Source organism: Ornithodoros turicata, unplaced genomic scaffold (assembly GCF_037126465.1).
Source record: "Ornithodoros turicata isolate Travis unplaced genomic scaffold, ASM3712646v1 ctg00001196.1, whole genome shotgun sequence".
In the NCBI taxonomy this organism is placed as follows: Eukaryota; Metazoa; Arthropoda; class Arachnida; order Ixodida; family Argasidae; genus Ornithodoros; species Ornithodoros turicata.
In genome coordinates this window covers 31,838-103,926 of record NW_026999496.1, presented here as the reverse complement: position 1 = coordinate 103,926, position 72,089 = coordinate 31,838, and the positions used below count along the sequence as shown (strand labels likewise).

General features: G+C 45.9%; 1 long non-coding RNA gene across 1 annotated transcript; it reads right to left on the bottom strand.

The window, feature by feature from the left end:
* Positions 1-62,071: 62,071 nt before the first annotated feature.
* Positions 62,072-62,283, bottom strand: LOC135376637 (uncharacterized). The gene is made up of 2 exons (XR_010417779.1): positions 62,243-62,283; positions 62,072-62,165 (listed from the first exon to the last, which is right to left on the bottom strand). It is a non-coding gene; the product is annotated as an uncharacterized LOC135376637 (long non-coding RNA).
* Positions 62,284-72,089: the final 9,806 nt, after the last annotated feature.

The following is a 72,089-nucleotide window of genomic DNA, read 5'->3' as shown; positions in this document are numbered from 1 at the left end:
GAGGCGTACACTTTCTTTTTGTGACAATTATGAACGGCATAAGTGTCACAGAAAGGCGTACGCCTCCCGTTTTCAACGAGTCACGGCAGATTACGATATCATTCGAGATGATGGTTGGCTAGGAGCGTGCTATGGGGTGAAGTTCATTTTTAAGAGAGTAGGACACTAAACGTTTTTGATTCACAAGAAAAGTTTATTGTATTTTGCGCAAATACTATCTTTCGAATTTAACAATGCGACGCGTCGTTGTTACTCGCGATCCCGGCATTCATCGTCTTCACCGCTCCTTTCCTTTTTGTTCACCATGTCAACAAAAATCCAGGGAAGAGTAACGGACGTATTTTCGTTGCCGTTTCCATTTTCATTACTGCTGTATTTTAGTTTCCGTTATCCGTTTCTGATACCAGCATTTTAATTTCGTTTCCGTTACGTTCTCCTTACTGGTTCCGGTAACGGAACGGCTGTTACAGAGCTGCGGGAGGACAGTCCGTCCGGCTCTGTCAACACCCTGTTTTGCTCAAGTACTGCTTTGCACCGCCATATACCGCCAAAGGTACTACGTCATTACCCTAATTTTTACACCGGTAAATATACAGACTATAGTCCATTAACACGCCTCATGACTAATTTCAACCACCTTTATCGCCAGCACGGTGAGTGTCGGTATTCTTATGTCTTCTAGTTTATTCTTATATATAAACCTATTGTTTAGCTGTTCATTATATGACGCATCTATTGTTTGTTATTTCGTTTTAGGTTAGCGTGCACCATTAGGTAGACCTTTCTATAGGTCATTCATGGATGCTTTATCAAATAAACTCAACACTTGAATGTTCATGTACATTCCTCTCCGCCTCACTGGTTGGGAACCAGATACACGAAAAGAGAAGGCGGGGCCGGTGGGGGGAGGGGGGATATACTTATGTTGCAGGGCAATGAAGGGAAAGGCTCCAAAGAACGCACATACGCTATGACAAATCAACGTGGAGCTTTCTCCTTCTTTTGGATCGACGGAACGACGCAGTGGGCCGAGATGACCGGCTTACAAGTGCGGCTACGGTTGACAAACGACTGTTAAAGGAGCACAGACGTGACCCCCAAAAATGTTTTCGTTTTTTCGGAGCAGAGTGTTCTCCAATGAATAAAATGAGTTCCCGCGAGGGGGCGATGAGTGTAGGTGACCTACAAAGCGAGCGCGAGGGCTCTGTTCGACACACCTTCGAAACAATCCCTCTCCTCGCGAAAAGAGCGCCTTCCAGAACGAGAGGACGTCGTGACGTATCTACTCCCCTCACGTGACCAGTGGCGTACAGCGGCACAGCTCAAGCATGTATAGGGTGTTTTCACATGACGTCAAACGAACGCATTTGGCCGCCATGGTGGTCACTTTTCAGGCGCAGCTGCGGAGATTATCTAGCACTTGCTCGAAAATGAAGCCTTGAATGGTGTTTTTGAAATCAATCCGGTCGCGTCCGTACCCTCATTTTATCCCGAAGACACTTCGTCATTGTCGTTCTCACATTTTCTTTTATGAACACCATGGTTGTTGCATCGAAAAATAGCGCAGTTTGTCACCTTACAATGCCGCTAGCGCGAAAAGTGACCACCAGTGGGAGGTGCTTACGAGCATGCCACGTCACAATGTGACGTAGGTGAAAACTTCATATAAGCGGCGCGTGAGCTCCGGAGAAAAAAAACAAACATTACATGGAGCCTTCGTCATATCACGAGAGCATCGTGTCGGCCGTTTGCGACTGCTTTATCTGACTGTTTCTTTCTAATAGACCTCTCCCTGTTTGTAAACAAATGACGTCATAGTCTTCGACAGCGCCACCAATTTGGTAGACTTGAACCACGCTAGAAGCTAGAGGCGAACAAGGTCGCGCCCGAAGGCCACGGTCTTGAGGGGATAACGATGATCCCTGAAAGGGACTCGAGCTTCGCTCCTACTTTTGTTTCAATAGGAGGCAGCGAACAAGTGCCGATTTGTGCAACACAGTCCTCCCCGTCTGGTTTGTTTCGGTTCCGGTCTGTCTACCAACGTCATGATGACGTTTCTCTGGTAGGGGTTTATTCGATTGCACTGCTATAATGCATCTCAGGGCGAAAATATTTTGCAATGTGACTCCTGGCGGACAGCTTGACAGACGAGGCAGGATTTCGAGCCACGTTAAATGTCACCTCATTTCTCCTTTAAGAACTGGAGGACGGCGAAACAGTCTCAGTAATCAGCCTTTGCTGGCATGTGGCGTTGTTGAGAATAAAAATAAACGATTACAAGAAAAAATAATAATTTTGTCTTGTTTTCAGTGGGTGGCTTCAAAGTTGAGTGGTGGCGCTACGCACGCTGGGACTTCGAAATTCGTCGGTTTGAAATTTTAGTTTCGCTCAATTGTATCAACGCAATACTTCACAAGCTTTGGCTGGATCGACAACCAAGATTAGCCCGCCTGGGAACGCCTTCCTCCAAATAGGTGAGTTACTTTAACAATTACTTCGCAGGCAGTTTTCTCATGACAGAGGTTAGATTCAGTGAGACTTCGTGCGTGCATTCGCGATTCCTGCGGAGCCGTGGCCACCCGGCGGCTGTTTCCAAAAGCTGCGAGTGGAGGTTCGAGAGCGTGTCCGGACAGGGTACACGTTCCTCTGCTGCTTATGAACATAATGCCAGTAACCAAGAATGTGTCGAAATGGAATAGAGGAATGCGGAAAACTATTAATTTCTTCTCAACCTGTTGGGAATACACCCCATCCTTTTTTACTAGTTTCTCAAGAAAAACGGAACCGTGTTCCCATGTGTCGATCCATCGCATGAGTTTCCCGATCCACTCTGTCACTACGATTTTATCTTAATATTAATATTAGTATTGGGGGATTTCAAGCATGGTCGTTCAGGGTGACCTGCTCCACCTCTCAGATTTTTTTTTTCGTTCTAGTATATGTTGAAGCCCAAGTGACTAGGAAGTAAATAGCTGGTGAAGGAAATAGCTGAAAATATATGCTAGTTGCTTCTTTAAATAGTCTTCAAGACTGCCCATATCGACCGCTGTGCTTCCTAGTAATTTTCATGTCTGGTACCTCCGTCGTTAACGCCATGAAGTTAATTTTTTTTCACGCGTACTGCCCGTGTGCTGCGGTACCGATTGCTCTATCTTTGAGGCTCTAGGTTTTGCAGGTGTCCAGGTAAAAATCGCAGTCACCTCATTTACAAGAAAAAAGAAAGAAAAGAGACACGCACTTTTTCGGGGCGTAACTGCTTTTCTGCAAATACCAGAAGGGAAACGTGCGCTCTGTTCATCTTTAAACACTCTTTCCATTCACATAAAATACATTGTAGAAAAATATCGGGCATACTTCCTGACATACGTTTAGTGAGGGGTGGTAAGCCAAGAAACACGCAACTTCGGTAGCGTATTTTCCATATTAGCCTACTCGTGACGTGGTTTATATTCCTCACACATTATGTACATGACAAGCTCACGTAGTGCAGTGAAAAAAAAAGTGCACTTCAAAAGTGGTGGAGGTTCCGTTGCGGACACTCAAACGCAGCCCCATCACAGCAACATGTATGGCGCGGTGTTGAAGCAGCGGTATAGCGTTTTATGGCGCCGTAATTTGACAAAGGTCACACACAAGGCGCGAACTAGCAAGCTGCGCACTTCCTGCAGAGCGGCTGAGATCATGTGTCGTAAAGCAGTGAAACATAATCCGCTCTACGAGCATTTATTGGAGAAGCTATCGACAAAAGTTGAGAAAGCGCCTCTTTCCGTCGCTCCTATGGTCTTCATACAACTTCGTCCAGGCAAAACACATTCTATTCCTGCTGTGTGTGAGAACAAAAAACGTCAGTGCTCCTTTGTAAGGGTGTACAAAGAACAGAGCTCATAGCGCAGAGCGCGTGTTCTGTGCGGATTATGGTGCTAAGCACTCTGCAGTGGCTCATTCCAGCTCCAACGTCCGAGGTCGGTGGCTTGACCATCTGGGATTTAGACGACTTTTGTTTTTCTTTTTCTTTCTTTACTTTTTTTTGCGTTCCATTTCAGGGACACAAGACTAATGCAAAATATTGCAAGACTAATGCAAAAGGCTCAGCTACCGCTTCTCCGCTAGACGGCTCCAAACTTTCGGACAATGCGCGGAACCTCACTCCCTTTGCTCGGCTCTTGCGCGCCAAACCTTCAACGGATCGGGAAAATATACCGGGATGAACTTGGAGAAGGGTTTTTCTATTTGCGAGCGGGTTTCTAGCGATTTTGAACCTACAACAGTAAACAAGAACGATTGCTAATGTTGCACAAAAGCTGCGATATTGATGATATTTTGTGACAGGTTACGTATCACATATCCCAATAATTTTTCTTATTTAATCCCCACGACGTGGAAATTGCCTAAAAATTTTCTAGTTCCTAGGTATAGCCATTTTTTAAATACAAAATCCCAAATTTTACTTTTTTGTTTCGCAAAAATGCACAAGTGGAGACGACGAAAAAGCAAACTGCCGGACGTGCTAGACTCTCAAACTTGAAGATTTCTATCAAAGTGTAGGTCAGTGCCTCTAGTTCGTAGGAATAAAATATCTCGAGGGTGGTTAGGAATATACGATTTTTAAAGTAGAGCCGTGTAGGATCCACGCCGCGCTTGAAGTTTCCGGATTCCGGTCGTTCCTTTCCCCTACAACGCTTCTGATGCCATATATGTGCGTGTGAATATAAGAAAAGTGAAAGGGACAGATGTCGCCCTTGAGCGTGCCCAACACCGACTTCATGGAATAGTACAAGCTACAAGGCAGTCACGCGGACACCCAAATCGGAGGTGCTGTGCAGTTCACTTTTTACACTGCAGGACGCAAAGTGCATGGGTCAGTAGCCACTGCGAAGATCTGGAAGATGAGAATACCGATATTGTGCAAACATGCTCATATGCACCACAGAAGTGCAGGCCCTTCTACAGCATCACGAGGATTTAGTTTCCAAGCCCTACCGAGGAACAGCAGTCTCGATCTCTGCGTAGCGCAGCAAACGTCAACGGCGTATGTGGGTAGCACTACTACCTCTATACTATAGTCACTGACAAAATAAGACATACACTTGACCCCACCCCCAAACAAGTATCGCTCCGCGCGCGCGAGTGTAGTGCGCCGGGACTGGGGAGAAAGGGAGAAAGAGAGAGCCGGCACTACAGCGCTAAGCGGAGGCGTCGTGCAAAGGCTGGTAGCCAGATGCAGGAGCCTTTCATAGATGAGAGGGCAGTCCCAACTGTAGGACTTAAGTTGTCATTGACTATAGTAAGTTTCTATATGTAAAATTGTCCAGAAACTGCGTGGACCCCTTTGTGAATCATAAAGAAAGAGTTTGGGGCACACAGATCATTTCCGTCAGCTTGGCTGAACGGTTAACGTCAACTGGCCCGAACTGTCCCGTCCAATTGGCCCGTCAATCTGGAGACAAGCTCTGCTCGGCTTGTTACAAGTCATGCATGAATGTGGAGCAGCTTCGTAGTACAAGGATCCAAAAACGTCGCGAACCTCTGCAACCATGAGAAGGACTTAGGTGTCGCCGCCGCTTGCAACTTCTTCGACACCTCCCACGAGAACGGACCTTGAAGTTGGATACGCGGAACAGTAACAAGACCCCACGCAAATGAGACCCTATGTCCACAGGATCTATTTCCATGGGCTGAAGAACATGTGCATGACATATACATCCAAGATGGGCGCCAAACGAAAAGCAAATTCTTTTTTTCGTACGAACAAAGAAACGCACAAAGATTTGCGAATGTGGGATACACGGGGGACGCTTTGGGCAAGATGTCACGATACTGCGCTGACAAACCTTACGTGTAGGTGTAGCATCACGGTCCCATCCATGTTATTATTCTACCACAATGTTCAACAGCTGTCGCAGATACACCTCCGGCCATCGTTAACATCAATGTCAAAGAAGGGCGATCTTTTCCGCGTTTTATGACAATGTGTCAACTATGTTATTGTTCACTGTGAAATGCAAACTTGCAGTGAAACTTTCCACGGAAACGCAAGCACAAACACCGCTTTGCCAGCAAGCCAAAAATATAATATTTATTTATTTATTTAAATACCCACAGGGCGTTAGCGTTACAGAGGGGAGTGGTGATTGTAATAAACGGGCTACACGGGGTAGAAAAAGCTGAATATAGAGTATAAGAATAACAATGTTGATAACAATGTTACATAATCGCTAATGAAACTTCTGAACTGAGCGATGGGCGAAATTGATGTCAGTGAACCGGGGAGGAGAATATTGAGAAATGCGACCCGCCTGATGCCGTGCGTGTTCTGTGGAACTCTTAAGCTCCATGTTTTCCATATTCTTTAGGGAAGCCTCTCGCCACTTGTTATTTTCTTTATGCGTTTGTCATTAAAGTGTATATAACATTCAGCAGATAGGAGTTGTGTGGCGAAAGGAGCGCTCGGATCTCGGAAACCTCACGTGCGGCATTGCTCCTGCACCGCTCTACTTAAAAAAAGAAAGAAAGAACGTACGTTCCTAAAAGGAAAAACACCCTTGAGATATTACATTCCTGAGAATCAGAGGCATTGATCTACGCTTTAATACCACGCGTAACGTTCTAGACCTCCCGGTAGTTCGCTATTTTTGTCGTCTCTACTTGGGCATTTTTTTCGAAAAAACTGAAATTTCAGACTTTTTAGTTAAAAATACGGCTGTACCTAGGGGCCTGTATTCTTCTTCTGTTTTTGACGTAATGTCCACGTTGTGAGGATTGCGGGAAATAAAAATCATTTCGATATGTGATACGTAACGCGGCATTAAAAAATCGTCAATATTGCAAGTTTTGTGCAACTTGCGCGGTCGTTCTTCTCTGTTCTTTTATGTTTGAAATCGCTAGAAAAACGCTCACAAGTAGATATATCCTTCTCCAAGCGCATCCCAATAAAATTTTTCGTGATCCGTTGAAGCTTTGGGACCGATATATAGTTCTAGATCCAGGACCTGATGAGTCCACTTGCCAGGGAAGTGGAACTACCGCATCCAGTTCAACTGGAGCCTCGGCAACCAGTTGGAAACCTCCTGCCAGTCAAGTGGGACCAGGTGGTATTGGCACACACAGTTTAACGATAACTGGGTCAAGCCATTTGGAAAGCACTTGGTAATCAAGTGGAACCACTTCAGGAAGTGCACATATTCGGCAAAGGTAGTATCTTGGCCCTGTGAGAAAGTACTTTGAAATGAAGTTGGAAAGTTTTAAGTAGGAGAACTCTACATGTGGCTGTAAGAGACCACGTGGTACTGCCTTCAAAGTGGTTTCCAACGTCGAGTATAGCGCGGTGTAACACTTGAGGCTAGCATCCCCGCAATGGGACCTGGGTTCATGTGGGCTGCTGGGTTATGCTCCCAGGATGGACACGCAGTGAGCCAGACATCCCGCTTTAGATACCACGATGGGACCTGACCTGAAGTGTGGTGACAGGATGGTGCCCAGCCTGGAGGCACACTGGAACCGCTCATGCTACCCAAGGATCCAAAATGGTACCTGAGTATACCACTGATATATACCACTGTGCAACTGGCTGGGACCGTCCTGAGCCCCATTGGAACAACTGTGGTGCCACTCTGGGACCCTCTCAGATTTTTGCTTGGGTATAATTTTGTGTTCTCCGTCAGTGTACACAGACCTAACATTTTCCTTCCAGTGCGCTTGTTTTGGCACGCAAGAGCCAAAAATGCCGAGTTGAAGGACAGCACAGTGCATCTGAAGGCAGCATAGCAGGTTGCAGTGCGTGAACAAGTGAACTGACGCCACCGGATGTCATGAGTGACGTCACAATTGTAGTTGTCCGCACAACGGATGGATGGCGCTGACCGTCAAAGGATGACGTAGATTTGAAGACGCAGGGGCTCGTGGGAGTGTCGCTACCTTTGTACATATACCTTGCAGCACACGCCAGGGCAACATCTGTCCACACCCATAAAAGCTGTTTACGCTATTTCTTATGAAGGTTTTATGACGTGGCAGCTCCCCGTTCTAAATAACTTGCTAATTGTCCTCAATGCAGTTAAATTGCTCGTTAAGATGCGCACTCTAAACATGTGGTCATGCTGGAAAGCGGCGAATAATACGTGTCGTCATCTTCAGACATTCTCTCACAAAGTACACGTCAGCACACTCCCAAGGTGCCGAAATGGCGGTCAACCTGGAGTTCTTGCTGGGAAAACAAAAAGGAAGAATCGGTTTAATCTATCACTGGTCTCTGTAATCATGCAGTTTATCTTGCGTTAATTAGTGATAGAAAACTGGGGTAACCGAACTGTAACAGCCGAGGACTCTCTAAGGAATAGATGAGCAGGGCTGGTTGGCACATGATAACAGCGATGATCAGTGATTTCCCCAGAAATTCATTGCTGGTGGGGGGGGGGGGGGGTATGCTTGGTGAAGGTTCCACTTACGGAATTTTTCTTAGACACGGAAAGAATCGTGGCACAATGGTGACATATCTGCACAGCTTTCTCGTTTTATTTGTACATGTTAGAACACAGCACATTAGAATACAGATTGATTATGAACGACATTTCAACATTAAGATGCATAATGACACGACCGACAAAGAAAGAAGACTAGCACCTTGTCTCACAAAGCTCAATGGATACCTTGAAACCAACGGTGAACACCTTAGACGAAAAAAGAAGAATACCTCGCTTGATTGAGTTGGGCGCAAATGGTTTTTAATGATCCACATTGAGTTTGCGTGCGAGAACTTCATGATTATACTGTCAATTATCATGAATTTGAGTGAATTCGGCACGCTTCATATTGATGGGGTAAAAAAATGACCATTACTTGGCGAATTTCCGAGTTCAGTTCGCAAATATTTACATAATTAAACTTAAGATACATGACATTCACATCAGAAGGTGGCAAAAACCTAATAAGAACAAATGCCGTTGACTGCATGATTCTAGGTGGCGTAGTTTTTTTATTATAATTCAATGACACGTTTTCTGGGACACCCTGTATGCATATTGAACAGTCACTTTCAAATGATTCTAGAGAAATGCACGCTACGATCATCTGCATTGCTGTGTTCCTACAGCTTTTTGCAAGTTTTTACAAGTTTGACAGTACATGATGTAATTCGATGCGCCGGACTCACTACCAGCTAGAACGGCCTGGTGGCCGAGTTGGTTGGGATCACTTGAGAAATTTGAGGGGGGGGATTGCAAAAATGCAGGGAGGATGTACACTCCCCCCCCCCTGAGGGGGGTGTAGGGAAATCCCTGGCGATGATGCCCAAAGTAATACAAAGATAGCCAGGAAACGTCAATGTTTCAATGTTTAATCATAAGAAATCTTTAACTATTATCTGATGTCTGTGTGCTGCTATCGTCGTATTCGCTGATGATTCCCTAAAACAGTCCCTGCGTCTGATTTTCACTTGCTTGCTATTGCTACTACAGTGGTTCCAATTTTTCTCAGCAAACTCTACCTGGCCGATTTGTAATACTTGTAGCTTTAACACCACTAGAAGCGGGCTGATTCAGTCGCTGGCCAGTGATCTCCCGATGACTTCGAGCAAAGATTCTTCGAGCGCAGAATACTTAAAACGGAGCGTTGCGGTTCGTCGTTTTCCGTAGTTGTCGACAACGTCCCTGATGACAAATAAATGTAATTGATCAACTTACAGTGGGACGACGCACAGAAAACAACAAGTTCGCTGCGGTTGGTGCGGCTTCGTTCTGTTACGTTGTACGTAAGTATCTCGGGATACCTATGTTGTTGCTGGTAAAACTTTCGCATTTGGCGGCCGCGACGATGGCCACGGACATGTTTCCTACCTTATTGACGAAAACTGGGAAGATCACGTGACCGACGCGCGCGCGACATACAGAGAGGCTACCGAGCGTGCCTGAGCGAGGATACGTTTGTGACGCGTCTCCGTTATTTTTTGCGGATCATCGGACCTTGAAAAAAAATATACCCCTCGTATATGAAGCAACAATGTAATCTCGATTTTATTATGGTTATAAGTCAACGTTGCCAAGAATGTGAGAACACAGTATCGTATCACCTGCAGCTCTGAGTCCCCTTGGCAGCCTAAACTGGTAATGTTACGCCAACTACCCCGACTTTGCACTTTGGGATGCCGCACTCCTCAAAATTACCTTCTCACACAGCACACTGTAGGTAAACGAGTCCAGAATGATGTCCTCTCCTTCCCTATTAGCTGAAAACATTTTAAAAAAATCTACAACTTCGCAGAACGTTAACATTTCTCTCATTATAATGACAATCTCTCCCAATCGTCTTTCAAACTGTCATTTTCCATAGTGAGTGATTGAGTGAATGAAAAAGAAAAAAATATTGAGAAAATTGGCACCACCAACGTGGAAGCCGGCTACTCCAAACCACGTAGACAATTCAGAGAACATACCAACAGTCAGCACAGTAAAAAAAAAAGTTATGGAAACAAAGGCACACAAGTCAAAATTTCTTGTGGGCACCAATATCGTACAGGAACGAGACCAAGGCACGCAGCGCAACCAGACTTTCATGCGGGGGTCGGGCACACAACACCGTAGATAACCCAAGAGGGCGACTGTCTAGGGCCGCGAGCGAGCGTTGAAGTTTCGATTGGGCATCAGAGTATCGCGTGCACAACACCAGTATATGCTCTGAACCCTCGAGGGCGCCACAGTCAGGGCAGTTGGACAAGTCCGCCTTCCCTACCTTGTGAAGCAGCCGAGCAGTATAGGGAACATTCTGTCGGAGCCGGTATATAAGTTTCTTTGTTATCATTAAACATACCCCCCCCCCCCCCCCCGGTAGATAAGGCACTCGATGGAACGCGGAAGAGATTGAGTGGCGCGGAAACTTAACTCAGGGTCGATGGTACACAGCACAGAGGACCGTGCACTGCCAGAAAACCACAGATTCCGACTGAGCCGTTCTCTAAGGGAACGAAACATGCATTTCGCGTCCGATCGCGATAAGAACACCTTCCGCGTAGACACAAGCTTGCGTGCCCGACACGCTGCAGCGTCAGCAGCGTCATTTCCTTGGATTGCACAGTGACCTGGTACCCACTGCAATATCACGTCGTGGCCAGCCGAAGCGCAGGAGTTGTAAGACTTGATGACCTCGCATAGTGGTTTACGGTATGACACAGTATTTCCAAATCTTTACTGTTGTTTACCGGTTGTAGCAGAAAAAGGGATAATTGTTTCCGATGGCAGGAAACAAGCCATAAATGCTATACGGCAACGCTACATCCTGCTGTCTAGCAGTTATCCTGTTCGGACATCGTACGGTGCGTGTAGAATAAATTCCACGATTAACATATCCAAACATGAACAACTGTTAGATTACATGATGTAGAATGCTGTACAGCATTTATGTCCCGTGTCCTGTGATCGAAAACAATAATATGTGCCTTTGCTCATGCTGCCCAGCACAGGAGAAAATGAGGTGCCTTACTTAAACCTGAGAAAAACTGTTGTACTGTCGCACACATGATGCTGCTTGAATGTAATTCTGAAACGTCTGGAAAAACACAATTTTTGACCGAAACGCGTCAGCTGGTAGATCTAGATTTACCTTATTCAAAACTGAGAAAAGGTGTGTGCTGTTACACACATGAAACTGCTTGAATGTAACCCTTCAGGACTCTGGAAGAACACGTTATTTGTGACCAAATTCAACATCTGAACCAAATTTAGATTAATATCTAACTCAAAACACACAAGATGTGCTGCCGTACAATTCTTCTTAAATGTACACTCTGAAACGACTGGGGTAAGAACACAAACACCTCAGTCATGGGGGGGGGGGTATGTTTATTAAAGATAAAGAAAGGGGGAAAGGTCAGACAGGCCAAGGGCGACTTGCTATTCCCAAAAGAGAAAAGAAAGAAAAAGAAAGAGTAAAAGAGAAAAAAGAAGCAGAAAAGGAAAAGAGAAAGTGGCAGGGGACGATGGGGTGGCTGATAGGGAGGCTCAAAGGCTCTCAAGGGGGGGGGGGGGCTGATGGGGTGGCTCAAGGCACAAAGGCTGCTGAGCAGCCTAGTGTCCTTCAGGTAACGCAAGAGGGCTCGGGTGACTGCCCACTGTCTGGAGTGCCGGACAGGTCCCTCAGTCATGATTGCTCCAAGCTAGCGGGCAACAGCGAAATAAATAATAGATAAATAATAGATGTCGAGCACAAGTGATGCAATGCGCTTGATTCACCAGAAAATGAAATGTCTCAGAAGTAGGTGCAGGTGTCACTGTTCCGTCAGCAAAAACAGATGAACTTTGAATGGGCGTGTGGTTTGCAGTGACGAAAGCCTTCGGCTTGAAACCCAGGAGGTGAAAGTTTGAACGTGGAGTGCAAACTTTTCGGTGCCACAAGAATGGGTGCGAAGCCATTTAAAAAGGCAAATTCCAAATCAGTGCTGAAAATAAAACATGAAAACACATCCACTGGGGACTGATCTCTAAAAGATGAAGCAGTAACTGACATGCAGCATATTTTTCCTTTGTTCCTATGCGATGGCATTTGCCCCGCATGACGGGTATGTCTAACATTACGCGACTTACAGCCATCTGCTGCGTTATCCTGCCTCTAGAATCTCTAACAGCAGATAAGGTTGGCACAGCATGCGATCGAGATATCTTCGGCTCAATGTAAAACAACACCCTGCGCATTACTTCCGTAAGGGGGGGGGGGATCGAGGTAGCTTGCCGTTTTGTGCCGCACTCAAGTGAGCATTCATAACATTCGCGTAACATTCATGGGCGAAGTGAACGGAGAAAATCGCCGCTTTCGAAAGTGGCACCCAGTCGGAGTTGTAACTCCTTGTCGCAGTCAATAGATTCGTCTTTCGCCTTTCCGAAATTTGTGGTTTGAAACATTGAAACTGCATGCTGAATTCTTCTTGCAGACGGAAGAAAAACGCTCACACATTCTCGGCACGTATAGCACAGAACACGAAACACACCAGGATGTCTGTACTGGCCTAGCAAATGATTTGCACTCGAAGGAAGCAAAACTTCTTCGCGGGTTCTGTGAGGTCACAGAAATATATAGGTTCCCTAATTGCGAAGTGTTATTTCATTTGTGTATTTATTGGAATTTTTTAGCTGCCCATGATTAGCAGTTGCCTAGGTGATGGTGCACACAAAACTAAGAAAAAAAAAGAACACAACCAACAACATAATAGAAACTAGTGAAGGTAATAGTGGCACATTTAGAACGTAGGAGATTCACCAGTACTGAAATCAAGAGTCTGAAGTAGCGGTAAGTGAGCAATTACAACATATTAAAGTGAAGAGAAAATCGCACCAGAGTCACAATGGTAAAGAAAAAAAGATCTAAAGCTCACAAAAACGTCCAAACCACACTCACGAGAGACATTATTAAAATTAGTCATGACACGTGATAAAGGACAGCTACCACAATGCCTACGACGGAGGGACAATGTACCATGTTTAAGTTTATTAAGGAAATGATAATATTCGTAATACGTGCTGATACGGATGTAATTATCGTAAAATATTCGCATAAAGCGCCGTGCAACATTTTCGCTCATTTCCTGTCGTGCACCATTAACTGAGTTCCATGAAGTACAGGCAAATTCTAAGTGAGGTAATATACGAGAGTGTGGTACAGGAGAAGTAAACAACAATGATCCGAAAATGGCTTCATAATGCGTGCACTGAGGTCGACTGTTCTCATGGCAGCAGATGTTATGTTTTCCACGTGTATATTAAAAGACAAAGATGAGTCCAAAAAGACGACGAGGTCGCGAACGACGCTTTCTGGCCTTATAGTATATTGCCGAAGATTGAAGATTGGTTGAAAAACCTCTTAGCTTTTTTTTTGTTGTAAAAGATATAATTACTTTAACTGCAGTCAGCATTAACAAGTTCTCTGAGGACCACTGGTGTATAGGCGTATAGCAGTAATGTCATCTGGGAGGAAAGAACAATAATTTGTATAGGAGATCTCACGGTAAACTTTCAAATCATTTACATGACTTTGATGCAATATGCAAATAATTTGCATATTGGAGAAAGTGAGAGTGAATAATACAGACGGATAGCTCGTTCACAAAACAACAAAAAGGACCGAGATTTGAGCCCTGCGGTACTCCTGGATATAGTTACGTCACTACCCCATTCCCCAATTTCAAACTATGCAGCAGACAAGGTTTGCGGGCCACGAGACGGAATGTCAATACAACGAATTATTCACTTTTTCGAAAAACCGCGAGGAGTTTGGAATAACTATATTTTGCACACATAATCAGTGTTCCCTGATGGACCGCGAGCTGGGGGAAAGACAACCGCCTGAACCTCGATGAACAGCCACTAACTGCTGCCGAAAGGGAGCACGGCAGGCGACAGATGTAAAGGAACTTCGATAGGCGTCGTAATACCAACATTCCAAGCCTCAACGTCGGAGATTTGGTGCTCGTGATGTATGGCTTGCGGGGAACAAGAATTCATACAAAGGGCCCTTCCGCATTATGCGACTCACGAAGTACGAAGACACCATAAAGGCCGTCGTTTACCGTGGTCCCCGGGGCACGAAGGAAGGAAATGGAAATGTCATCAAATACCATCCGCGGGAGGATGGATCGGAAAGGGGGGGGGGATGTAGACGACGAAGAGGGGGCCACGAGAGGAAGTAGAGGAAAGCAAAGTAGTTTTGAAGATGGCCCGTGAGGAGAACGGCGGCTCGGGATAATTTGCTGCTCAGGATCCGTACATCACTAAAAGGAGTTATTTTTACTGAATCATTCATCGTGTCATCGACTAAGGTTTGCAAAAATAATTGAGTGTTGACTTAAGTTTTAGCAACGCTTGATATCGGTTCAAAGTTAACCAGCTTTGGTGACACCAGGCCTTGCAAAAAATCGAGCTCATACACAGATCAGGTCGAGCTTTCTGCTAACTCCATCACCTGTGGAATCAGCGCAGTAGCTAGGGGACAGAAATAGCCCGACATAGTAGAACAATTTCATCGTTAATTCCAAATAAGAAATGGTACCCACATACGAAGGTGTCAGAAAGTTCTCCTAGGGCTCTGGAGCAACCCACCATCCTAATGCTTTGCGGTAGACTCCCTGCAACTATTCCTGGCAGACTCAGGCAGGGTCTCTAGGCTTTGACTGCGATTAAACGTTGACTGTTTCCCTTTGACTGTGACTACCCCAGTGTCCCACTGACCATGTACTTCAGTGTATACTGCCTGCAGTCACGGCCTGCGAGCGAAATTACGGGCCCCGAGGATTGGTCATGCTCGGGTCCCCTCCTCACGATACCGTCGTGATAACACAATGCTGTATTTCTTCTTTATATGATTACAACAGCTCCTCGATACTGCCGGCCCCTGAAATGGCCCTTGCCACTGGGAGCCATCCCCGGCTGCCTCACCCTCTCGCCGGCCCTGCCTGCAGCCTTTAGCTGACGAACGCGGAGGAGCAGGCCCTCGCAGCTCTCGCAGAACCTGTCAACCTTTCCGCGTATTTAAAGGCTCTACAATACACTTACAAGTGAATTATGAAACCAGCAATGGATTTCCAGCTAGGAATCAATTTCCACTTTGGAATTGGACCCACTTGCATGTGGAAATTGATTCCTAGCTGGAAATACATTTCTAGTACCATAATCCACTTGCAAGTGGACCCACTTCAAGACGGAAATTCATTCCTAGCTGGAAACCAATTACTGGTTCCATAACCCACTTGCAAGTGGATCCGCTTCAAGAATTTTTCCACGGGGGAAGTGGTATACCTTATGGTGCATAGCTATGTTAGGGGACGTAAATATTGCACCAGCTTTAGGCACATTCGGCAAAAAGACGCCTGCGGTAAGGTACTGTCTAGAGAAGGGAACAGAAGCAGAGAGATAGCAGGATAACATTCACGATACTTTTTATGGCGTAGCGTTATCGCGGTCACTTTTTCTCATTTGTAGCGACACTAGTATTGCGCTACTTTCTTGTGGACTAGTGAGAGCCGCATTCTGGGTACCAGACAACAACCCTGGGTACCAGACGACCACGACACTATAAATAAAAAGCGAAGTTTTAAAATAATCAAATGAATATTCAAAAACTTCTGTTATACTGTATCTCTGGTCTATTGCATTGAGTACCAGTTATCGTGGGTGCAAGGTGATCGCGCTGGCCCTTGTGCGCGTTCTTCTCGTTTTTTTTTATTTGGCCAAACATATTTAATCTTTCAGATTATAATTGCTATTATATTGCTAATTGCTAATATATAATATAAATTGGCACATACTGCAAGCATCGAACTGTATTCGAGCCAGTCAAAGCTTCCGCGAACTGGGATTGAACGAATGAACATGATCGACCCCAGAAGCTGAAGAGAATCTAACATTTGAAGTTCCAAACCGGACTCCCACCCCTCAGATTATATACCGAAGTAATAAAAAATATGGTCCTATTACGTTTAATCCTTTCACGTCACCACCATATGGTGTCACAATTCATTCTGAAACAAAAGCCGTGTTCAAATTGTTTATTTCGACATCGAAACAGAACGTCATTTGTACTACAGACGGCAGATATCTTCGTCTGTGTCAGGTACTTCGTAGTCATCCAGATCCCATATATAGGTGAGTGTCTTCTGGAATCGCTTGTAAGTTAAGCCCTGTGTGTCACCAGAGCCAGAGCAAACCTACGGAAGAAATGGCAAATAGAATTGTGAATGAAAAGTGCAGGAATAGCTATACTCTGTGCTCCGTGAAGCCGCCAGGTACTGTATTAAATTTAAGATATCAATAAACATCGGAAGGCTTTATACACATGAAATTAATCGGGCGGAACTAGCAAATTTGTCGTCATCGTGTAGGACTTGACCAGTCTTTATCGCAGTCACCCTTCATTTAGCATATCTTGCACTCTGTGGCCATTATTTGTCCCGAAATTTCCTTCAGCAACATCCTACACACTCCAAGCGCCGGATACACAGAAAATATAATTTGATATTGACGAAAGGGTTCTGACCTTATCATCCGGTTTAGGGCACAGGAGAGACTTGTACTGAATGAAGAAAAGAACATTTCCAGAATTATGGAAATGGGATATATCAAAAGTATCTACTGTGTGGCAATCACTGTGTAAAGCGTCCGTAGAGAATGCTGCGTGAACTGCACTTTGCCCTGGTACTAATAATCACATGGCAATACATATGTTACAACATTCCAACAGGGGTGCGTGACATCAAATGTCACAGAGAACGTTCGCTTACACAGCGTTTCATACTCAACGATGACGATGGTGAATCATGCGTCTACATCGTGACACAACCATAAGGCCACAGAGACAAATTTTGACAAGACAATGAAAGGACGGTTAAGAATCAAGGCAGCGGGTGATACTGCATAATGATAATACTGAAACTAGGAACACGAAAACGGGCAACACACGCAAAGTCCTAAATGCAGCTGAAGGTTTATTTGGCGGCATGCAAATTTATACATGAAGAAGGGAGACCACGGGAAGGAGGTACAAAAGAGTCAAGCAGGGAAAGTTTCAAGTTCTTTCCACCAAAAGGACCATAGGTGCTTTTTTGTGTTCCTAGTCCCGGTGTTGTTAATAAGCATGGATAAGACGTTTGCGCTGAACCTTGGAAACATCGAGTGACATATGTCTCTCGAGTCTCGACAGAAGCAAAAGCGTTTTCCTCTCTCTTGCATCGTTTTGTGTCAAAGACCTCGTGCCCTTGCGGACATTTCCTTATTTAATTTCAGGAGGCAACGACGACTCATTGTAGTATAGTTCCAGTCATCACTTGACCAACCGTGGATGTGTGTGTCGTTATCAAGAAGAAGAACCGAACACGAAGCTAAACCGAAAACTGTTGTTAACCGTTATTTTTAGCGGAAACGGAATTGAACCGAACTGAAACTATTGATGTCATCTTAGAGCTGGACGGGAACTGAACCATAAAAAAGAAAGACAAAACAGAAATACTGTAACTGGTAACCTAGCCAAATTACCGACTGTGGGAGAAATTTAAATGATGGTCCTCCCCTTCCCCTTCCCGTGCTGAACCTGTCGCGACCCAGAGTTTTTCAAGGCACTGCAGTAAGACGCAGCAGCAGCCAAAAACCAAACTTAATTTTGAGTTGATGAATGGGGAGTTTCGAAACGGGTGTTTATATGGCCTAGACAGATTGTTGCATTTCGCGTGGCGAACCTCAGCAACTACTTGAGGCCCTGAAAAGTAACTTTCAGGATCGGAGGCTAAAATGAGGAGTAATTGCAATCAAGGGAAACAGAAGCTGTAATTGCTCTCCAGTATACTAAGCTTTTTCTTAGTTCTCACTTTCTCACTCTCTTAATTAACCGGCTCATTATGATGGGGCTTATTTTGAGCACATGGTACCTGTCTTCACCATTGGTTGATGAGCAAAGCATCACCGTTTACTGAGGATTAGTCACTACGTATGTGAAAGGTACATGTTGTAAGGACGAAGGCAATTGCCTCAGGACAGGAACCGCCGATATTTCGAACAGGGACTGTTCTTCTCCTACCCGTCTACAAGTTATAAGGGTGCTATAACGCAAATTGGTAGTCGTGTGGTTAAAGTTGCGTTCTGGTATTTGCTGCGAAAGTCAGGGCATGCGAATTCAATCACAATTAAGATATATGCAGAGTGACAAATAATGGTACGGCCCCTGTTCTCAACATCTCAGAATAAATTCCAATTGGCAGTTAATTCTGATAGTGATAGGAGGAGAATATATGACATAATAGTGACATTCCCCGTCCTCTGTGTTAAACCATTCCAAAAATCCGCCGTAAGCATTGCGGTCTCCTGTCCCAGTCCGCCATAGAAAATTAGACGTATAAGAAATAAAATGTTGCAGAGCAATACACATAGCACGGCTAATTTCGCCTACAGCGACATTCAGAATGGGCAAGCTTATATTATTGAACCGGTTCGTGAACCAAACAGTTTAAAATTAACCGGTTCGAACGGCTTTTATTGCCTTCCGCAGCTGAACCGGAACTGATCACTTATGGTCGAAAACGAACCGAAAGGATAACATTTTCGGTTCGACTCTGGATGTTTAAGGTGTTGGGTCTTGTGATCAAGACAACGCTGACCGTGAACTTTGATAACGACAGTGTGAACTTTGACAACGTATCGCGGGTGCTCTGACGCTCCCAAGTAGAGGGCGCTCGTGGTGCATGGGAAGGGGATATAAGCGGGTGGCTTGACAATGCAGGGAGTTCCTTTTTTGGATATTGGCTGTGGAGTATCGGGACCACTTACGAAGTCAGTCATGGAATAGACCTTTGTTGTTGACCACACTTTTCTCTTGCTGTGTCTTCCCCGGCGACGGAACGGACGAGCTGACGCCCCGAGGTTGTTGAAAGACGGGTTTCCACAACTGGCGCCCAACGTGGGGCCTGAACCCACGACCCTGAGATTAAGAGTATCGTGCTCTACCGACTGAGCTAGCCGGGCTTCTACAGCTCCTACCGGGCGATCTACACGTTTCACACCGGCGTTCCTCAACTTGGGACGAGAGGCACATTTTCCAGTGGAGAATGCTCTACGCCTCCAGGATGGTAGTACCCGACCTTCTTATTCAATGTTCGTTGAGGACCTCCGGAGTCGACTGGACGATGCAGTTAGGACGGCTCGGGAGAATCTGGACGTCGCAAGGTTGGACCAGGCTCGCCAGTACAACCGTGGTCGTTGGAACCTCGCCTACAGCGTTGGTGACCATGTTCTTCCACGGGCTCACCCGCTTACTGATGCGTCGCGCGGCTTTGCAGCTTCGCCCGCAGATGGGTAGGAGGGCCCCTTTGAGGTAAGTGCGTGCCCCTCCGGCCTCACTTACAGGCTTCGTAGCTGTGACACGGGCGAAGAAACTGGGCCAGTACACAACCCGGACCTGAACACATACGACTTCCGAGACCCCAAGGGCGAAGAAGCAGACTTTCAGCTTCTTCCATGTAACCTCGACCAGGATTCCGTTCCCGGACCTTCCAGTCGCTACAGTTTGCGTCCCCGCAGGCGGCGCTCGTAGCTGCCACTATCTCCATCGCTAAACTTAGTACTTGAGACTTAGCGTCCTGTTCTGGTGATTACAATTTCTTCCACGACAGGTTTTTGAAGGCCTTTTCATACCCTTGTGGTTAGGAGTTTCCTCCTGGCTGTTCCTCTTTTAGCTATGGGTCCTCAACCAAAACAACAAGGAGCAGCCCTCCGTTCTAGGCAATAGCAACAGCGGGGAGTTTCCGAAGTTCGCGGGACGCAGGACCGCCTCCTTCCCCCAGGCGCCCCTGCGTCGCGACGTGGACAGTTGTGGCTTTCAACGGACCCGTTTCTTATGCTTCCAGGGCCCGCTGGTCGAGCCAGCCCAGACCACTCCGTGGAGATGACTCCGACCAAGTACATCCACCGTCCCCGGGACTGACATTTCTGGACAGGCATCCCGCGGACCTCCGATTGCTATGACTGAGGGCAAAAGACATTTGCTGTGTCCGGTCTGCGAGGTGCCTGAAATTCACCGCTCCACTCATCGCCAGGGACATCTTCACCGCGCCAAAATGGATGCCTTGCGAGAGGCCAGAACAATAGGGTCTGGTGTTGCTGCTGCAGGCGCCGTTCTGCAACGCCACCGTCCTGACTTGTTGCGTGGTACCGACCACCCTCCACCACCTGCTGACCACATCATAGACCTGGACGACGATATCGAAGTCTAACGTGAGCCTTGGACTCTGAACTTCCACAAAGTGAACCTCACCGTTTTCTGTGGGACTTGCCCCACGCAAAACCTTTTGAGGGAGGGGGGGGGGCGCTGGGCCTTGTGTTCAAGACGACGCAGACCATAAACTATGATAATGACAGTGTGGCCTCTGAAAACGTATTTATTTATTGTCAATACCTCGAATGCCCTCCTGGGGCGATACATGAGGGGGGAAAGCATCCTTACAACACTTGAAACAAATTAACAATATTGCACTATTTAACAAAAAAGGTAATTAGCCAATGTGTCTCGAAATGATGAATGCTCAGAGATGGTTACGAGTGACTGAGGTGACAGGTCGTTCCAGTCGGAGATTGTTTGGGGAAAATATGAGTACACAAAGTAGGAGTTGTTACAAGAAAAAGGCTCTATTTTACAAGAATGGTCTAATCTAGATGAGATGTAACTCGCTGGACAAATGAACGAAGGGCGAATCGATGATACGTAATATAGTTTATGGAAGAGGCACAGGCGAGAAAGTTTCCTACGCTGCTGGAGTGTAGGCAGATCAAGACACGATTTAAGTAAGGTGATACTAGATGGATAAGTGTAATTAGAAAGTATAAATCTGGTGGCGCGATTCTGAACAGATTCAAGGAGATCGACAAGATTAGCGTGGTATGGGTCCCAGATGCTGGAAGCATACTCAAGTTTGGGCCGGACCAAAGCCTGGTATGCATGAAGTCTAACAGAGGACGGTGCTAGTCTAAGAGTCCGACGAAGAAAACCCAGGACACGATTTGCTTCACTGATGATGCTATGAATGTGGTCGGACCAAGAAAGGTTAGTGGATAGAGTAAGACCCAAATATTTATAGGAGGTAGAAAAAGTGACAGGGGAGGGACCAATGTGATACTGATGGGTTATAGTCGACCTGGACCGAGAAAATGGCAGGTAGCAACATTTAGAAGCGTTTAGTGGTAGCAGCCAGACAGAACACCAGTCGTAGATTGAGTTAAGATCCTGCTGAAGAGCCATCCGGTCAGAAGAAGAACGTATGGGACGATAAAGGACACAGTCATCAGCAAAGAGCCTAATAGAGGATGTTAATGTATTTGGTAGATCATTGATAAAGACAAGAAACAATAGAGGTCCAAGAACTGAACCCTGCGGGACCCCGGAAGAAACAGGGATGAATGGAGAGAGGGTATGGTTAACAAATGTAGCCTGGGACCGGTTGGATAGGTAACTCTGGACCCAGCGAAAGACATCAGGGTAGATATTAAAGGGACTATGAAACGATTTTTTTCTTCGTTTCGTTCGAAAGAAGACATTTTTCTGAGTCTAGAACCGAAATTTTAGTTTCGTCGCGCGAGCGGACTTCTCGGGAGCGAATTTAAACGGAGCGGCGAAGGGAGGACAGCTGGCGCCGCGCCGTGGGGAGCTGCCGAGCGGAGACACAACGGGTAACTTGACGCGACCACGGCCGGCTCAGCAACACGTCATCGTGACGTGTTGCCGAGCCGAGGAATCCCGCCAGGAGCATGCGCCGTAGGATCCCGCGTATGCGTTCATTGGGAGTGGAAATCTCCATGACAGCAGCTTTCGCGCGATCGGCAGATTTCGGCAGTGGCGGCAGCCACAGCGCGAGCTCGCGGCATTAACCATCGGCAGGGAAATATGCGCGGGAGAGGAGGAACGCGGAAGAGAGATTTCCAGCGCGCGCTCCTCGAAGAGTGGAGCGATTTCGTCCGGAAAAATTTGTGGCATATTAGTTTCTCTGCGGGAAGAACAGTTTCCATCGAAAAAAAGTATGGGGGTTCGGGAAATTTCATAGTCCCTTTAAGGAGAGAAAGCTTATGAATGAGACCCGCGTGAGACACAGAGTCGAAGGCTTTTCGGAAATCAAGAAAGATGGAGTCCGTCTGCGTAGAGTTATCCATCTGAGATGTGATATCAAAGATAAATGAGGCTAATTGCGTTTCACAGGAAAAACCTTTACGAAACCCGTGTTGGAATGGGAAGAAGTAGTTGTTAGATTCCAAATAATGTGAGAGTGCAGAATAAATAATATGTTCGAGTATCCTGCAGCATATGCTTGTTAATGAAATGGGTCGGTAATTCAGGAGTGATGATCTGTCTCCGCACTTAAAAACCGGAATGACCTTCGCCTGCTGCCAGTCACTCGGGACCTCCCCAAGCTCGAGGGATTGCGAAAAACTGGGTATAATACACATATAATACATATACATATACACATATACACATAATACATATAATAATACACAGGTATAATAAGGACGCATCTTTTGTGTTTTTAAGAACTTTAGAATTGATGAGATCGAGCCCGCATGAGGATGACAGCTTCAAACGCTCAATGATTTTTATCACCCCTGCCTGCGTGACCACAATCTTATTCATTGGAGCGGAGATGCTGTGCAAGTTGGTGACGCGTGAGTGTGCTAATCGTGCATCTTGCGTGAAAACACTCGCAAAGGCTTCGTTAAATCTAACCGCGCAGTCAGCGTCAGTAAGGTTAGAGCCATCTGTTCCCGTCAGAGATACAGACTCTGTACGAGGGGGACATATGGCTCTCTAAAACTTACGAGGGTTCCCAAAAAGCATACCGGGGAGCTGGACCGAGTAAAAATCCTTTTTGGCCCTACGTATAGCCATGGTATAGGATCTGGAGACCTCCTGATATCGCGAAAAGGCGGAAACAGAGCCCGTGCGTCTCGCCTGACGAAATAAGCGTTTCTTCTTGTTAGCTAGCTTCCGGAGGCTATGAGTATACCACGGGGACATGGTTGACTGGCGTATGACAATTGTAGGGACGTAGGTTTCCACTAACTGGTTCAATTTATTGCGAAATATCTGCCAGTTATCGTCGACGGAGCGTGCGTTAAAACCGGAAATAAATGAAGGGAAATAAGAAAGAAGGTCACCATTGATAGATTGAAAGTCTGCTCTATCATACAATTTTATAATTTTTCGCACGGATGGGTGTAATGAACGCGATAACCGCAATGGCACATGGATAACCTTGTGGTCACTAAGAGACAGTGGAAATGAGATATCACCAAGAATGGTAGGATCATTGAGAAGAACTAAATCAAGAATTGATGATGTGGTGAACGAGACTCTGGTTGGTTCATGGACTAACTGTAGCAATCCGAATGTCTCACAGACATCGACAAAGTTAGACTCCTCAAGAGAAATACCACTAGGCACAGACCAATCAATGCCAGCGTAATTAAAATCGCCAAAACCACACACCTTTGCGTTAGGAAAATTGGGAACAAGCGAAGACAATACATTGGCAAACTGCGGTACAAAATTCAAATAATCAGGTGGCTTGTAGAACACGGCGATAAGTAGATTGACATGCGCAAGCCTGATATGAACCCAACGCATTTCCAGTTGGGATGCAACATCAACTGGCGTACAAGGAATGTCCCGCCTGACCCAAATCAGGACACCGCCTCCACGACGATGAGCGCGATCACATCGATAAATGTTAAAGGCTGGCACCAACGCGGTAATTTCCTGGTCGTTGACAGTTGGAGATAGCCAGGTTTCGGTTAAGATAGTGACGTCACAACAACAGTCATTTATAAGACTGAGTAAGTTATCTTGTTTATTCAGAATGCTGCGGATGTTAGTAAATAACATAGATATTTCTTGCCATGGAGGAGACTGCCCTGCCCGGCGTCCTGCTGAGCGTAATAGCTAAGGTTTTGAAAGTTCCCGTACGCTATGAGAGGCGTAATCATATGCAAAGCATCTATCACCGATATACCGCATGTCATATCGAAGTTTGAAAGAAAGACAAAGGGAGCGGCCGTGCTCGCTAAGGCTAGCCCTTGCTCGACGCGTCGCAGAGGAGTAACCCTGTGATACAGCATGGTTTGTATTGCGGAATGCTGCACTGCTAGCAAGAATCGAGTCTTTAGCCTTCGAAGAGACACACTTAACGATGATAGGGCGATTTTTCGCCTGAACAAATTTCCCAAGGCGATGAGCCCTCTCGATCGTTTCCGGAGCGATAGCAATTTTCAGATAAGACGAGCAGGCTTCTATAATCAACCTTTCCGATTCAGCCCATGACTCTGTGTGGGAATCGTTGAAACCAAAAAATACAAGATTATTGCGTCGTGAGCGGTCCTCAAGGTCCGTAAGACGCGTAGACACGTTATCAACCGCGGTAGACAGAGATGATACGGAAGCTTTAACTGTGGTTACATCAGCCGACAGTTCACGAAGATTTGACAACTCATTTTCAATACCCACAACTTTGATTGTTAGCGACTGAAGTGCATGTTCCGCAGCTTTTTGACTGTCCAGCATTTTACGCAGTTCACAAAGTAAATTTTTTGACCCTCCTGTAAAGAACCCAAGGCTTCAAGAATACCCCCCTGCTGGCTGGTCTCAATCGGACCTGGGTTGGACTCGATGTCCCCCGACAAGGCGAGTACTTGACGAATCCAGACGCACAGCGTGCAATGTAAGCATACATATTGACGCTTGCAACATCGTGAGTACTCTGGGCACGGCACAGCAAACATGAAAATGTCGCTAGTACGGACTGAGTAAGCACCCCGGAGGTAACTAACCTGAATTGCAAGAAACGGTGAGTGCAACGTTCCGTTAGCCATGCCGTGCCCCGAGTGGACCCAGAGATAGTGCTCCTTTTGTAGAAAACAAGTTCCAGACTGTGACCAATGTTGACAGACGATAGGTGTAGATGTAGAGCCTCGCAGCACAGACGTCTCCTCGATCCACTCCGTAGTTAGGACGGCTCGAAACGGTGGGTACAGCGCCGACGAAAGGCAGGTTGATTGCGACAAGGTAGAGGCGACAAGCAGAACCTGAACCGTATCGCGGGTGCTCTGACGTCTCCAAGCAGGGGGCGCTGATGGTGCATGGGTAGGGGATATAAGCGGGTGGCTTGACAATGCAGGAGAGTCCCTTTTTTGGATATTGGCTGTGGAGCATCAGGCCCCTTACTATGCAAGTCACGGAATAACCCTTTGTTGTTCACTGGGGTTTTCTCTTGCTGAGTGTTCCTCGGCGACGGAACGGACGGGCTGAAGTCCCGAGGTTGTGGAAACACGGATCTTCACAAAGGGCAAGACTGAATGCGCAAGAGCAACACGGAAAGCACAAGGTAAACAAGCCTCAGTGAATTTCTCTCTCGTGATAAAAGAAATTGGGAAATTGTTTTCACTCTCCGTTATCTTATTTGATATTTTGTGCGTTGTTGATATTCTGCCCGTATGTGAAAAACGGCGAGATTTTCCACTATTACCACCACCCACAACAGCACATACATAGACTTACCCAATAATCAGCTGACTGGTCCCACACCCACCCAGGAGGTGTCCTGAACCAGAGATTCGGTGCGAAAGACATAATACTCGCCTCATCCTCGCAGTAGGTCATGCAAGGATGCTGTTCCCAGCTCTGAGAGAGTGAAGGAGAAATGTCCTTAGTTGATAACATTATTATTATTAACAAAATGCTTTGTTGGGCTAGTTGGTAATTCATTGCTAGACCGGGAAAAACATTACTTTTCCTCCTCCTCCTTAAAAACTCCTTATTATTCCGGGCTTGATAGTTTATAACAAGGCACCCTAGGTAATAGGCGGAGTGTGTATGACATGGTATCAACACAGGGACTCGACAGTTTTATGATGATATATGGTCCGCGACTTTGGCCAGAGAATGCAACACTGCAACCCGTAAAATGAATTTGCATTTACTAATAGTGATTCGCCTACAATTCTGTATGCAGTGTGAGATGTTGTAATGCCAACAAGGTGACATCTGCACCGGTAATCAGTATCAGTGTCACACAGCGCTGACAACTTGCGATGCAACTACACCGTCCAAGGCGTCAGAGACACTCAAATAATCGCTGCTATTGCCACCCATCGTCCAGCAACTGTGAATTCATTCATCGACATCGTCACGCATCTCGACAACACGATTGCACATCAGCATGAACTTCGTCGAGATACAACAGTATCTTTACGCCATGACATGGCCAGAAATGTACTACTTCGTATTAACGTTCGAAGAACGTAACGAACGAAACGTACTAAATGTACTACTAAAGGTAATACTTCTGTTCGAACTACCCAGGAACAGCCAGCACAATCTTCGCAACACGTCACTCCTGTAACGGCGAAACAAAAAGTACGGGACTTGCCACTACAAGAGCAAAACAAAGCACTCTCCAAAAGCCACGGAGCGCCCGCCTTCAGACCAGGACAGGACATTACGGAAGCAACTGCTTCAACTGTCACCAGAAAGGACACTTGACATCTAAATGCCTAGAAAAGCAGCCCTCACGCCAAACAGCAGCTAGGGGAACCCATATGTTTCGTGGAACAACCTCCCAAGGAATTGATGGATCGCACATCATATGCAGTGTTGTTCAAGCAACTGTCACGGTGATTGGGGTATTACAAGGTTCTCCTGATAGTGTATCCAAAATAACGCTAATTTCGTCAAACCTCATGAAACAGCTGTGCCTCACCCCATGGTCAAAGCTGCCCATACATGTCGTCGGAAGAGAAGAAATGCCACTTGGCAGTGTCTTCCTGCACATAGCAGTTGGCCCGCTTTCAGCTTCACCCCACGTAACGGTCTTGAAGAGAAATGCCTTACCACTAATCTTGGGAGAATATTGCCTTCAAGCAGAACAAGCTGAACGTCGTCGTACTCGGATACTCCCGGAGCCTACCTTTGCCTCACCGCCTCACGTTTTTCAGGAGTCACTTCAAGCCTCGCCACTACATCCCAAGCCACAATAACCAACTCAACTCAAACAATGCGCACGCATCCCCTCGCCTAGGCAAGGTAGTCAAAGACAATCAAGCAAGGCTCCTTCAGCATACAAGACATGTTACCAAGGTCCCTCAAGCAGAGCTTCCTCAGCAGCCAAACACTGGATCTCAGCTTACGCCAGAGGAACACTCCAAAGTCGTCGGTATCCTTGAGGATCACCAGTCACTGTTTGCCGAGAACGACCATGATCTAGGGCTCTATGCTGGTACTGAACACGTAATTGAACTTTTGCCAGGTGTTCAACCATATAGTCGCCAGCCCTATCGTTACATAGTGCAAGATCGTCGCTTTCTTGAAGAATCTTTCCTTCTTGAATAAGTTATTATTACACCACCTACAGGCCCATGGGTCTTACCAGCAGTTGTTGTCACTCGAGAAGCAAAGAAACGACTTTCTGTGTATTACATTGAACTGAAGAAACGAACTCTCAGAGTAATACACCCTTTGCCACGCGCCGACGACATCATAGATGGCATTGCTGGATCTTCATTATTTGCATCGTTCGGCCTAAAGTCAGCATATTGGCAGATACCTGTCGAGACCACAGACCAACCTAAGACTTCATGTATAACATATATATATAGATATTCATGGAACGATGCGACAGCACCAGAGGACACGTGGTTCGCCGTGATTGCGGCTCGTCAGCTCTGGGTAGCTGCCCATCGTCCCCTGTGTGTCCTCTGGTGCTGTCGCATCGTTCCATGAGTATCTGTTTCTCTGCGTGCACCCATAGAAGCCATCTTAATCTGTAATTTTCAAACACGTCTAGTGTCATTTACTTGTTTCTTTAATGGCTTTTTTCCCCTGCATTATATATACTAACACCACACACACCACATCAGGGATTGTGGCACGCTCGATCAGTAAACATATGCCTCACGTGCAGCCATGGAGCATGTGCTCATTTTTATATTTGTATCTGTACTTACTGGCTTTGCACTGCGGCCCCCAGAGGTGTTGCTAACACCCTGGAACATTGATGTCTTGCAGAGACACAGTGTTTGTGCTGACGCAAGAGCGTGCCACATCCCTACGCTGTGCCGATGAGAGCCAAGAAGCTCGAAACGGCCGTCCACAGCTGGGATTGTGGCACGCTCGATCAGCAAACATATATACAGGGTGTTTCAGTTAAATCCCCGGGCTAAATAATTCGCGAACCGGTGCACCAATCGAATAACTTTCTTTTTTACAAGTATCTGTCCAATACCGCCTACAAGATGCGCACCGCGTGAATGAGCGGGAGGCGCTCATTATTTAAATAAAAATGCAAATGAGTTTCGTAAAAAACCGTAACTTCTAAAGCAGGGCGCTGTCGGTATTAAAATGGGTACTACCCCTTTTGGGACCTTCAGTGGACACCTTTCAGAGAAAAATCTGCCACCAAAGCGGGTCATTTGTTGCAGTAATTAATTGGTTTCGGTTTACGTATTTTTGTCGCGGCTGGTCGCGGCGAAGCGCAAAAGGACGTAATTCATTGGTGTAATTCATTGGTGTAAGGACGTAATTCATTGATGGATAAGGGAGTGAAAGGGCGTCTTTTCCGCTCAGCTGTTTACGCTAAGGTACTTTGCTATAATTGCGGTCCTTTCCAGGGGTTTCATAACCCACAACCCCCAGGGAGATGTACACTCCCCCTGAATTTTTCCAACCATCCCCCTGTAATTAATGAGACTTCCTGATACAGCTTGCCCACCAATGCGTATACCCATAGATATTGTCACGAAGCGAAATGGGTCGGCGAGTCGGCGAGTAAACAGCGAACGGTTTATTAGACTACTTGGTAGCAAAACACAAGAGTGATAGCTCTTTGAACACAACTGAGTCCAAAGAATGAATGCTCCAGCTTGGAGCACACACGCATTTAAGCGCCGCGCCGAAAAGTCTAGAAACAGCACGTGCGTTTTCCAGAGAGCAGGCGATGTGTCTGGAAGCTGCTTCTTCTTCAGCATGCGCCGGGATGAGATGTACCGTTTCGTGCCTGCCCTGGAAGTTTCGCGATGATGGTTCGTGGCGTTGCCCCCTCCGTAAACGTGGCATCGTCTCGATGCCGTTTCTTCTCCTCCTTTTTTTTTTGTCATGTTGTCTCCTTCCAGCCCGTCTTCAGCGCTACCTGCTGTAGTATGGCTTGAGTCGAACGACGTGAACTATTTCGGTCCCCGGGGGTCGTCAAGAGGGAACGCTGCCCTCAGGTACCACTTCGTAATCCAGGTCTCCAATGCGTCGAAGTACTTTGTAGGGACCGAAGTACCGCTTCAGTAGCTTCTCGCTCAGGCCTCGTCGTCGAATCGGCGTCCAAACCCATACCAAGTCGCCTGGACTGAAGCGTATGTCTCGTCGGCGCAAATTGTATCTTCTTTCATCGACGCGTTGTTTGTTGCCAATGCGTAGTCTGGCCAGCAGGCGGGCTTCTTCTGCTCGCTGTGTGAAGTCCAGAGCGTCGTTTTCCACATCACTGGGTTCGTGGGGCAGCATCGCGTCCAGCATAGTCGATGCGTCATGGCCGTGTGCAAGGCGGAACGGTGTGAATCCCGTTGTTTCCTGGACAGCCGTGTTATAGGCGAACGTGACGTAAGGCAGTATTTCGTCCCATGTCTTGTGCTCGACGTCGACGTACATCGAAATCATGTCGGCAAGGGTTTTGTTCAGGCGTTCGGTGAGCCCGTTCGTCTGCGGATGGTGCGCCGTTGTCCTCCGGTGAGCGGTGTGGCTGAGTCGAAGGATTTCTTGTGTTAGCCTGCTTGTAAATGCCGTTCCCCTATCGGTGATTAAGGCGGTCGGAGCTCCGTGCCGTGTACGATGTTCTCGATGAAGAACTTCGCCACTTCTGTTGCTGTGCCCTGTGGAAGTGCCTTAGTCTCAGCATAGCGTGTCAGGTAGTCGGTGGTGACGATTATCCAACGATTTCCGGAAGACGAACGTGGGAAGGGCCCGAGTAGATCCATCCCAATCTGCTCAAACGGTGCCGACGGCGGTGCGATTGGCTGAAGGTACCCAGAAGGTCGTACCGGCGGCGTTTTTCGTCGTTGGCATCCCCGGCACGTCCTTACGTAGTGGTGTACGGTCTTGGCCAGTTTTGGCCAGTAGTACTTTTCCCTTTTACGGGCCAGTGTCCGGCTGTATCCCAAATGACCTGATGACGGTTCGTCGTGGCAGGATTCAAGAATTTCGATGCGCATGTCCCGAGGCACAACGAGAAGCCACGTAGCGCCTTGTGGTGCATGGTTTTCTTTGTAGAGGACATCATTACGTAGGGAAAAACTTGGGAGTGATCTTCTGAAGATGGGAGGAACATTGTCGGCGCGGCCCTGCAGATAGTCGACGAGTGTCTTCAATGCGGGGTCGTTGTACTGCTTGGTAGACATGGTGGTCGCGCTCATTAGACCGAGGAAGGTGTCGTCGTCCTCGAGGCTGTTGTCCTGTCGCTGGAGTAGTGCTCGGGACAGGCAGTCGGCGTCGTTGTGTTTTCTTCCTGACTTGTAAATGACGGTTACGTCATACTCCTGTTGTCGGAGGCTCCATTTCGCTAGGCGTCCTGAGGGGTCCCTTAAACCAGCCAGCCAGCACAGAGAATGGTGGTCTGTTACCACCTTGAACGGCCGTCCGTACAGGTAGGGACGCAACTTTGTGATGGCCCATATGAGTGTAAGGCACTCTTTTTCGGTCGTCGAATAGTTCTTCTCTGCCTTGGCTAGCGTTCTGCTCGCGTAAGCGATGACACGTTCGACGCCGTCGTGAAGTTGAACGAGCACGGCTCCTAGACCATCGTTGCTTGCGTCGGTGTGTATTTCTGTTTCGGCGTTTGGATCGAAGTGGGCAACCACGGGTGCGGTCTGTAGACGCGTCTTCAATTCATCAAACGCCTGTTGCTGGGCTTCACTTCAGATAAACGTGGATCCGTCCTTCGTGAGGGCATTCAGGGGTGACGCAATTCTTGAAAAGTTCGGAATGAACCGTCGGTAGTAGGCGCAAAGGCCAAGAAAGCTTCGAACGTCTTTCACGTTGGAAGGAACAGGGTAATTTGCGATGACCGCCGTCTTCTCGAGGTCGGGGCGGACGCCGTCGCTGCTCACGAGATGGCCGAGAAATCTGAGTTCCTCGTAGCCGAATCGACACTTCTGAGGCTTCACCGTCAGCCCTGCAGTTCTGATAGCCTCGAGGACTTGCTTTAGCCGTTCAACATGTTCTTCGAATGTTCTTGCGAAGACGACAACATCGTCGAGGTACACCAGGCAGGTTTGCCACTTCAACCCGGCGAGAACTGTATCCATAACACGCTGGAACGTCGCTGGTGCTGTGCAAAGGCCGAAAGGCATAACCTTGAATTCGATAAGTCCATCCAGAGTGACGAAGGCAGTCTTCTCACGGTCCCGTTCGTCGACTTCAATTTGCCAGTACCCTGTTTTGAGGTCCATGGAAGAGAAAAATTTTGCATTTTGAAGGCGATCGAGCGTGTCGTCGATGCGCGGTAACGGGTAGACGTCCTTCTTCGTCATCTCATTGAGTTTTTGGTAGTCGACGCAGAACCTGAGTGTTCCGTCCTTCTTCTTCACTAGTACTACCGGCGATGCCCACGGACTGGTCGACGGCTGCATAACGTCATCTCTTAGCATCTCTTCTACTTGCGTTCGGATCGTTTCTCGCTCTTTGCAGGAGACCCGGTACGGCATGCAGTGAATTGGACGGGCATTTTCGTCCACGATGATGCGGTGCTTCGCAATGGGCGTTTGTCTTACTTTCGACGATGCAGCGAAGCAGTCACTGAAATCGTTGAGCATCTGGAGAAGAGTTTGCTTTTGAGTTGAATTGAGTTGAGTGTTTACGTCGAAATGTCCGGCCTCGTGCTCCGTAGTAACCGCGATGCGAGCAGTGTCCATCAGGCAAACATCCGTGGTGGAGTATTGGTCTACGATGACGGCCGTTCGCCAGGTGTTGTGGCTCCGGGCGAAAATTTTTGGCCAGGAGTTCGAATATTCCGTTTCTTACGGGCACAATTCCTCTTGCTATCCCAATTCCTCGTTCGAGGAGAAGTTGCGTGTTGCCTTCAGCCAACAAACAGCCAATCGGTGCTCTGTCGCACGTAGCGGTCACAAGGACTGACTACAAGGGAGGTAGGTTGACGTGCTGAGTCGTCACGGCGGTTACGTCCGTGTTTGCGCGTTTCTCCGGGGTTATTCGTGCCCACCACTTGTCTTCTGCTGTTTCCGGCGTTTTGAAAGAGATAACTCCATTTGTGAAGTCGATGATTGCTTCGTTTTCGACTAGAGAGTCCATTCCGAGTATTACATCCCTTGGGCAGTTCGGCAAGACGGCAAAGCTGATGACGTACTGGATGTCACGCACTTGTATGACTGCCGTTATCGGCCAGTCGGTATTACGACGTGTCCACCAGCAGTGCCGATGTCATGCTCATCCCACTTTGTTTGCACCTTGCGAAGCTTCTTAGCCAACCTACTACTAGCCAGCCAACAGAGTCGTCGGCTCCGGTATCGATTAACGCAATCATCTCATGGCCGTCGATGAGTATTTTCAGGTTATTGGTAATTTTTCGAGCGTCGTGTTGGTGCTGCGTTGCTGTTCGTCGAGTTGGAGGAATTGTAACTTGTCGTCGGTCCGCAGCTTCATCTCCCGGAGCTGCAGTCTTCAGTTTTCCCGGTTAGGGCTCTTCCTGGCGACCTGCTGCGGTGGGGGACGCTCGGGGACAGGTCGCGTCGCGAGCCAGCAGAGGCATTCTGCTGCTGTAGATAGTCTTCAATTGCGGCGGGGCGACTACCGCGCTGGGGGCGGGGGGCGTCGGGTGAAAAACCGGGAAGGCAAAGGCGTCGGTAGGGACATCGGCGATAGACGTGGTTGGCCTCTCCGCAGTGGTAGCAGAGCGGTCTGAAGTCGGGAGTCCGCCAAACGTCCGTTTTGCGAAACGGCTGAAAGTGTGGCAGGACGCTCGGAGTAGGTTAGACAGGCCGAGGAGGCGTCCGACGGTTTCCGTAGTACGACGGACGAGTAGGCGGCACCTGTCTCAGAGCGGCGACGTAGGTTGGTCTCGGTACTTCGGCGTCGGGGTTGGCGGTTGACGATGTCTGGATTGCCTGCTGAACCTCGTCCTTGATGATCGCACCGATCGAAGACAAAGGGTCTTGAGCCTTCTCAGGACAGAGGAGAGCTCCTTCGCGTACCACCTCTCGAATCAGCTGTCTGAGCGATCCGACGTCGAGGCCAGTGGTCGTGGAGAAAGCCTCGTAGCCCTGGTGTCGTTGGTCGGCGGTAGCGCGAGAGAGCAGGGTCCTCTCAATGCGGACGGCTTCGTCCAGAAAAGCGTCGGTCTTGGTGGGTGGATTCCGGGACAGGGCGCGAAAAAATTTCTTCTTTTATGCCCATAATGAGTCGCTGAACCTTCTTCTCCTCGGATGCTTTGGGGTCAGCTCGCCGGAAGAGCCGCAACACATCTTCGACGAAGCCAGTAACGCTTTCGTTTGGCAGCTGGATCCGTCTTTGGAGCAGATGTTCAGCGCGTTCAGCTCGTTGTTGAAAAGCGAACGCCTCGCGGAGTTTGCTTTTGAAGACGTCCCACGACGTGAGTGAATCTCCCGGTTCTCGAACCATGTCTTCGCAGTGCCAGGGAGAAATACACGTTGACGAGCTTCTGGTCGTCACTCCAGTTGTTGAACTTGGCGATCCGCTCGTAGTGGTCGACCCAATCATCCACGTCGTCGTAATACTCCCCGCTGAATATCTTCGGCGATCGTGCAGGGGCTATGGGCGTGGCAACAGGTTGCGCCACTTGGGTACTGGTCTCCGCAGTCATCTTCGTGCGTTTAGGGGGTCCTAATGGACCGAATTCTGCAGGCAGGCCAAGCTGTCTTCTGCTTTGTCGCAGTTGTTCTTCCAGGCCGTTGAACAAGGGATGCCCCGCACCTCCACCAGAAACGTCACGAAGCGAAATGGGTCGGCGAGTCGTCGAATAAACAGCGAACGGTTTATTAGACTACTTGGTAGCAAAACACAAGAGTGATAGCTCTCTGAACACAACTGAGTCCAAAGAATGAATGCTCCAGCTTGGAGCGCACAAGCATTTAAGCGTCGCGCCGAAAAGTCTAGAAACAGCACGTGCGTTTGCCAGAGAGCAGGCGATGTGTCTGGAAGCTTCTTGCTTCTTCTTCAGCATGCGCCGGGATGAGGTGTACCGTTTCGTGCCTGCCCTGGAAGTTTCGCGATGATGATTTGTGGCAATATGTATCCATAATGGTATATACCCTCTATGGTTCGCGCCACTCGAAATCATGCAGACATCTTATCACGCCCGGTACCGCATCTTGGCTTCTATGCGCATTGATGATAGTGTCAGCCGCAACAACAATGACAAAGAAGAAATTGTCGTTGCTCTTCGGTGCTGATACGAGTTGCGCAATGGACTAAAAGCTGATACCTGCCGTTTGACTTCATTATGAGAGAGCCGCGACGATATGGCATGGAAAAAAACTTGCCAAGATACGGGGCACAAAAGTGAACTTGCACGGCAAATCGCCGGCAGTCCGAACATTTACACGGCAGCAGACACCTGCGAGCACTGGTGCTAAAGTCTGAGGAAAAGACATCATAGATGAGAATACATATCCGTTACGAAGCCGTTTGAATTCCACTATTCATGCTAATCAGCCAATTTTTCTCGAAGCGCAGCACGCATAGAGAATTCCATGATTCGCTTACACGTATACCTGCAAGAAATGACCCACGGTATCCTTCTGAAACATTCCATCGCTTGCCAACTTCTTTGAGAAAAGTAAAAAGTAACCTTTCTGCTACCCCGATGATGGCAGGGGCATCCAAGGAATACCCCACAAAAAGTCACTGGTGTATTCTGCATGTCGAAGCCATTATCAACGACTTATACTGGGCCCTTGTACTGGGATTTTAACAGTGGTGACCGCAAAATTTGGAAAAGGCGCCGGTAGAGCCCTTTAGAACGGGCAAAACCTCTTTAATCATGGTTCCAAACAGATATTATCAACGGCTTATGATGCCCTTCTACTGGGATTGCAACAGAAGCGGCCACAAAATTCGGAAAAGGCAGCAGCAGAGTCCTTTAAAACGTACGAAACCCCCTTGTATTATGGTACCAAAGGCATATTCATGACGGCTTATGCTATGCCTTTCTACCGGGATTGCGCAAGAGGGAACCAAAAATTCGGATACTGTGGCAGCAAGGGCTCTTAAAACGGGCGACACTCCCTGTATCATGGAGCGAAAGAAAGAAAGTTATCAGTGGCTTGTGCAATGCTATTCTGCTGGAATTATAACACAGGCGATCGCCAAATTCGGAAAACGTGGCAGCAGAGCCCTCTTAAACGAGCAAAACCACTTGTGTCATGCTGCCAAAGACTTATTACTACTATTATCAAAAACTTATACTATGCCATTCTACCGAGATCATAACACAGGCGACCGCAAATATCGGAAAAGGGTGCAACATAGCGGTCCAAAACGGGCGAGACCCCTTGTATCATGCTGCCAATGATATGTCATCAATGGCTTGTGCTATGCCCTTCTACTGGGATTGTAACAGAGGCTACTGTAAAATACGGAAAATGCGGCAGCAGAGCCCCTTTAAAACGGTCGATACCCCTTGTATCATAGTTCCAAAGTCATATCCGTATTCACAACGGCTTATGCTATTGCCATTCTACTGGAATTATAACGGATGCGGTCGCAAACTCCATAAAAGCCCTTTAAAACGGACAAAAACCCCTTTAATCATGGTGGCAGACATTTTACACACATATAAAGATGCGACGGCTTATGTTATGCCCCTCTCCTGTGATTGCATCGGAAACCACAGCAAAATTTGGAAAAGGCGGCAGTGGCGCCATTACAATGACGCATATCATTTGTACCATGATGCCAAAAAGATACTATGAACGGCGTGTACTGGGATTGTAACAGAGTCTACCGCAACGTTCGGCAGCAGATCGAGCCCTTTAAAAGGTGCCAAGCCCCTTTAATCCTGGTGCCAAAGCGTACCTGTTTCCCCTGTACATGGAGAGGTCGCGTTTGAAGAAACTGCTTCCAAAACTGCTTGCGAAGGGTAAAAAAAAAAAGAAATCAAATCCTATCAAATTTGAGGCTTAATACGAGCTCATATAAAAACAATATAAAAAATGTCCTAAGCTGATTTTGGAATATGTATACCTGAAAGTAAGATCACGGGGTTTGAACCACGTACTTGTTCCCTTGTTGCACCGTGAGAGGTCCCGTTTAACAAAATCGCTTGGAAAACGGCACACGAAATGTCAAATGGTCAATTTAATGAAATTCGGGGCTTAATATCATTTGATACAACAATAATAGTAAAGATGTCCTAAGCTGATTTTGTAATTTGTATATCTGAAAGTAGCATCACGGGGTTTGAACCCCCTACCTTGTTCACCTGTTGCACCCTGAAAGGTCGCGTTTGACAAAATCGCTTCCAAAACGGCACTCGAAATGGCCAAATGGCCAATTTCATCACCTTCGGGGCTTAATATCATTTGATATAAAAATAATATTAAAGATGTCCTAAGCTAATTTTGTAATATGTATATGTGAAGGTAAGATCACGAGGTTTGAACCTCGTACCTTGTTCCCCTGTTGCACCCTGAGAGGTCGCGTTTGACAAAATTGCTTCGAAAACGGCACTCGAAATGGCCAAGTGGCCAATTTCATCAACTTCGGGGCTTATTATCATTTGATATAAAAATAATATTAAAGATGTCCTAAGCCAATTTTGTAATATGTATATGTGAAAGTAAGATCACTGGGTTTGAACTCCGTACCTTGTTCCCCTGTTGCACCCTGAAAGGTCGCGTTTGACAAAATCGCTTCCAAAACGGCACTCGAAATGGCCAAGTGGCCAATTTCATCACCTTCGGGGCTTAATATAATTGGATATAACAATAGTATTAAAGATGCACTAAGCTAATTTTGTAATATGTATATGTGAAAGTAAGATCACGGGGTTTGAGCCACGTATCTTGTTCTCCTGTTGCACCCTGAAAGGTCGCGTTTGACAAAATCACTTCCAAAACGGCACTCGAAATGGACAGTTTGATCAAGTCGTAAATTAACGTTTTAATTATAAATGCTACGAAGTTGTCCCAATAAGACATCTGTTCCATTCGGTGAGCTGATATCGTAGCCCTTTCCAGAGCAAACGTCCATTCGGTAGATCGTCCGCAAAAATTCGTGAAGGAACAGTTCTTTTTTTTTCCCTTTATTCTGTTCATTGCGCAACTTCGGAGGCGCGTCTTTCGTTCACCCCGAATGTATCAGAGTGAACGAGCACACTGTCGCCTCTTTCGTCCTGGAAAAAGATTAAAAGAGAAGAGAAAATGCAACCCAAGATAAGGGCAGTTCCGATAGCGTTACCCCACACATGTTTTTTTTTCCGCAAGTTAAAGCTCGGGTTTTTGTTCTGAAAATGGCTACGATATCAGCTCACCGAAAGGGAAGAGATGTTCCCATTTAGGACACCTTCGTAGCTTTTATAATTAAAAGTTAATTATTGAGTTTTAGGTAATTAGTGATTTGGAAGTTCAGCAACATATGGCCAAGAACGGAAAGTTACAGGTGAAAACAGGATTTCTATAGCCCTTATAGTTTTTTTTTATGAAAAATCTGTATCGAAGAAAAAAAGACACCCTGTATAGCTAGGTATCCTGGTCCCTGATGACATGCTCTAGAGCAGAGCGTTGTGCTCTGAGTCGGTGAATGCATGTGGTGGTTTGTCCCACATACTAGCATTAGATGTATGTTGTAGACCATACCTTCTGCACATCGGCGCTCCGCATTGACGTGAGTTACTTGCCATTCGATTCGCGGCCTATAGGGTCATTCCAGACCGCACATAAGCTCCATTGTTTAGTGGGGCCGTGTACAGTACAGTTATGAGGGACCGGTTTGTGGCTGAAGGGGAATACCAATAGGTATCACCAACCTGATACCAATAGGTACATCACCTCGCTGAGCTACCTTAACTGGTTGGATTCGTAGTAGGCTATCATAAGATATCGACAAACTTTGGAGCACAGTGTGTCCAGGCAACCTCTACGTCGACCTAGATTTCGGTGAAATACCTTTATGCTGAAAACCGTTGGTTCCACTGCGACGGTCGCCGGTGTTTGTCCGGCAGAATAAGAAAATATACATGGGCAAACTGCGAATTGCAGATACTGGCCTACTGGTCTGATATTTCCCATAGTCCAGGCGTAATTCGGGTGACAATGAACAAGTCGCCTTTTTGTGGTGGTTGTGTGCGAAGCGTAGCATCTAAGCCATTTTGGTGGATGCCTTTCTTACGTATAGTGTCCGAGGCTGTATCGACTCGACTGTGCGTCTTCGTCGACCGGCGTTTCTTTGCTATTACCGCACTCCAGTGCACCGGCGTAGTTTCGTGCGTTCTCAAGAGGGGAGGTCTTCGATATCCATGGTTGCGAAATTCCCGAACTCGAAATTGACAGCATCGAAACAAAGAAAATACTCGATACTTCACGAGTTTTTGATGTTTGTTGAAGTCAAGTCGTAGTAGTTTATGAGAGCCAGATTTCTGGGGCCGTTAGGCTTAACAGCGCGGACACACCTGAACAGCATATTGGTTAGTATGTGTCAGTGTGGTCCAAGTTCAGTGATCACTGGTTAGTGTAGTCCATTTTTTGCCCAGGTTAAACTAAGTTCGCTGTTAGTATTTTTCCGAGTTCCGCAACACATTTTGGGGCAATCGAGGGGGGGGGGGGCAGCGAAGCCCTATGTACCAGCATTTGGATTTTGCAACGGTGATTTCGATTCAATGTGTACGGTGGAGCTCTTACGTATACGAGGCCTCGACGTTAGACATATTGGAATATCTCTAAACATATTGGAATATGTACTTATAGTTTCTGGTTCTAAGTGGTTCATTCTAAGTTTTCTAACATAAGGTTTACCGTTGAGCTTGAAGTCTATTTCAGCAGCGTAGTTGAAATACTCACGCCATCTAGGCCTCGTATCCTGACTACTTGTGCACAAAATGACTCTCTTCTGATGTTGAACATGCCGAAGAATAACGGGGGACAACATGTCTCTGCCGTGTTGAAGCACATCAGTCCCCCTTCCTGTGCCAGTGCGCTTCTACAAAAAAATGAAAGTAAGGAGTACATCACTTCTGATTATAAAGACCATGCTCTCACTATAGAAAGGATGTAGATACTACTCAAGGTTGGACAAGTGCCATAAATAGTAGAGCCGTAGTTACGAAGTGTTGTTGAAAAGTTTCCGGTCCTATCTAGACACGAACGTAATCTCTTTATCAATGAGGGAGGCAAATTAAGATGTAAATAAATTAGGTACATGATTGGAGTGACAAGTAAAGTGTCTAGGCCTATTGTCGTGGCGACATGCATTGCGTGCCACAGGGTGGCTTGAGTAAAAACTCCAACTCGAAGTTGTTGTTGTCCGTTCTTCTCGTCCCGAGTGGCGGGGGACGGATGGGCGATGACGATGCGCACCAAGTGTCCAAATCCTTCTCCGCCGCTCCGAGTTCCATGAAGGGATGGTTCGGAATCTGCTCGGTAGGCACTGATTAAAGCCCGACTCAGATGACGGTGATACGGGCTTTATTCACTGGAGACTATGGTACATAGGGATATTTACAAGATTTACACACTGCACTGGATGTTACATGTTCCGAAGTCCGGCTTCCAGTCCTCTCTTCGTCGCCGCGGCCGCTTAAAAGGGTGACAGATAGCGCCACAACCCCCGCCGAAGGCTTCCAATCGGGCGGCATAGGTTCAAAGGGTTACAGCTCGTGGCTGGCCCACTTTAAATACTTGTCCAGACCAGAACCGCCCGATTGCACACTCTCTCCACGCAATTTACGACCAACGTTTCGAGGTGTCAACCCGTGCATGACCTAACTTCGGTCAGTGCATGCCTCCGGCGCTAGAACCCAGATTTATGGCCGTCGCGACGGATCCAGTTGCCTGGAGGACCCCAGCTCCCCTGCACCTGCAGCGATGCCATTCCCTTTCCCCACTGACATTACCAGTCGGGTCAACCCTCGTCGCAGGCTCGTTAAGAAAATGAGCAAACATCCCCCAACAACACCAGGCGTGGGCGGATGATGCCAGATGTTACAATTTGGACAAATATAACACACTTCTCTCATACAAATTCTCATAATGGTCATGCAAACACAACTCAATCCTTTACAGCTTGTAACGCGAATAATTTATCGTCTCGCGGCCTATAACTGAACCATGTCGAATACATGCATGAAATGTTCAAAGGTTGAAACTCAGGATGGAATAAAGGTCCTGTTCATGCAGAACATAGCTCACAAGGAAATCTAGGAGTCCACAACGCAAATATTATGTGACGACTCCGAATCATAGCGCCAAAGTCGTGGTTATTTGGTGTGCCAACGGGCAGCGTGTGGATTTTGATATCGCGGATTTCGGAAAAACAGGGAGACCACCGACGATGCCAGCGACCGCAGTTGTTGATTGTATCCATGATACTTGACAGACCGGCAAGTCTCGGTGAAAACAACTGCGAATATAAGAGACTCGATATAAGCCATTTAAAAATAAAACGTTGAAAAATAAATCTCTTAAAAATCCAGATTCCAAAATAAACCTCTAAAAATAAATCGTCCGAATACGAACGTGGTCAAAATAACCTCTGAAATATAAATTTCGCAAGATCAACGTGTCGCAATACAGGGTGTTCAAAATTAAGCTTTCACTAGCACTTGATAAATAGGCGAACAAAAGAAAACTGGTGCTACGTTTTCTGTTCCTTGAGTAAGAAACAGGTGCTACAAAATTAGCAGCACCTGTTTCTTACACAAGTAGCGTAAAGTTATCATCCAGTTTCCTGTCATCACTGTATTTGCGTAGCGCTCGTGAAAGCTTAATTTTGAACGCCCTGTATATATTGCAAAATCTGTCCTCTGTCCTGTGTAACCGGTGGACAGCCGAAGCTTTCTGTCCAAGTCGGGAAATAGCACGCTTTTCACTTCTGGAATGAGCATTCATCTGAGAACGACAATTTCGCTATGCTGGAAGTGGGTTGTGCGACTTCTCCATGACTACGTACTTGGTGTATATTTGTGGTTCTACTTGAAGGGAGAAGAGTAAAGAAGGGGACAGGATTCGAAGCGTCACCTAGCTTGAACTCACGTGCAACCGTCCACGCATACACCACTTCCACTTGGAATGACTATGCAGACAGTAGGTATATCCCTGAGTGTGGTGAGTAAACACGGGAACGAACAAAGAAACGCACAACACTAATCCCCTTCAGCGATGAGGCCTTCCATAAGGATAATCGCACTGTTCCACTAGCTCAACTCAGGAATGTGTGTATTATTATTTTGTATTCATACGCATCGTTTCGACTTTTTTGACATTCTCAACTCTTATTGGAAGAAACACAGTTAATTATGCAGCAGATGTGAATAGAGAATGTCAATATTGCGGATTTCATTGAACAGAACATTGTGTTGTTCGTAGACAAACGTACTGCAGAGTTGTCCGCTAGGCCTAACTATGATTTATTTTGACGGTGTGGATTTTAAGAGCGTGTATTGTTAATTGGTTTATTTCAGTCGATGGATTTGGACGGATGGAATTTTAAGCGTGGATTCTTTTAATGTTTTGTCTTCAAGTGTTTATTTCAGCATACACCCTGTTGTGTTGCTTGGTATATGATGAGAAGCACGCACCGTCAGATTCACGGTATACTCTTTATTCCGCCATCTTGAGAGTTCCCCTATGCTTGCCAGCACAACAATCGGGGCAGGTTGTATGTACGTGGATAATACAGTGACATAATAGTACAGGTAAATGACATTCCTCCTCCACCCTATATGTAGAAACGACTTCGAAAAAATAAACGAAAGAAAAACGAAAAAAAGAGAGGTGAAAACACCAATGGATAACGCGAGATAACAAAAGGTTCAAAAGGCACAGCTCACCCTTTTCCAGCTCTAGGTATAGTTGAGCCTCTCTGGTGGCACACCTCTTGAACTTTTGATGGGGCACCGGTTGGGAGAACCAGAGTCCTGTGCGGAAACACCGTCGTGGTGTCGATCATCATCTGGCGAATCGTTAGTGGTTTGGTTTTGTGGGTCGTCACGTCTAGTGTCATCAAGCATTTCGTCGTCTTCGTCGCTATTTTCTAGGTTAGGCTACGTTAGGTGTGTACTGGTACTCCGCTCCAAGTTTTTTGAAGAAGCTTGCGTTGCGTTTGATGCTATGGTAATTTCTTTTTGCTGAAATTTGATTGCCTATGACTTCTACGACAATATAAGGCACCGGGTCAAATGTCGACGTCAACTTACTAATCTTCTTTTGTTTGACCAAAACAGTATCTCGTTTTTGAAGAGTGTGTTCCTTCGTATGTCGTTTTTCATCTGCTCGTGCTTTCGATATTTCTTTTGCGCTTGTATCGTTCGAGAGAGTAGCGTCGCGTGTGTCCGTGGTCTCATGGTGTACCGAACTCGGCAAGGTGGTCAACATTTTCCTTCAAAAGAGAAGCTCATATGGCGAAAGCTTTGTAGTGGTGTGCGCAGTAGCACGGTAGCAGAGCAGAAAGTCGTGTATTTTCTGCATCCAGTTCCGCTCTTCGAAATGGCACGCTCTGATCGCCTTCATGAGTGTTTGGATGAAGTGTTCTGCCTCTCCATTCGCTTCAGGCCACAACGGAGTAACCCTGTGATGTCGGAAACCGAGTTCCTGTGCGAAGAGTTTAAACTCTGAGGAGTTGAAAGGAGGTCAGTTTTTTCGGAGTTTTTATTTGCTTCGGGATGCTGAATTGTGACTCTTCTTAGCTCTTCTTAGCACTGCTAAGGTTGATGACGCTGCGGTTGATGGAACGACTTCCACCACCGGGAAACGGGAATATTCATCTACAAGTACCAGAAGATACTTTCCATTCGGAAATGGGCCTGCAAAGTCCATCGCAAGGTTTTCCCATGGCCCCTCAGGCAGTGGAGTTGGCTTTAGAGGATCGCGTTTTGGTCCATGTGTGATAGCTTGGCGTGGAATGCAATTGCGCACTGCCTTCTCTACGAGGGTATCCATTTTGGGAAACCAAACGGACTCGCGGAGCAGTTGTTTAGTGTTCACTATGCCCATGTGTCCTTTGTGGGAAAGCTGAACTGCACGTTCCTGAAGACCTGAAGGGAGCAGTAAGCTTGTGCCTCGCAGTATGATACCTTGTGGCGTCACAGACAGTTCAGTCTCTAGAGGCTTGTAGGGTTTGACGTGCGGCTTATTCCACAGATCATGCCTCATAGAGGGCCATGCTTGGATTGCTTGTGTGAGTTCTTGACACGTGACATCGGCCAATGTTGCCTTAATCACTTCCTCGGTGTTTATTGCACGAGGTACTGCGGTTCTTGAGAGGAACAAGAGATACTCGTCAGGTACCTTGCTGGTTCGAAACCTGGGGTTGGCTTGCCCTACAGGATGTCGGGACATGTAATCTGAAGGATTTTCTGATCCTTTCTGGTGTTCTACAGTGAAACTGTACTGCTGAATTCGTAGACACAGTCGTTCAACCCTCGCAGATGGTCGCGAACTTGGATTTGGCAGCATATTCACAAGCGGTTTGTGGTCAGTGTGTAGCACAAAACAGGTTCCGTAAAGGTAGATATTGAAGTGCTCTATGGCCCGGACCGCAGCAAGAGTCTCTTTCTCGATTTGCGAATAGCGTTCCTCTGCCTCTGTAAGGCTACGGCTGGCATATGCCACTACACGAGTTCTATCACCACCACCCTGCGCGAGGATGGCTCCTAATCCCTTTGGACCTGCATCAAAGCAACGAGCATTAAACATGGCGGTCGTACCCGCTGCCTTACCGGCATTTCCTCCGTTTGACCTTTCTTCGGATCGCACTACTATTGGGGACCGTTGGCAGCGCTGGATAAATCGATTTGAAAATCTACTCGTTGGTCTCAATATCACAAGTCCAGCCCAAAAGAAAGCACCGCTTCTACGTTACATTGGAGATGACGGATATGACGTATACACCCCGCTGAAACCGCACCCATGTACAGCCGTAACTCAAACTTCCGAAGCAGAAACACGACCCGATGCAGCCTCCACGGCAGATGTTTACGCTACAGCTAAGAAAAAGCTCCACGATCACTTCACGCCTAAAGTAAACAAAGACTACGAGATTTTTCAGTTCCGACGGACAACGCAACAAGAAGATGAGAGCATAGATTCCTTCTATACGCGTTTGCGCTCAATGGCTCGGAATTGCTCGTTTACAAACACTGAAGCAGAAATCAAATCTCAAATCGTTCTCGGCACAACGTCCACCAAACTGCGACGCTTCGCACTGCAGACGGATGCAACACTTGACCAGCTTCTGACACAAGGCCGCACTTACGAAATTACAACTCGACAAGTGAAAGACATTGAGGCATCCATGTCCACAGATGTGCATCGTCTTACACGCAAGAAGTCTCAACGTAGCAACGCATCTACTGACACGGGAACGTCAACGAGCACGCGTCAAGACAAGCAGTGTTTCAACTGTAGTGGTGCTTGGTCTCACAAAGGCGGAAAACAGTCTTGTCCAGCACGGAATGCAACATGCAATGCGTGCCAGAAACGTGGCCATTTTGCAGTCGTGTTCCGCAGTAAAAACAACACAAGCGAAGACCCAAATGTCGTTCATGAAGTTATACAAACCAGAGTACAGACAGCGAGTCCGGTGATGAAGCCTTTGCACTGTCCCCGAAAAGTTCTAAAGCCCCGAGGGTGATGCTCACTGTCTTCAACAAGGAGTTAGAATTCACCATAGACACAGGCGCTACGGTGAACATAATTAGCCTTGACACGTACAATAGCATCCCGCAACGACCCCAACTTGTCAAGCCCGTGCCAAAGGTCTTTGCATATGGATCGAAGAATGAGCTTCCGTTACTAGGAAAGTTCCGGGCACCATTCTCTTACAAGACTTCAGTGGTGGAAGATGCCATCCTCGTCGCCAGTTGTTGTGTTGCTTGGTATATGATGAGAAGCACGCACCGCCAGATTCACGGTATACTCTTTATTCCGCCATCTTGAGAATTCCCCTGGTTGCCAGCACAACAATCGGGGCAGGTTGTATGTACGTGGATAATATAGTGACCTAACAGTACAGGTAATATATGACACACCCGTCCAGAGTACGCATTGGGTTTTTAATCCAGATAAAGCAACAGTCCATAAATGGCGGCAGTCAGGGCCACTGAGGCAGAAGAAACTGAACACTCAACGATCATTGGGAAAGCTCGCGGCCCCCCAGTTGTCCAGGGCAAAGGAGGTACTATTATGATGACTGACTATCTTCAGAAATGTGAAACAGTTAATGAAGCATTGGCTTGCTCCGCGGGCTAAAGGAGGTTTTCAAGGGGAACCTTCCGGTCTACCCGCTGATCCAATGAGGAGTAATGTGATAGCAATCGTTAAACTTCTAAGATGCAGGAATAGTTTTAAATTGCGCGTAATTATTTGTAGATATGGATCAAATGTAGGAGCACAAGTACAATGACTTATGATGTAACGCTAGAGAGTATAACGCGCTGTGGGGTTTGGTGTGAAGAAAAACCTTTTTGGACGCTCTATGGGTACCTGAACTAGCACACACAACCAACTCGTAAAGTGGATACCCGGTGTAGAAAACGCGAGCCCGCAGTTTGTTCCGCTGTGATTAATGGATTAGATGATTAATTATTAATTGAATGATTAAATGATCCTTAAGGGATTATTCTTTCCAAAGTTATAATATGCAACCGCCAATGTCACTGCTATATGAAACATAATATCATGTCCGCCTGTGCTTTCTACTTGAGGATGATTAGCTCGTCTCGGTTTGTGTCGTTTTGATTTTATTATCATATTAATCGTATCATGCCTAAAAAGGACGACGATCTACCTGACAATGGGCCAGTTTCACCAACGCTGGTAAAGTGTTGATCCGCGATGAAGTGTCCTTAGTTTGAAATTACGACTGAACCCAGACTCTGTAACATCGCCTAGTGTTACTGCAATTCACCTTGTGTCAGTAGCTACGACTAGCTTCAAATTCGAGGGAAGCTTGATCTTGAGCACTGGGATTTCCTGAAATCATCTATTGCTTGAAAGCGCAAAGCTGCTTTGAATAATAATAGTAATGATAACGAAGAACACGAATTGAAACAAAGTAAAACAAAACAATAGAACACCCAGTCTTTTAAGATAATTCGTGCAAACAAATCAGGCAACGAAGGGGGACATCTTCCAAATATCACAGTCGCACTTCACAACGCACTTGCTTTGTTGTCAGATTGCCAACACGTACATATAACTGCAACTGACTTAAATATAATTGCAACGCTAGGCAACCACCAAACACTTTCCAGTGGTGACGGCGATTCAGCCAATACAACGTTACGGTGAACCGCTGGAAGCCCACGTAACTCGTCAGCAAAAACCTCAAAGCACGGAGATGCTGTTGGTATTTGAGTGTGTAATGTACCGCCGCCAGCGGGCGAAAGCGCAATGTTTCGTTGTCTTTCTTGGGATGGGTTTGGTGTATATTGCATTGCTCGCGCCCAGCGCATTCATATGGCAACTTGCCGCCCGTCTCGGCAGGCAGACCGCCCTCTCTTATTTTCTTTAAATTTCTTTAACGATACCCCTCCCCCCAAGCGCATTCATTAAAAAAGGAAAAAGCCGTTAAAGTTGGATCAGCCACGTCTCGGTTTCTCTTCCTGTCTCCGTTCCAGAACACCTGGGCTGCCCTGCGTTGCACTGCTAACAGGTTATGGGCCCAGGACAGCGCATCGGGCGTCATTTCTGGACCGGCAACAGAGACGTCAGTTGTGACCGCGGGCGGCATCACGGAACCTGAGTTCGGCATCCCTGACATCGCTTTTGGTTTCCGCTGCCGTACGCAAGAAGCCGTTGGGAAGCAAGAAGCATGGATGGGACACGGTAGCTGCGAAAGACGAGTCAAGAAGACGAGAAGTGAGTTCGCAAAGGAGATGTCCGCGACGGATGAGTGTAAGCTTACAAGGCTGTCCTCGGCCAACTACCATTCATGGTCAATACATGTTCGAGCTGCCTTGGTCCAGAAGAGATGCTGGGAAGCCATCGATCCCGGATACGCCGAAGAAGAAATGACCTCTCAAGAAAAGAAGAATGATAGCAAAGCCCTCAAGTTTCTATCTCTCGTCGTTGAAGATAATTACCTAGAGGATATTAGCACCAGATCAACAGCTAAGGAGCCTTGGGATACGCTGCATAAAATGCACTCCAAGTTTGGGCTCCTACACATACTTCAATTAATGAGGAATTTCTTCATGTTAATGCGGGAAGATGAAGCGAAATGATGGAATAGGGACTACTTGGGCATGGAACTTCACAAAGCTGACTTCTGCGGGTAATCCTCATGGGTCTCCCAGATACGTACGAGCCACTCATCCTAAACCTCGAACAGGACGAGGAAGCTTTAAACTACGGAGTCGGTGAAGACGAGGCTTCTCGTCGGAGAGAAAACGAAGTCACGTCGTGAGGGTGCGCTCCCTCCGGAAGAAGACGGACAGACCGCAGCTCTCATCACCCAAGCTCATGGGAGGCTGGATGACAGACAAGGGAACCAAACCCTTTTTTTTTTCAAGCCCTGAGAAGAGGAGGAGAGTACGCTGTTGTGCCTGTGGCAAGATAGGACATATCGCCAAAGACTGTGACCGGCGCCCCAGAGAAGAGAAGAACGGGCCACAGAGAAGAAGAATGAACTCTGAGAGGATGAACGTTGTGTACAAGAAACTGTACATCAGGAATAGCGTGTCGCCGGACTCCTACGTCTGGGACATCGATAGCGGCGCCACGGATCATATGACGTCACACAGGGTCAACTGACAGACTTTCAGCCCTGCGATTCAACAGTACAGACAGGTAAGGAATCCATGTGCACCATCGGGGAAGGGCACATCCACGTACAGCTGGCTGAAGAGCATGGAGGGACAAGCCCCACTCCCGAAGATGTACGTACTTTACGTGTCCGACTTGAACTGCAATCTTCTTTCTGTAGGAAAAATCGAACAGCGTGGATTGCGTGTCACCCTTGCTGAAGGCTCAGCTGAAGTTCCTCACTGAAGTACCATCACTGCAACTCGTGAAGGACGACTGCACCAAATCAGCGAATCTCAAACGGAATCGAAAGGTCCCGGTTAAGGGATCTCTCCTTGTGGCATCGGCGGCTGAGACATCTCCGCCAAGAAGCAGTAAGAGTGCTCTGTGGAATAAACAAAGAGCAGCGTACAGGGGACGTCTGCGAAACCTGTTGCTTGGGAAAGATGAGAAGACAAAGCTTTCCAAAGGCGAAGCCACCCGAGCAAAGGCAACTGTAAAAGACGACGCCCTGCCCCTGCCACGAATGCGGCTGCGCGCGTGTTGTGCTTCGTTTTAGTTTTGGTTAACTGAATCGCTCCTGGACAGTCAGAGCAATAAACCGTCTTCTTCCAGCTGGAGTCATTTCTTTCCCCGTACGATTCCCAACAGCACCACTTGAACTGGTACACTCGGATGTAATGGGAAGGATCACTCTGATGTCGCAGGGAGGATCGAGTTACTTTGTCATCTTCATCGACGATTACTCGAGACACACAGCAGTATATCCGATCAAGACAAAGGCTAAAGTCATCTAAAAGTTGGACGAGTACAGACGCATGACAGAGAACCTGCACAACAGGACGATCAAGACTCTCCGCAGTGACAATGGAGGGGAGTATGCCAGCAGAGAGTGCAACTAGTACTTCGTTAAGCACGGAATTCGACGGCAACTTTCCATACCTGGTATGCCTGAACAGAATGGAGTTGCGGAACGAATGCGTCAAACACTGCTGGACACGACCAGATGACTACTCATTGAGTCTGCAGTGACCGAAGAGCTGTGGGCGGATGCGTTAGTCACTGCATGTCACATCAGGAACAAGTGTCCATCGAAGGCAGTTCGAGGATAATCCCCAGAAGCTTTATGGTCAGGGGAAGATGTGGTACTCAATCATCTACGGGTGAACGGATGCCGTGCATGGATTGCGCAGAGCCGGAGGAAGCGGAGAGGAAAGCTGGACCCGAAAGCAGAAGAGTGTGTCTTCGGAGAACAAGGAGCAGTCTAAACACGGACAACGACACAAGAAGACACACAAACAGAGGTTACATAAACAGGACACAACAACATGTTACAAACAGGTTACAAACAGGTTACAAACAGAGGTTACTCCTTACATTCGAAGAACACAACAGGAGCCTCTGTTTGTGTGTCTTCTTGTGTCGTTGTCCTTGTTTAGACTGCTCCTTGTTCTCCGAGTCATGTACCAACCAGCCCATCAAGCTACTCGAATGTGTCTTCGTCGGGTATCCACAATGAGTGAAAGGCTATAAGCTACTGAGCCTGAAAGATGGATCCTCATTCGTGAGTCGGAACGTCATCTTCGATGACGAGTTTTCTTTCCATGGAAGCACTGCCAGCCCAAAGATACCAGCATTGACATGTCCGACGAAGGTCACATCGCAATTACCTTTGTCGCCGAAGAAGGTTATGAAGAAACTGGGAATACAGCCGAACACTTTGACACCATCGATCAGACAGGTAGAAAGAGGGCGGAAGATTCAACAGGTGGAGGTCGCAGTAGCCTACCTAAAAGGGACATTAAGGGAGACAATATACATGGAGCAGCCTCAGTTCCTTGAGCCGCAGGGCCGAGACGAAGTCTGCCCTCTGCAGAAAAGCCTTTATGGGTTACGACAATCCGGGAGGGAATGGAATTACACCTTTGACAAATTCTTGAAGTCCGATGGCATGAAGAGAGTCAAGTCAGATCCTTGCGTCTATTTCTGTCCACACAAGCAGCTCATCGTAGGCGTCTACGTGGATGACTTGCTCACCATATTTGAAGAGGACGAAGAAATTGCCAAGTTCAAGCGACGGCTTGGCGAAAGGTTTGAGATAAAGGACTTGGGAGAGGCTAGACACATTCTCTCAATACGGTTGAAGCGAAATGAGAACGGGGATCTATCCCTCGACCAGGCTGTTTATGCTGGAGAGATCCTGGAGGCTTTCGGTATGTCGAACGTAAAAAAGACATCCTCACCACTGGATCCCGCAAGTAAGTATCAATGAGGTGAGAGCGGCAGCTCAAGTGGAGAGCTTGGGTTAAAGTACAGACAAGCGGTTGGGGCACTACTGTATCTCTCGGGCGGAACAAGGCCGGATCTAGCGTTCGCAACTGCCTACATGAGCCAATTTAGCGACAACCTGAGCGCGGAGCACTGGAGTGGAATAAAACGCATCCTTAGCTACGTGGAGCAAACACACGGGCTCCTTTACCGCCGAAGTGGGAACTGCGCACCGCCTTTTTGCTATGCGGATTGGGATCGTGACAATACCGAACGAAAGTCGTTCAGCGGCTACACAATCACGTTGGCAGGTCCTGCTATCTCATGGAGCAGCAAAAAGTTGCGGACTATCCACGGTCGAATCACAATAAATGGCACTGTGTCGTGCAGCAAGGGAGGTGATGTGGCTTCAGTACTTCGCAGAAGAAATCGGGGCCCAAGGGTTCACACGGAAACCGCAAGTGTTGTTGGCCTACAACCAGGCAGCAATCTCTCTTCGCAAAAACCAGATAACATCAGAACGGAGCAAGCATATAGACATTAACTACTAGTTTCTTCGAGAGAAGATTGAAGTGGAAAAGTTGGACCTGCAGCACACTGAGTCTTCCAGAAACCCTGCCACCGTCTTCACGAAGGCCCTGCCTGGAACAAAAACTGCAGAACAGGAAAAACTGCAATGTGTCGTTTTCTTTGTTGGGTTCCGTTTGGTATATATTACATTGCTAGCGCCCAGCGCATTAATTAAAAAATATATGAAGCGGTTGACGTTGGATCAACCACATCTCGGTTTCCCTTTCTGTCTCCGTTCCAGGACACCTGGGTTGCCCTGCATTGCACTGCTAACAGATGCTTGGGTTCCTTGTTGTGAACGGCTGCCGTGCAGAAGACGATTACATTCGAAGAAAAAGTACAGCTCACATGTCATACCAGACAGCGCAAGTGTAGCAAACGATTCACAGGCAAAAAACTGTTCACTATAGCGTGTTACCCAAAGTCTATACCAAAGAAAATTTAATGCTTCAGCACTCAGACGCGACAAGAGACCTGACCACATAGGTGCGACCGGAAGACGCTAGCGCCAACGGGCACGCAGCTGGCTATGGTGAGCATTACTTGGCATTGCGCAACACCGGTGACGTAAAGGGGGACAGAAGTACGTCCCGTATAGCCGCATGATCTACGGGCAAGTCGCGCGCGAGAGGAGGAATGCAGGAGAGACACTTCAAGCGCGAGCTTCTCACAGAGTGGAGGAAGTTCGCCCGGAAAAAATTCTGTCATATTAGTTTCTCGGCGGTAGAACAGCTTCTAGAAATAAAATAAAATAAAATAAATGTATATGGGGGTTCGAGAAATTTCATAGTCCCTTTAAAGGTTAGATATGGCGATTTTCAAGTGCGGTAGAACTGAGCGATACTCGCGCTGTGTGTTCATTAGCGAATACCGAATATGTGTGCGAAATATATTGGTCCAACTGTTTGTAGTTTTTTAGAAACATTTTTTAGTTCCCACGCCAGCCTGGCAGACCGTCGGCAAATCCTGCGCACGGGCGCACAGACTTCACTGCTCTCGGTTTTATCTGTGTTTGGCTTGGCATGGACTCTTTGCTTGGCCGCTTGGCTTCTTTCGTTCCTCTGTGCATTGTACATAAGCGAAGAGCTCTTATGTTATTGCTAAGCCGGAAACGAAGCATATGAATATTTTTTGACACGGCGTCATTTGGAAAGTGCACATCCTTGTGCTGACCTTGCCTTTTATGGGCTGGAGCGATTGATACGTGATATGCCACCGCGAAGTTGTCGGGAATTGCGACGCTGCTACGCTGTTAGAGCAATTCATCGGGCATGCATGTGTTACCTATTATAAGTTGCCAAAGACCAAGCAGTGCGAAGCTCTTGGCTGACAGGGACGGCGGTTCCTGCTTAATCCACTCCAAGGATTTCGTCCACGAATGTTATCACTCGTTACGCGCGACTCCGGAGGCAATTTAGAATCTCGCCACGAAATCGTCTGATGAAAATCTGAGATGTCTGAACGTGCCACGGAGGATCAAGGCAAAAAAACGAGACAAAAAATGTAAGTCATACTTCAGATATAAAAATAGCAAGCTTCGTGAATCCATTGTGCAGCTGTCCTACAGCGCTTACTCTGATATAGCCACGATTAACAACACAACAGTATTGATATTCTAACTTGTGAATTACCACAGGTGCACGCTGAATGCGGAAATGAAGCAGGATGTGGCTTGCACTTGGTGCATGAAGAAATTGCTGACACGCTAGTTGCAGTCTAGCTGCCACCAACAGGTATAACAATGTGATGTTATAATTTGAGTGTTCACCTATGTTCCACTTTTCATGGGCGCCCTTATGCAGACATCTTAACACTACTCTTGAATCTGCCCTCAAAGTTACATCCTGTGCTTTCAGGGTGGAAAACAAAGGTCGCCATTCCGTTTAGCTACTATCTCCCAGTTCAAGCGCTTTTGTTGTCCGTCACTGGTTCCTGTCGATGGCGTGGTACAAGCTTTACTGTCTGATGTAGAAGGTTCATTACATTAGTTTAGTTAATTTGTCGTTTGCACATTTTTGTTACTGTTAGCTGGATTACTGTTGGACATATAATCCTTTCTGACACTCAGAAGCTGATGTCGTCTCTGATAGCGTTCTAGAATTTTCACTGTCATCAATGTCCATTGAGGAAGGTGCCTTTACTATCTGTGGATGGTTGACTGAAGAATATCGCAGAATTCATGTTAACATTGTCTATCTCTTATTAATTCACTGTCTGTGTTCTGAGAGCTAAGAAAAATGGGAACTATTTATTTGTCACAACTTCACACTGGATAGCGGTACTGGATTAGCATGTAAACTAAAATACCGGGATTCTACAATGTGTTGAACTCGGTGCATTACTGTGGGCAATGCCACATTCATTCCATTTTTAGTGGGTTCACTGCATGTGTGCATACTGCATACATTCTGTTCACTAGGCAAAAATACCTGAGCAGTGCTGTGTAGTCTTTTTATCCAAAGTCCATAATCTTACTGCAAAGTCACAGTATACGTAGAACAGAAATGTGCAGCTATCCTGCGATACAGATTCACAACACAAAGAAGGCTGTTGAGAGCATCTAAATTTTAATGAGATGAGACTTCCGTGCACAAGGCTGCTCTTGTTAATGTCTAACGTGAAGTTGCACAATCCCAGAATATATAAAACAACTTGTAAGGCAGAGAGCGAGGGTTTGTACAGACATAAAAATAAATATACAAACATTTATAATGAAATAAAAAGGGGGTACAACTCCATCAGTTTCAAGCCGGCAAGGCATGAGTTGGCAAGACACTGTAGCCTGTGTTGCCCGTAAATGCATTTTGTGCCAAATACTTATCTGGCCGCTGTTGTCGTTCATGTATTATGCTACACAGCTCATCCCTTGTCTGTTTGAAACTGATGGCGTCGTACTCTTTCTTCATTTTATTATACTGTGTTTGTATTTTTATTTGTATGTTTGTAGCAACCCTTGCTCTACTTACTCTCTACCTTACAACATGTCTTATATATTCTGGAAGTTTGTTACCTGATGTTAGACCTGAAGAAGTACAGCCTTCTGCACGAAAGTCCTCTTTGTGTTGTGCAGAATCATTATAAAGTAAACATGACTATCCATTTCTTGTCATTAAATCCCTTTTTCTTCTTTTCTTTTTTTTCTGCAGTGGTGAGTAACCGTAAGGACACATGCAAGAAAGGGTGTCTCTTTGGAATGACAAACACTCATCACCTCATGAGGATACAGTGGTTGACGAATGGTTCATATTGTCAAGCACATGGAAACTTCAACAAATAATTCATGGAAAAGCCAGTCGGTGCTAGCAGCAAGAATTGAACTTGGACCGTCCTGCTACCAGTCAGGGATGTTACATTTTAGGCACTCATCGACTTTTGGTGAATTACTTGCTGACTTTGTCCCAAGGTGGAACTCGCCACAGCTCATTTGCCTATCTGTTAATGTGCTTTTCTCCTTTTGTGTTCATACATGTGTCATTATAGTTCAGTACTTCCTTTAAGTGGGATGAATGCCAGTGCATGAATGCAATAAAGAAATTGTCATGTTATGGCAAGTGTTTATGTATTGTACATGTAACTACTGATTTTATTTATTAGCTTTCGCCGGCGTATTGTGTCAGCCATGTTGTATTAATTTGAAACATGTTCATTTTAGTAGCCAGAGCGGCTGTTACACAGTGAGAACATAACTTGTGTGTGTTTTCGTCTTTTCCACCACTGCCTTTGGTTTTCCTCCCTGATGCTACACATGTCAGGGATAGGTTTCAGAACCGGTAGTCCCAGACAAATGAGGGGATCATCACGCTGGCAGATGAACCATATGGTTTAAATTATTTGCAGGACAGGAATTGCGTAGCTTCACACAAATACTACTACTACGAGTAAGAGTGGTTTAAAATCTAGCTTTCTTGTATTCCTGACATTATCGCACAAGATGCAGTGTCCACTATGATGTTTTATTTGGGGGGTATGTACAGTACAATCAACAGATGATATTTACTACTGTGTTGAAATGAGGTAGCTTGTATCTGAGAGCCATAGTGACACACAGGCAGCCAAGGACAGACTTTTGATGCCCTCGAGAAACATGGCAACACATTGCAGGGACTCTGGATGCTGCCTAAATTTCCAGAACACAGAGCTCAAGGCAGCGGTTGAACAACAAGTGGTTAGAGAAATCCAAGACAGTTGCATGTGTAAGCAGTCCGCTGTTGGATTTGCTTCTGTCCGCGATACGTTATCTCAAAGGGGACGCACGGGCACGCTCAGAATGATACTAGGGCTGCCTGTGAAATAGGATGAGAAGAGAGGGTAGATATATAACCCCTTTTTCTTGTCTGTTATTCTGTTCGTTAAATTGTCATTTGTTTAGCAGCATGTACGTGTATATTCCAGAGTCTGCTAATCAATATATCAGATGAGAGCTAGCAGTCGCGATGTCTCATCCTGTCCTTGGGTGCTTGTGTTTCACTATGGCCAGGTTTGCTATTGCAAAAAAACAAAAACAAAAAGTGCATAGAAAAACACGAAAACAGCAACCTGGAAAGCTGCCTGTTCTAGTGTTCACACGAAGGCAATGCGGAGAGGTAACATGTTCCAATCATGAACTGTACATAGTAGTACACACCACAATGACAACCGATTATTCAGAGTTTTCGTCAACTACCTTGTCTTTTGGAGCTTTGATTGCCCAGCCTATAATTGAAGCTTTGTGTGATTCCCCTCTTGAGATACTTTAAGATTGCTGATGCTGTGCAGTGTGTTAATTCTGGAACTGTACTGTGCTGAGGTACAAAAAGAGAATTGTCATATCTGCATTTGAATACAGAGAAATAATTTGTACGTACTTTTCTTGTTGACATTGATATTTGCACAAGGTCCCAACGTTGTTCATTGATGGAAAATAGTAACAAAGATAATTATTTGCTTGCCAAACAATACACAAATGTCGTTTTTTCTAGTGAGATGTTCCCTGTCCACCAGACATAAATGTCGAAAAGTTAAAGAGGCACAATGATGGTTGAGTCTAGCATTGTTTTTTGCCACTTTACATACAGGGTGTCCCAGAGAACGTGTCATCGAATTATAATAAAAAAACTACACCACCTAGGGTCATGCGGTCAATGGCATTTGTTCTTGCTGGGTTTGTGCCATCTCCCGATGTGAATGTCGTGTAACGTAAGTTTATTTATGTAAATTTTTGTGAGCTTTCGTCGGAAATTTGCCGAGTAAAGGTCACTTTTTTACCCCACCAATGTGAAGAGCGTGTCTAATTTACTCAAATTAATGATAATTGACAGGGATATTCATGAGCTATCCCATCGGAAAAAATAGCCGAACATCGTGCTCTACGGAGGTCGCACAGAATAGCGCACGATGAATTTTTCCGCGCAATCTTTATCAGTCCGATGAAAGGAGGTTGGAAACCCAGCCCACCGCCCACCCCGGCATAGCAGAAACAGATAACACAGGCACAGCTTATCACGTCCGACTTTAGCTGGGATAATGCTTCCCCTGTCCCAATTTTAGGAACTGTTACTTTTTCTACTATCTCTCTGGGTGCGTTCCCAAACAAACCCTCGAGTCGAGTAGGTGACATGACCGAGTTCCATCATGTGAACACAGAGTACGCGCCCGGTCCAGTAGCTTTGGGAACGCTAGGGGGACTCCGGCCGAGGTAAGATGGAGGCCGGTGTTGTCACCGTTCTCATCCGCGCGTCAGATTTACGTACAGAGACGACGATAACGACGACTGCGAATATATGTATTGTGAGCTGTCTAGAGGAGTCACAATGCCCCGTCGGACATAGTTGAACTCTGTCTCGTCGGCCCTGTGTGCATTTGGCTTTTTCAGCACTTTGTGTATGTAGTTTCTTACTGTACAGTTAGATTCAGAGATTGCTTGTCTGGTAGTATGTCTTCCAAGACACTATAGAATTATTCTTAAGCCTCGCTATTGGACAATGAAAGGGAAAAGCAGCTGACAATGTCGTCATTTATTTGTTATTTTTTTGTGGAATGGGAGTTTTCACGTACCATTAGCTACCCCAAATGCATGAAGTGGATACATCCCGTTGCATTTGGTAGTCAAAAGAAATAAAAATAGAAAATCTTAACATCATGACGACAGAAGATCAAAAGGTGGAAGCTGCTGGTTGGAATAATTTGTGACAACCAATACTTGTGACTGGTACACAAAAAAGTGCCATCGTAGACCAAAACATTTGCGGAACTGGCCCGTTTTGTGGATTTCCTCGCACATCGTCAGGAGAAGGTCTACTGCGGCCTCAGTTCACTTTGCTGGGGCTTCCTCCGTCGCAGGAGTCTGGCATTTTGGGAGAATAAGCTCCTGATGCTGCAAACTGAGGTTGCATGTGGTGCCAGCATTTTTTGGGTCACGGAAATGTCCGCGGCGTCGGAGTCGAATGTGAGCTGAACGGCTGAAAAAAGAAAAAAACAAAAGAAAAGAAAACGTAATCAGAGCGCGATGAAGCGGTTCTGAAGCGCGCAAAGGCCTCCTATTTCATTCATCTTGAAAGAAGTCTGAGCTTATGCGAAAAGAAGGGAAATTCGTGACAGAGTTCTGTCGTGTTGTCCCTTCCTTCCACAGCTCAGAATTTATGCAAGTTCCACCCAAGCATTTATCCACCCGCTAGCCTGCGCCTATGGTACATATTTGCTCTGAAACCTCTTCACACGAACGTACCGACAAACCATCTTACAACTGTGAAGATAAAGGAAGAAAAGTAAAAGCCATATAAAATCCCATTTCCGACACACGCACACAAAAATAATAATAATAATAATGCTAGTCAGTAATAGCCCTTGCTCCTAATGTAGTTTTGAACGTTTCACGTAGAGCAGTGTCTTTACAAGTACCACGTGGCTTCAAGGCAGTGAAACCAATAAACATTGCGGGGCAGCTGTTAGTGAACACATGCTAATAGATAATGGAAAAACAACGTACGTGAAGACAAAATAGAAAAGCGCACTAGCGAGGCTCACTTTGTCCTGGAAATGTATCCGGCTCACATGTCTTTGGGCGTTCGCCTGGTCCTCAAAAACCATGTCGCACAATCCGCATCGGAAGAATGTTGCCATTTCGGTGTCCAGTTGTGTATTGATAACCCCTCGTGGAGGTCGAGGCTTTTCGACAAGCACACGTTCAGTTGGTTTCGATACCGCGCTTTCGCGGAAAAGAGCAGACAACGAAAGCATGACATCATTACTGGAGCGAACCTTCCCTGACCGGCCTTCGGAGGAGAGTTAAATCGAGCTAACCCTCCGGTTACTGTTTTCGAACGCGGGTAGTGACGTCATCGAGGTACTCGACTCGGCTTTGGAACGGCGCTTCGGGTAGAGAGCTACTCCCAAGTTGACTAGAGTAGGTTTTGGAACGCACCCTCTGTGGGCTGGCTTGCGAGCCTCCTTTCATCGGACTGAGAGCGATTGCGCTCAAAAAATCATCGCGCGTTATGGTACGGTGCTCCGAAAAGCATGATATTTGGCTATTTTCTCCGATGAATATCACCCGTGAATATCGCTGTCAATTATCATGAATTTGAGTAAATTCGGCAAGCTCTTCATATTGGTGGCATAAAAAAGTAGCCTTTACTTGGCAAATTTCCGATTTCAGTTCGCAAATATTTACATAATTAAACTTGGAGTACATGACATTCATATTAAGAGGTGGCAAAAACCTAATAAGAACAAATGCCGTTGACCGCATGATTCTAGGTGGAGCAGTTTTTTTTATTATAATTCAATGACACGTTTTCTGGGACACCCTGTATACTCTGTTACTCGTGTGCACATGTAGAAGTAGGAAGGTACAGCATGCGCATAAAAAATAATTTTATATGCAGCCACACATATCGTTCAGAAGATTAGATAGATGATAGATGTCCGAGCACATAGAATTGTGCTTCATGTGAAATGGGTATGCTGACTTAGGTATGATAACTTCCATGAAGACAAGTTACATGGGTCCTGTAAGACCGCGGTTTCGTTTGGTAACGTGTCTGTAACTGTAAAGGTAACAGGCAGTCGAGAATGGTGCAGACAGGGTTGCAACTTACATATTGTTTACGATGTCCTACATGATAAATATTAAATATAAAGTGATTTGTGCAATAATTCCTGAGTACGGAATTAATTCCGAGGCTGGCTAGTGATGTCACTCAGGACGACAAGTCACATACATTTTCCTCTAACACTTTTACACCCCGTGGGCTGGGTTGCGAGTTCAAACAGCACTCTACAGAGGGATAAGGTGCACCCACTGATTTGATTTCTAGCATCTATGGTATGCCCTAACTCCTCTGACCCCATATTCCTAAAAACACCATTTCTAAGTGGCAATATGTGCTCTGGTATATATTTTGCGTCTGTATAGTGTGCAACCACATGGCTTCTGGAGCTTTGGTGTGCATGTTTTTGTGCTACGATGGTCATTACAAACAATATCCAGTTAGACATGAAATGCAGCAGTTTGTAGCGTGCCAAATGACGCAGCATGACATGGGAGTGTGTGATCCAAAGAAAGCTCCTGGAAAATGTAGAGAATCCCACAGCAATTTTAAAACGTGATTTGAATTTCGTTTTACGTCGCTCGTCGTTCCATAACATCGTCGACGGTGCTGCACATTGGTAAATCGTACGTAAAACTTGTACCATAGCAGTATGCGGTTTCGCAAATACACAGCATGATTTCTTCCTGCAAAAATAAAACGCTGTAGGCATATTCTTGCTCAACGGCTGTTGAAACGTCAGTCAATTTCCTAAGATAATTGACCCTACAATGGGCAAGTGCTGTAAAGGGGCTAACGCAGACGCGACTTGATACAAATTGTACGTGCTCACAAATCACAAACGACGAATTCCAGTCACAACATCGCACAGAACTTGGTTCACGAATGAGTTCGCAGCTGCTGCACTGTTTACTTATCGCAGAACCAGCGGAACCGGGCTGTCCGCCATCTTCAAGGACCGATACGTGAAGCCATGAGCAGCCGTAGCTGGAATCCACTGACAAGTACGAAGGCGCGTACACTTCCGAGTGCCCGTTCGGGTGCATCTACGTCATAAAAATGGCGGCGTCCATGTGTGTTTCGGAATGAATTATCTGTTTTTTGTTTGTTTTTTTCACATGGTACTGTACCGAACTGGGAGAATGAAGGTGCATTTTGGGCAGAGCTGGATGTGGGCTTTCAGAATATCACAACCGTTTCGACTATTTGGGATATCGGCATAGTTGACCTTTAGAGGGACCGAAAAGTGAAGTGACCTATCGAAACTTTATGTTCAGCGAAAAGCTTGAACCTTGAAAAGTTCAAAGAACTCCGCTGAAATCGCTGTAGTTTTCCTGTAATGGAATTTTCCATGATTGCATGTCCAGGGACCTAGTAGGAAACCGAGCAATCTGTCAACAATTGCATCACCCCGCGCCATCTGTCGAGGACGCATGTAATACGCGCGCTTCCGCTCGCTAATCCTGCGAAATCGAAAATGGCAGTGGGCATTTGTGACAACTTTCTACGTTGAGTATGTCGAACCTCTTCAACATGAGAGCGCTGGAATTCCGCATTCGAGAACTATCGCTCACACATAACTTCTGTTCGTGCGATAGAGTGCTGGAAAGTGTGTGCTTCGCAGCTGAAGATTCCTCGTCCTGAGATTTACCGGAGTCACATTCGTCCTCACCAGTACCTCCCCGTGCCGTGAACACGGACCTGTTTGTGAAATTTCCATCTATCAGGGAGAAGCCCTTGTGCAAGCCGAAACAAGCGCAGTTTTTTCGTCGTGCAGGTGTTCTTGTGGGAAATGCAAACCGATGGATACTACGAACCAGTGTTTTTGCTCCCGAAAAGTAGAGAATGCGTGTGAAAAGCAGACATACAATTGTATCACAACTAACGAATATTTCGAAATACTGTGCCTTGACACCGAAGTACTGCAAGTGTGTTTTACATACATCCGAAACCGAAGAGCACGGCAACACACGCGGCAGCGCTGTGTGGTTTCTACGCGCTACTTGAATGGCAAACTGGACGGGAAACCCTTATACCTGCAGGAAATTCCGTTATATCACCTGTCGGGCTATTCACAAGGAGGATATGGGGTGCTCTGGGAAAGTACAATAGAAAGTATTCTTCCTGCCTGCGCCGTGCATGCTGTTAGGGATGCTTTCCCCATCAGTGTGCTGACTTCTACAAATGATTGATGTCAGCACATTTTCATTTTTTGCTTGCTGCATGTTTTTCTCATTGCTTTTTCCTTGCACTCACAACATATTATAATTATTAGTTTGTTCCTGGAGGGTTAAGTAACCTGGGGCATATCTGTATTTGTAGATTATAGTCATGCCTTGTATATATGAGGAGTAAATAAGATAATTTTCATCAGTGTCATTCAGCTGAACTGTGTTCATGACCTTTTAATATACTTCTTATTGACCAGGTTTCCAAATGCGAATTAGTATTTGAACCGAGATTGGCATTTAGCACCTAATTAAGTCCATTGTGCCAAAAGGAGGAGTGATTCATTATCATGTCACCAAGTAACATATGTAAAGAAGAATTTGAGGGCTGACTTCAAGTATTAGCAACCCTCGATCTAGGTTCAAAGTTAACCATGCGGCATTGGTGTTGGCAATAGTACTCCAAAATGGGTAAATAATTTATTGCGTAAGTTCTCTCTTACTGTAATCGAGATGTACTTTTGTAAGGTACTTTTGACAGCCCTGCAAATTGAAGCTGGCTTCACTGTACACGACAAACGCAACAACTTTTTTATTGTCCAGGGATTTAGGAAACAGAGTAGGACTTCCTGCCCTCTGATGTTGTGACGTGCTTGATAGAGTTGTAAAACCTGCAACAAAATAAACAAGAGAAGTATAAACAGTTTTGTCTTTCCCTTTTGAATTTAACAAGCAAGTTATGTTTTACCATTTGTGTAGTTTTGTATTCTCTGTTGATGAGATTACAGGAACAATAATGCTGCAGATAGATCCAAGGGGACCTATCCAGAGGACCTGTCATCTTGATGAAGATGAGAACTTTTCTTCACGTGTGCTAAGTGAGACAAAAGAAAAGTACAGTGAAGGTTATACAAAAACAGCAAACCTCCGTCGACAAAAAATTTATATATCTGGATGTTACGACGTCGTGTAGTTTCCATCCAAAGGCAGGACTAGGAAACGTTGCTTAGTTGTTGTTGGTAGGTTGTTGGCATGTTGATGTGCTATACCGTTACAGCACATCAATATAGGTGAGGGGCAAACACAGCAGACAGCGTGATGGCTGTAAAGTCTCAATTCGAGATTTATTCAATAGAACAAAAAAAAAAAAAAAAACGAAAGCATGAGTAGAAAAAGGCAGCGTCCATGCAACGCATGGAGAACCACATTAATATCTGAGAAGGTACGATCGGGAGAGCAATAAAGAGAAATGACCGTTGTGTCCGAGACAGGGGAACTCTGCAAATTTAGGACCAATATGATGTGGTAACCTTGCATGGCTCACTACAGCTCTGACACACATTGAATAATTTCAGTAGTGGGGCTTCAAAGACTTTCGCTGTTTCACTGGGCATTCAAGTGTAGAGGATGCATCTCTAGAAAATTAATTAGCGTTCCTTAGTCATAACTGTACTTCAACGGGAAGTATTCCTCTACCCTTCAAAGAAACTTGTAGTTCTCATCGGTTTCTTCTCCTACTGTTGAGGTCATACTAATGTTCTGCGCCTGTCCAAAGACTCCAAAAATGTCACAAAGTCTGCAACGCGGAACAAATATAGTGGTTCCATCTGTCGACTTTTCATACATGCTTTCAGCTATTTCTGTCATACACATACTGTCACACACACACGAAGCAGTCTGGCGCCACTTCAACACTGGAAGGCCCCTAAAGTTAAATTTGTTGATGTTGACAATGTTCAGTACGGGACAAGTAGGATAACAGAAGTTAAATGGAATATGGCATCGCTATATTATAATTTACACATGTGTGACACCTGTACATACCTAAGACGTTGTGTTGAAGTCATCACGGCGGTGAAGCAAAATCACTGGTTACTGAACCGCAGTTTGCTTCGGACGTCTTCGCAATTCGCCTTCTACGTAGTCATCGGCAGCAAAATGAGCTCAGCACACACGACACGACTGCTGATAGCCGAGTGCTTCGAACCACATTCGTTATCGCGGAGCATGGCGGGCCTCCTGCACGCCATCCTGCGGTACCGGTAGCCGGGCTTCGACACGTACGCACGCAGTCTAGGGCCGCGTTTTAGCGCGTTCATCGCCAGTGTACTCCTTTTAAAGCACATTTTTTTTTTACGTCAGATGAAAGGTCGAAAAGGTGAAAGGTGAAAAACATCGGTCCATCTCCTGGCAAAATATAAATGACATAAAAAGGGGCCTTTAAGAGTAACGGACGCTTAAAATCCTTGTTTTTTCGAAATTTACCTTAACATTTGCCTGTTTCGCAGATACCTGTAGGAGGTATACGCACGATATATATATCATGTGAAATAGCGTTAAAAGCTGAATGCACTGATACCAAATATGGTAATGAGGAGCATCTACTGCCAGAGAAATCACGGGTCGAAGTTGGAACAAAACTGAGCGAGAGAGAATGTTCGCCATTTTTCATAGCACAGTGCGTTGCGCCAAGTCGCCAATATTGGCGCTCGGACTCCTGGCCTGTAGGCATACTAAAGGATAAAAAAATTTCACCACAATATCTTTTAAAACTCAGGAGCGCGTGCAAACACGGCAAAACTGAAACACTAGAATTCAGGGCCGGATTTTTCGATTATTTGTAGGAAAACTATTCCGTAGAAATTATTCATTTTATCGCTGTTGATCATCGTGTACGACGAGCGTCTACATATAAAAACAAATGAAAATCGAGAAGGTCGATGGGACCACCCTGCCTGAACCGAAGTGAAACCGGCATTATGCGTATCTTATACAGTGCTGGACAAAAGTTCGCGGAATATGATCAGACGCGTTCCTCCCTCCGAGTGACAAATGGTACCGTGCGGACTGGCGAATGCGTGACTGTGTTACTTAGTCGCATATCTGCAAGTTCTTCCGGTCTGAATGCCTGGCGTGTCACTCTCAGAAAGGAATGCTCCGAAACATGTCCCATAAACTTTTGTGCGTGCGCTGCTTTCATGCTATGACAGCAAGAATCACCTCGTCAAGCGAGTACGAGCGCTTGCGACCCAACTTTGTTCCCGAGGCTTTTCAATCTGTCTCTGCTGGGTCCCCAGCCACACTGGGATCCCGGGGAATGAACGAGCCGACCTTGAGGCTCGGCGAGCGTTGGCACAAGAGGAGTCAGCTCTAGGACTACCCTACCAAGACATCCTGCCAGTGTTAAAGAGAGCTGTCAGCACACAGTGGCAGCAGGAGTGGGACATGGAAGAAAATAACAAGCTACACCTCACCTCACACAGCCACACGTTTCTCCCCCGCATCGGACTGAACACATCAACAGATCATCCGAAGTTCTTTACGCGAGATTGAGGATTGGACACACATGGCTCACGCATCAACACCTACTCAGAGGTCAGGATCCGCCAGCTTGTGCGCACTGCGGTGACAGCTTGACTGTCTTGCACGTACTGGCATCCTGCCCTCACTTCGAACACCAACGCCAACAGTATTTCACCGCATTCTACAGATACCATGTCCCACTCCACCCAGCCCTTCTACTGGGTGACACCCCTCTGGTGCCGTTTGATAACGTAATCAAATTTTTGACCACGTGTGGGTTTCTTAGTCAGATGTAGATGATAACCATTGCTCCGGTTTTATCCATTATCACCGAACTCCTCATGTAAATATCTCATTGTCACACTTGTAGATAGCTTTTAACTGCCATGCTCGCTTGCTATCGTCATCCCCCTCTCTCTTATCCTGGTCAATCAATCATCGCTCATCGATCATACCTGTAGATAGGTTTTAACTACCACACTCTCTCTCACATCATCTTTCCCATAATCGTCTCCGACACACTCAGCATAGTTTTGGCGCTCTATGGCCTTTGTTGCCTTTGTGCCATTAAACACATAATCAATCAATCAATCAATCAATAAACTTTTGTCCGGCGCTGTACTAAGTCCCGTATTACATCGTATCGGATTTACATTTACAAATAAATACGCACCACATTACGACGGTATTATATCAACATTACGACAGCGGATGGGACATTACGACGGTACGACGGTTTACAAACATAACAAATCAGGGCAGATAATGGTATCATTCGACACTATATGGTTGGCTAGGAGCGTGCTATGCGGTAAGTTCGTTTCTAATATAGTGCTGGTCTGCCCAGGTTATTCATATGTCCTTGTTGCGTAAAGGTAAGACTACGTTGAGGTATCGATTGAATCGACCAGCCCGACTAGAGGCCAGACTAGGCTTACCGATAGAACTCTCGAACTTCCTTGCATGTAGATCTCGCATCGTTCAATCGTCCGGTGGGATGCATCCTGAAAAGCAAATCCACATTCATGCCAGGCAAAGCTCCATCTTGTTTCTCTGTACTAAGCGACACGTTGTTGTACTCAATGTCTGTTTTCACGAATGAATAGAAAAGACAAATCCAATGAACTTTCAGACATACTTCCCAAACGGAATCGTTTTCTGCACAACGATGCATGTAGCCCCCTTTTAGCTGAGGCTCCGCATCGAGAGGCACAGAGTGGGGCTGAGTGCACTTTGCAGAACCGCTAGTTAGCGTCTCCGACGAGATGGTAAACCAAACATCTACCATACGTTGGATGTATGTCTTCGTTTCGAAGGTGATGCCAAGAGCAAATAAACTGCTCTGTCACTATCGTTGCTTTGTGTTGTATTGAAGAGAACGATGTTGAATATGTATGACGTAATTCTCGCGTCGGTATGTTCTCTTCTTTTGGAACTGTTTGATCCTCAGCAAGAGATCGTGTTGTCTTGCGATGCATCCTCATACGGATTAGGAGCTGTGATTTCACATGATGTGCAGAACACTTTGAAGCCCATAGAATACGCGTCACGGACATTGTCAGCAAGCGAGCGGAATTACGGTCATACTGAAGAGGAAGCTTTGGCCATTGTGTACGCCGTAAATAAGTTTGACAAGTATCTGTTGGGTCGAAGCTTTACCGTCATAACTGATCATCAGCCACTGACATCGTTGTTTGCTCCATATCGACATGCAAGTAGCGTAGCAGTAGGACGGGTGCACCGATGGTTAAATATTCTTGCAAATTATCGCTACAAAATCGAGTATCACAGGGGCAGTAAAATAGCAAACGCGGACGGTCTCTCAAGGCTAGCCTTACGGGGCGTTGGGAAATGCGAAGAACCCAGTTACTATTTCTCCCCTTTCACAGCTAAAGACGTAGCTGAGGCTACAGAAAATGACAAGTGCCTGACGGAAGTAATGAGAATGATTTCTCAATGATGGAAGAAGAAGGTTTCAGACGCACTCCACCCATTCTTCCTGAGGAGACTGACTGAGTTATTTGTAGAGCAAGGGTGTGTGATGTGGAATCATAGAGTAATTATACCCGGTTCTCTCCAGTCAACTGTAATAGATTTGTTGCATGAACAACATCCATGCATATGTAAAATAAAAGCTATAGCACGTGGCATTACTTGGTGGCCAGGCACGAATAACGGAAAAGGTAATATGTAATATGTCATGTGTAATGTGTAATATGTGTAATATGTCAGAAATGTGTAATATGTCAGAGCGTACGTCCAGCATCTCCTCCAGTTTCTTTACGGTCGTGGCCAATCCCATCGGGATGTTGGGAAAGAATTCATGTAGATTTTGCGGAGAAAGTAGGTACATCGTTTTTACTACTGGTGGACTCTTATTCGAAATGGTTAGAAGTAAAAATAATGTCCAGTACGACTGCCCGTAAAACTGTAGTATCCTTGAGGTCCATTTTTGCTTCATATACACTCTTAAAAAAGGGGTCTACTTTAACTCCTTTCCTTGCCACATATATAACATGCTTTTGGAGAGTACAATTATACGCTCAAAAGGGTGTCTCCTCACTCCCTCAAGGGAGTAGCATAACACCTTCTCCCTGCCGGGGAGTAATATTACTCTCCAGTAGAGAGAAAGGTGTTATGCTACTCCCTTGAGGGAGTCCTAGACACCCTTTTGAGCGTAATTGTACTCTCCAAAAGGGTGTTATATATGTGGCAAGGAAAGGAGTTAAAGTACACCTTTTTTTTTAAGAGTGTAGATTGCCGAAACAAGTTGTGTCGCACAATGGACCACAATTCCGATCAGAAGAGTTTGCATATTTCCATTTCATTGCATATTTCATGATAACATGTTTTTTGGCACCATCTCACACTATACTTAAATGAAATAAACACGCTGATGAAAATACTCGTTTAACAATATTGTGGTGTCGGGTCCCCTCGCATTTTCTCAATATTTTTACCTCGGCCACAAAGCCTGCCTTCGAGGCTACACACTTTGTCCGCCGAAGACAAGTGAAGTGAGTTTGGGGAAATCACTAAATCGTTAGTGCACTTTCTGCCGAGTGTCACTAAAAGATGTCGTGTGGCAGCATAGGAATGACACTAAGTGCAAGTGTCACTGGCTGAAAGTGACGCTAAATTAGTCCGTCTGACTGGGGTATAAAGCGCGCCGCTTGACGTAACACGACGGGCGGAGCGAAGGCTATCGTCGCCATTTTAGAGCGGAGCTGCTGCTTTGCAACTTGCGCGTCCCTTTCAGTCCGCCATTTTCGGTCGGAGACGTTTGTGGCGACCCGTGTCGTACCAGCAGAGGCACCTCTTCATCGTCTTCCACGGGTCGCCTTCCATTCCAGCCGGGTAGGTGGAGCGACGTCACGGCGAGCTCCCTTCTCCTAGCGGCAAAAGATCAAATATTGGGCAACATTTCCCTATAAACGTCTCTAAGTGGCAAGGAACGTCATCTATTTCTTGTGCCATCCGACCGGCGCTTTTCGCCGTGTCACTACGTGGTCTCCGCTGTCACAGGCAGAGGGCGACGTGAGACACGTAGTGATCTCGGATCGTGATCGGATAGTGATCTCGGACCTACTTACTCCTCTCTGAGTTGCTGCCGGCAGAAAACCGAATGTTACATTTGCTATTTTCTCTATACATGTAACTGCTGCAAATCATCTAAATTCCGTTTAGCCTGTTCTTCTTTTTCCTTTTTTTCAAATGCTCGAAGCGGAATTAGTATATTGAACTGCATGTTCTGAAGGCGACTGTGCTGTTGGGAGAGAATGCTGAGACAGGGACTCACACTTTAAGGAGCGCTTCCTTCAGCAAGTGCAGGAAAGCATAACTGTATGGTATGTCCCAGTATGCAATGAACTTCTGCGCGGAGCACACTTTGCTAGTGGCGTTGAACCCTGCAAGATTTAATGAACTTACAATTGTCCAAAAGAAGCTCTATTTCAGCCCATGCAATATCGTCCCAAAGAAAATCAATGGCACCACGTGAAACATAGTCTCTGAAGGGTACGGAAATCATACCACTGAGAACGATACGCGTCAGCCAGTCTACTAGAACACTAAATGGGGAAGAATAATTGTTCAAGGACACCGATTTCCGGAAAAGAACATACAAACAACAACAACAATTATATTGGGCCCGCAGGGACTTCTGTAAGAAAAATAAATAACTCAAACTTTTGCGACTATGCAAACCTTGAATGTTACTGTATCCCTGATAAATCAAAGAAAACGCGAAAATAAACCACTTCTTTCACCGCTGCGGCTTTCCGTGTCGTTCCCACAGAGAAATAGCGGACGAAGTTTCTCCAAACCAACCCGTGGGCTGTCCTGTAGTGACGTCAAAATGACGTGAGCGGCCGGTCGGCTCGTTCCGGGCATTGCCACCGTTGCCCACAATCGCGATTTTTAAAATCAAATTCTGCGATATTTATACGTCTGTTAAATTAGTCACTTCTCGTGGTTCATCTTAGTAGGCAGGTTAATAGATTGGTGTGAAGAACTGGTGTAATTGAAGCGCTTTCTGAGTTTCTCTATGCAAGGACCGTGATCCGCGGCGGTGACTAGCCCATCGCATATCATCCCATCTGTGCGTTTAAGCAGGCTCACGAAGCGACATAGCATTATTGGGTGAAGTCGAGTTTCTTAATTGTTTTTTCCGCGGCCTCGTGCGTTTTCTTCAAGAAACGGGCCTCGCGGAAAGACCACTATAGAGCACCTCTCAACTACACTGTGCCTCCGTCCCATCTGTATCGGTCATCCTGCCTATGCCCAACTTTGAAATCGGCAACTTTACTCTCCCTACTTTTTTTTTTTGCTATAGTCGTGACGATGCCCACTCGTGCGGCCAACAACGGCAAGCTGGTTCGACACCCCCCGTCGTTCTATATAAGATGATTGCGCAAACCTCTCAGTGCGCGTGTCACCGAACAAAAGATGGGGGGAAGAGATAGTGAAATACAGGAAACAGTAACCTTACAACTGAAGCAGGATTCAAGCACCAGGAATTCATGGAAGCACCAGGTTCTTACATATGTTATGCTCCAAACCGGTCTTCATAATGTCGTATTGCTCGTACGATGGGTCTGACCTATAACAAAGTGAGTATTACTACAATGTTGACAACGCCTGGTGTGCACGGTCCCACTGGGTCATACCTAGAGATGGGGCGAATCCATTTTTTTTTATCCGAGTCCAAATTCGAATTCAAGGAAGGTTCTATCGAATCCACGAATCTTACGAATCTCGAATACTTCGAACCCTTTGTTTAAAGAGAGCTTTAAAAGCCTTCAAGGAAAAGAAGAAAAAACTCCAAGTGAAAAGTGTTTTGAAGCAGAATATGATGACTTTGTTTAATAAAAAACAAATTAAATAATGCTTCAGCTTCGGGAGAAAATATACCCATGTAGTTCTTCTTAAACGTATTGCCCATTGGCAATGGGGGCCATTGGCAATTGGTAGTGGGGGCCCACTACCACACTCTCCGAGTCTCTTCGTCAGCTGGACTCTCGCCCTTCTGTCCCAGCTGTCCAACTGTTTGAGAAATATATACACTGTGCAATTTAATTCACAAAATATGATAAGCTTTTGCAGAAGGTTAGTGATCCCCATTTGTAAACAGAGATTGATGTAACATGCTTCTAAATTTCAATTAACGATTCTTCTACAATTCTAACCTTCGGATGTCAATGTTGTACAGAGTGTAGTCGTGTAAAACCCCACTGATTGTGCGCGCTTTTTCCAGGGGAGGTTCCATGTACATAGTGTGGAATAGTCGTTTCCTTAGCAATCATTGCGTTCAATCTCACCATACTAAATATAAGCTGTTTTCGTTGTGATGCGTAGAATTCATTACATGGATGACAAAGATTGTATTGATTATTTCAGTTACACACTTGTTTATTTTGATAAATTACAGTTGTCCTATTCCAAACTCTGAAGCTTTCGTTTGTTGTCTTGATTGATGAAATCGGAATGCATTATATAGTTTAGTCTTATTATTGGCCGCTTGAATCCAGCGTTGATTAATACAGGTGATACATTGTCACCGTATTTATCACACAATCTCTTATTGATGTTTCCTTTCTTTGTATGAAGATTCTTGAATGGCTTACAAAAGAGCATTAGATGAAAATGTAATTTCAAAAGTGTATAGTCGTGTAATTTTGAGTGAAAGTGTAATTTCACCAAATCTGTAATGAATCGTGTGACATAGACTGCTTGTATATGATAATTTTATTTTGTTGCTTTCTTGATTAATGCAATCCCCATTGCAATGGTTACAATAACATCTGGTGTAGTGTATTTCAATTCTTCGTTTGCAAACCTCGAAAACTCCACCATCAATTCCAGTGGCCCTTCCGATGTTGACGTGCAAATATATTTATAACTATTGTAGATTCAGCATAAAATATCTTGCACCTTCAATTCCGTAATTTGTACCATATCTCCGAATACGACCATGTCTAGAACGTATTGAAATGCTGTGATAATAGAACATTTTGCCGCTCTTCTTTTTCAAAGCAGCTTTTTATCATGTTCTCCCATGACCTATGGTAGCGAGTACAAAATCCCTTCATCTCTTCACTGAAACTTCCTTGTTTGTTCTGTTTTCTGGTGTGCTTGAACATTTAATTCAATCATATCTGTGCTGATTTTAGTGATTAAAAATGTATTATGTTATCAGGTTTAGAATATTATTTATATCCCGCTATGAGAATTATGGAAAATGATTTACAAAATGACGTGATGTGTAAGGAAAAGCGTGTGCTTCCATTGTCTCTGCTGTGTACAAAGGATGAATTGATTACTGCTTTGAAGTTGTTTCAGATGAACACTCGATTGATATTAATAACAATATTCTACTAGTTAGGAAGGTATTTGTGAGCTGTGTCTGATTTCTGCTGTAAAAAACTTTTACATTAATTTGCATTTCAGATGTGTTGCTTGTTTGGGATTTTGCATGTAGAAATTACTGTTGCAAAGTTATAAAAAATGGTGTAATTAAATTTGTTTCTCGTTTTTGAATGAGTATTGTTTCCATCATTGAATAAACTTGATTTTCTGTCTTTATTTCAGATGTTCACTGGATTGATATTTTCTTTGTTGGGAGATAGGTATGCATGATTAATTCGACGTGTCTGTTGATTTCTCGATTGATTAACAATAATCTTAAATACATTAAATTTGCAACGTTTCTCGCTTTGATTGAGTACTGTTTCCGCTGATGATAGCATAATATTTCTCGCTTGCTCAGATAATGTCTGTCTCAAACCAAGTTG